The sequence below is a fragment of the Melitaea cinxia genome, chromosome 2, assembly GCF_905220565.1.
Source record: "Melitaea cinxia chromosome 2, ilMelCinx1.1, whole genome shotgun sequence".
NCBI classification, from domain to species: Eukaryota; Metazoa; Arthropoda; class Insecta; order Lepidoptera; family Nymphalidae; genus Melitaea; species Melitaea cinxia.
In genome coordinates this window covers 118,568-190,656 of record NC_059395.1, presented here as the reverse complement: position 1 = coordinate 190,656, position 72,089 = coordinate 118,568, and the positions used below count along the sequence as shown (strand labels likewise).

Genomic DNA, 72,089 nt, shown 5'->3' with positions numbered 1-72,089 from the left:
AAGAATAAGAGACATGTTATTGATACTATAATTGTATTTTTCTCACCGATTGTGTGCTCTAAGTTAGAAACTTACGAGAGCTTGCGGCGGCTTCGCCTTCTGCCCCTTGAGCGGCGGTCGGTTGACGCCGTTGATGCGCGTGTAGAGGCCGCACGCGTTGCACAGGTAGTGGCCGGTGCCGTCGCGCCGCCACAGCGGGGTCGTCGCCGCCGCGCAGTTCACGCACTCTTTCATTTCTCCCATTCCCGTCATACCTATTACAGAAAATATTATGTTATTAAGCTACTTGACCGTTATGTTAGTACAAATAATGCAACGTAATATGTAAAAGTAAGTGAAGCACGCACTGGGGTCGAAGCTGTCGTCGATGGGCAGCAGATTGTGGCCGGGCCAGGCCTGCGTGGGCGCCGCGTAGCTCTCCACCAGCAGCCCGCCCTCGTAGCCGGACACGGGCACGTACTCCACGCTGCCGCCCTGCCCCAGGTAGTGCTCGCCGCCCACCTTGTACTGCACCGTGTTGCCGTGCGTGTACAGCACGTTCACCTGACATCATGCAATTGTGCATCAATATTCGATCCTATATTTGGTTTGTTCCTCGAAATTGAACGAAATTAGTGTAACAAAAAGTTTAAACTTATAATTAGTTTAAATAAATTAAAATAAATTGTTTAAAAACAAGTTAAATATTATGCGTGATAAAATAGTTTCTGTATGTGTTTACGCAATGCGTTATGTACACGCAATATGTTTTTGTGCTCATATTGCGCACAACCAACAGCTCAAATCTTTATCTGATGAAATAATAGTTATATACCTGCTGAGAATTAGGGCTGGGCGGCGTTTCATACACGGCCTGCGACTGCGGCACCACGGAGCCGTACACGACGTGCGCGCCGCGCGTGTTGAGCGACGAGGAGGACAGCGTAGGGTCGCTGCGGTACAGCAGGCCGGGGGGCGAGTCGTCGCCCCGCGGGGCCGCGCCCGCGCCGTACAGCGTCAGCAGCTCCTTGCCGCCGCCGTACGCGCTGTAGCCCGCTGCCGCGTACTGCGGGCTCTGCCCCGAATACGTGTAGCCGCTCGCACTGTACACCGACGTCACCGGCTGCAGGCTGGCGTACGTGGTCGGCCGGGGCTCACCCTCGCCCCGCGACTCATACTTTACCTTAAATCAATAAAAATATGTTTAATCTACTCTCACAATACAGTGTAAATATAGTTTTTTTCAGGACTGTACTACCTGCTGGTACGCAACGCCGACCGCTTGCTGGTTGCTTAGAGATGTAGTCTGTATCATCTCCAAGGCGGAGGAGACGGCGACTTGATCGCTCAGTACGGCGCCGTATTGTCTACCGTCCTGTGCGTTTGCAGCTTCAGTTACGTAGGCTTGTTGGAGTTGTTCGGCTTTTTCTTTCTGTAGGAACACTTCGTGTGAGTGATCCTCGGTCTCGCCTTCCTGCGCCACTATGACGTGGTGAGATGTGCCATAACGTAGAGCGAGCCCTCTGCCGTACGCGGACCGCGGCGGCGGCCCTCGCGCGTGCTGTTGCTGCGGTGGTGGTAGTCTTTTGTCCTGTGGCGCAGGCGTCGGGGACTGCAGTGAGCGATATGGCTCCTGTTTGAACGCTAAGTATCGAGCTGTTTCAGCCTCTGCCATCCGCAGTCTCTCCTCGTCGTAATGTGTGGCGGCGCTGCGCCCATCTGAGTCCTCTATCTTAGGCGCGTACTGCATCTGTTCATGTTCTAGTTGCTGGGATTGTTCAGGGGGCTCGTCCTTTACGCCCTCATCGTTAACGTCCGAGGCGTCGGTTATGTGGCCGGCTGTCGTTATAGTCCTTAGGGCGCGTCGCGAGGTGATCACCGAGTGTGGTTCGCCGTTGGACTCCGATCCTGACGCGGTGGCCGCTGCACCGGCGCTTTCACTGTTCACGTTGGACTCGCTAGCCGCCATCTCCTGACGTTCCTCGTTTTTAACAAGTTGCAAAGCTTCATTATTGTCTCCCTCCTGTTGTTCCTGTTCATTTCTTTGTACCATAGAAGTTACATTCTCCATATTTATCTGCAAAAAACACTGAAATTTGTAAAACAATTCTCTAAATACTTTACTTTTCTTTGATTGAGGTTTATTGTTACTTAAAATTAGTCGTGTATATTTTGGTAAAAGTCAACGTAACAGATTGCCTTAACTAGAAATAAAGCAAATAAAACTAAAGGCTTTGAACCGGAAAAGCCGAGTCGCCTCGGAAATACAAATAGGGAACGAGACGCGGCGCCGGCGCTCGCGCACGCCCGCCGGTCTTGTGTTTGATTGTTTGAAGTGGTCTTGTTGTGGACGACCTTTAATAAGTACCACGCATTTCTTGAACACGACAGCCGTCGACTTTCCTTTTACATAGATATTTAAAAGGTGTGTTGAAGCAATATCTAATTCTGCATTTAGATTCCGAGCGTAACATTGTACACACAGGAGAGTGTCGGAGCGTTGTGTCCTCATCATTAGCAAACATCGGTCCTCCACGGAAATTTACACCTTTGCGGGTCGCAATACGACAACTTTTGTTTCCTAAAAGAGTTCGAAGGACTAGAAGTAGGAGTGTGAACCGCAACGTAACGGAATAGAGCGGATTTTATGTTGGCGCGAGGTGATGTTTCCGGCGCTGCGGAGCTCATGGAACTTTATGGCAAGCGTGTTTGCTCGACACACTGATCCTGCGATAACCACACCGGGCCCTACATCTTTGATAACGGGCATATTAATAAAATATTTATCGTAGCTGCGAGCGCTCTCTGCCACGATGTCATTGAACCAACTGCTCGTGAGAGCTTTGCCTTTTTTACATTAAACTATTTTGAAAACCGTGTAACCGTCATAAAAAGGGAATCTAGCTTGTTTTTCAGTTTATTGCCAAAATTTTTCAGACTGTTGGAGTTTATTATTACGGCTAAGTGTTCACTCAATTTTGTTTTATTATTGTGGTATTGTCATCTTTATTTACAGACTAGTTTTATTAATGTTTTCGCTATCTGAACGCAACGTCTGATGTTACATATAACAATAAACCAATTTTTGGGAAAGACACTGTGGCCTGTAACACAGCTTTTATAAGGTAGCACGGGTCACAAGGCTTCTTGATAATGTAAACTACATAATTTGAGCAAAATAAAAACTATTTTATTATTAATTTTTATTATTATTATTATATATTTAGTGCCATTACTGTTCCAATGTAGCTACAGAGCAGCGACATCCTGCGAGATTCCTACTACTTCCTACTGCGGGGCTGAGGTCTCTTTCTTTCCTTCCTCTACAAACTATTGCGGATTGACGGATATTATTTCATTTAAGCTGAAACGCTTGGACAAAACTGCATCAAATTCAGTTGGACGGTAAACGCTCGTTTGTTATTCGTTTTACTTTAAGTCAGTTGGAAATAAAGATTACTTTTTAAATTTATTTACGTACCGATTATTCTCACGACAAGTATAAATTTTGATATATAGACATACAAGTAAGGTTAGTACCTAACAAAAAGGCAGCACGAACCTTTCGTTCTTAGTCTTTAAAATACCAAATCACTTTAAAATGGTAACACCATTTTTTTGCACTGTTTTGTAGATGGTTCACTGTGATAATAATTTTAAAACGAATATAAATTTTTACATGAAAATCAGTTGCATGACAAAGAGTAAAACCCGAAACTTTTTAATTGTATTGGGAACTTAATTGTAAGCGAAATCTCTAATAATTTATATTGATAATTCGACGATATCATTCTCGTACTCTACGTCATTAAAAAAAAGACAAATAAGAATGTTAAATTTCTAACTTGTTGTCAATTTAACATTTAATAATAATACACTTCATTGTTCGCTGAACTAATAATATTGCATAGATTTAAGTGCTTGTGCTGGTAGAGCACACAATGAGAGCTTGGTTCTTGATTCTATTTGATAGTTTTGAATGTATGATGTTTCAACGTTCAAGACTATCTTTATAGTTTGTAATAAAAGTACACGATCTAATAATGATCTTGTATGTCTACCGTTTTGAAAGGTATTTTTAGCGCGGTTATACCCGAGTGTATCGATTATTCGTAGTTTTGAAGAATGCCTGTCGAATGAGATAATGATATAAAAATACTCAAATACTAAAAAAGTAAAAGTAATCAACAAACAGTAACAAAAAATATGTACCTAAAACACATTTCGCTCGTTGGCTCCAAAAGCACTTATAACTGATTCATAGCCAATACGAACCAAACACAATTGGGGTCCAGACTAACTAGGTAAATCGGCAAGAAATCAACAATTACTTGGATTGGATATTATTGGAAAAAACCTATGCACAAGCTACCGTTACTTTAATCACAGCGAGTTAGTAAAGCGCGTTTCAAGTCACAGACGTAAATCTATTCTGAAAAACTATCGCGTTTATAATATTTACAAAATATTGAAAATCTGCGGTCACCAACCCGCCTGAACAGCGTGGTGATTATGGGCAAAACACATGAGTTCACGTTATTTATGGCGTAAACTTGTGGAGGCCTATGTCCAGCAGTGGATTGTATAGGCTGTAATGATGATGATAATGATGATTGAAAATCTGTACCGTTTAGTCAAAAAAGTGTAGTTTTAAACGTGAAATGTCTAAATATTGTGCATGTTTAAAATTATCTAATGTAAATAAAAATAATCTTAATGTTAAAGGAAAATGTTTTGATCGTAAACACAAAACCAATAGTAAAAAATCTTGTGAAATAAGGAAAGGATCGTACCAGTGGGACACGTAGCTCACTTTACAGGAGTGGCGGCAAAAGTTAATACTTCAATTCAATAACAATATTTAAAGCAAAAACGGCTGAATTAGACATTTTGCAATAACTTGAAATAATTGCAACGTAATAATACAACGTGTTAGGTTTCAATTTCTTCAGCTTTATTTGAATCTCCTTCAACACTAAGCGTCCTCTGATTATTTATCATCGCCAGTAATAAACAACTGCTGTTACATGAATGTCTTGACAGTCATGAGGACAGTAGGTACTGTCGCAGTTCTTGAAGTAGGTATGTATAACATACGGCTTGTTCCAGTAATTGGTTCTACACCTAACACTGTTAGAACAATCCGTTCAGTGAATCATAGCGCGGCTGTCGATGCATTTGCAATGACACCTGTTGACGTATCCGCTTAAGATCTATGTAAAAAGTCATCGATTCGACTCACCCGAAGTGTTTCTGAATTATCCGAAATTCCGAAAAGTCCGATGTACTAGTGTAAATCTTTAGAAGGCGAGAGGAGCATCGCTCCGGTTCACTATCACTCACGGAATCGTCAAATCGAGTGTTATCTACGGCAGTGAAGCCAGGGCGAGGGGCCGGGGGAGCGGGGCCTGGGGCCGAGGGGGGAGGGTGCTAGTGTCGTGCGCGAGGAGGGCCAGTGCATCTGTGTGCGTGTGAGCAAGCCACGTGATTGGTCCGATCGTTTTTCACTATTTTCTGCCCTAGCTCCGAAGCGCGTTCGTTTTTCAGGGATCCGCGGGGACATCGCAGTTACGAAGTGTTCTTTACATATATTAACATATTCCGTACATCCACAAGTTTCACTTTAACACAATTTACCCTAGATTAACTTAACTTTAATCTTATGAACGCTATTGTTAATTACTTTACAGAACCCGACTTCCCGTTCACTGTTATTAGTTTGACGTCACATTCGATTTATTCAAAAGTTACATTTTGTTCACAAGTTTTAAACGCTAATAATACGAGTACATGTACATTTTTACTATACAAATAGTACAGAATTTGGAGCTGGCAACGTTATCAGCGGACTAGTGTTTACCTTACAAACATCGAATATAGTTCGCTTCGCTAAGTCTATAGCGTTTTTAGTGTTACTCTTTATAACTATAATGTTCCTTGATTTTATATTTTTATTCATTCTATTACATTTATAGACAAACAGTAATATACAAGTTTAAGTATTACTTCGTAAGTCAATGACCAAGTAATTATAGTAAACAGCAGTGTAAGATGGGTAGCCACGTGAAAGGACACCAACTGTGACATTGATATCACTCTCACCACATCTCCCATGTCTATCGGTAGTCAAATTTTGCGGAAAAATGCGATTCACTGCAGTTCTATTATAACACCCACCTTATCTCGTAAGCGATTATCCGAGATTAAGGAATTAAAATATTTTAATTTTTATGTCTTATTTAACAACTATGTTAGCTCTTTAGATATCTTCTTATTTACGTCTGGTCTGACAGACGACTAAAGAGAATATATTACATTATGAGTCTCTGAGCCTTGTTTGTCAGTCTCTGAGTCTTGTTTCTACTGCAGCTAAAACAATTGTCAGTAAATAAATTTAAAGATTATATGAAAAAAGTTTTTGTTAGTCAAAACATATTTATTCCGTACAAGATTATAAAAAATGTCAAAAATGTGTGGGCTTAACATCGGTGGCTGACAGCAGGACATGACTGAATTTATAATTACTTCAGATGGTAATTTCTCATGCACCAAGCATATAATTAATTGATAAATAAAATATTCACGTTTCCAAATCCAATCCAATTCCAAATCCATCTTCAATGCGGCTCAGTGGATATATTTTCCACTATGAGTAACGATCGTTATCAGGTGTACATGATAACAACTAGTACCGACAGCTTAACGTGTTCTCCGAGGCACGGTGGGAAGACCCACAAGGACTAACAACCAGACCAGAATCTACTCTGAGCGGGAATCTAATCCGCGACCGTCGGTGTTTAGGCCGCCACGACACGCACTATTACACCAGAACTGTCATCAGATTAAATATTAAATAATAAATGATAATGTAAAACAACAACTTAAAAGTACTTTTAAAGCATATTTGGATTTATAGTAGGTACTTAAATAGGTATAGTATAAAAATAGGAGAATGAAAATTCTGTTTCAGTGGGGTGTCGGAAACTCATACGACATACTAAGTCAAACGCCCATGTCCTCCACAGACGTTTGTCATGTAAGAAGACTGAACCCAACAATTGAAATTGGATAGACCGCTCAGCGGAATAACCAGCTTGCTTTCTGCAGCGTTCTTGACATTGTGAGTTAACACACATACCTGTAAAAAGACCTGTGTCTTAAAAGTGAAATTTTTGTTTTGTTGTGCTATTGATAACGCCCTTATATCACTTCTCAAGATATTATTCTACATAACATGATAACATGATAACCACCGTTTCAATAAAACCTGCAGATAATATCTCATTGCGCACTAGCCGTCTCTCGCGGTTTCCGCGACATTTTCCGCTGACTCTGTTTCTCACGACTATTGTTCCTCCGCTTGTCGTAAAATATTTTACTTTTGTTTAAGATACATTGTTTCAAGACCTTTATATCAGTACTGAATTATTAAATGTTAAGAAGTTAAATGAGATGTTTACCATTTCTGTTCTTTAATGGTTCTGAGTTTCTTTATTACAGCACTGGTGCTAGTGCTGTACACGAAGCGTCCCTGACTATGGCGTTGTATATATGGATATATATATATATATATATATATATATATATCTATAGCTGCTGGCTACTAGGCTCGGGGACAGGAATCGAATCCACAACCAGCGACGGCCTCGTCGAAAAATGCTGTTTCGTACATACTAAACTTAAATTGCAAAGTAGGTAAAAATAATTAACCTAACTTAAGATTCGTATAAGCTTGTTAATGACGAACAGTTCGCAGATAAAATCAATGATAAATAAAAACGATAAGTATAAATTAATTTTGTTAATCATTAAAAATCTCAACATAATTATTGTTAAGAAGGACAAATCGACTTCTATCAACTTGATCGTATCTTTCGAACGTTTGTTAGAGAACATAATTAGTTTAGCTAGTACCGTCCTATGAATTATTTTATAAATATAGTTTAATCTTTTCGTTTTCTACTTGTCCAACACAGTACTATTATTGCGTTATTGCTACACGTGGAAACTTGTCAATATCCTTCTGTTATAATTTATATTATTCCTAATCTTAGCTATAAGTTTCCCAAATAAAAGAAATAAAAATTATGTGTCTCACTTACCTCATTAAAATTAGATTATATCTTAACTATTTATAATAATAGAAAATGTTAACTGAGGCAGGGCAGAGCCGGAAATATCCTGCTCAAAATCTGGAGTAACCCGACGGCAGAAGCACCTCGACCTAACAGAAGATTACAGCTAAATATTACTGCTGTCAAGTAGTGTTGTGTTCCTATGGTGAGTAAGGTGACCAGAACTCTTGAGGGAGAATGGGGGTAGGATCAGCAACGAGCTTGTGATGCGTCTAGTGTTTTTGAATCTTCCTTGTACAAATTGAACCTAACTTAATGTGTAAAAATTAGACTAACTTATAACCTAAAGTTCATTCTCCTAGAAATTCTAGAATATCCCTTTAATGAGTTTATTTTGTAGGTGTCTCGTGAAAGCCCGCCGCGCAAATTTCAAGTGACGTAGCTGCAACAGTTTACGCTCGGCAATGACGAACCGTCAAGTTAGTTTGTAGTACCTACGTGTCACAAGCTGGTTGTTTATATTACATTGTTTTTAGACCTTGAGTTCTCACGATGACTTTTCACAATTGAACATTTTACAGGCGGTACTATTCGGTACAATAGCACATACATAAATGAGATATATAGCTATTGAGGGCACAGTAGTAAACATCTAGCACAAAATCTGGAGCAGTCCGACTGAGGAAGCACCGTATTAATTATTGTTTTAAAGCAAATGTAATAACGACTATATTATTTAGGGTACAGACAATTTGATATCTTTATTTTTTGTCTTTCGCCGGTTTTTACAACATTGCAACAACATTGAAGGCGACGCTAATCTATTTTATACTAGAATTTATGTCGTTATAACATTTGCTTTAAAACAATAATTTTTACAATAGCAGTGTGACAATAAAACGTTCGATAAGCCGGTAATGCGCTTGCGTTATCTTATCAGGGTTTACTTGAGACATCGATCATCGCTCTAATTACTGCCGATAGTCGCCGCTCTGCACAGCCGAGGACTGCTGCGCTCCTCCATACCTCCACTGCTGTATCCACCTCGCCATGCCCATTGTTTACCTCCCACTCCCCCTGGCTGGCTGAAAACCTGATTCCAGAAATAGAAACACGTGTATTTGCTCGCATCTTGATTCTCGCATGTTGATTTATAATTTTACTAAAACGATTGAGTCGCTTCAACGAATTGGTAGCTTTTAATACCATTATATCTATAATTGGAATATGGATTACATACAATGATGTTACAACATATCCGAAGATATTTTTAGGTTTCACTATTTCTAATGTTTACGTACAAAAACGTTAAACGTACAAATTTATACAATAACTAGCTGACCCGGTGAACTTCGTATCGCCTAACACAAACTTTATCGTAAGGTATTAAAGTTCAAATTGACTTTTAAGTATTATCACAAATCTTTTGTATGGGAGTATAGAAAAGTGTTGTTTTTAGACTTTTTCAGGAAATTTAAATTTTTTTTTTTAGAATTTTTCTCTCCGTAAGAACCATCCTCGTACTTCAAGGAATATTTTAAAAAAAGAATTAGCGAAATCGGTCCAACCGTTCTCGAGTTTTGCGCTTAGCAACACATTCAGCGATTCATTTTTATATTATAGACTAGCGGTGCCCGCGGCTTCGCCCGCGTTGAATTCAGTGTTTCTGAAAAACTCTCATCAAAATCTGCTTAGCCGTTCCGTAAACCTTCCTCTTGAAGCCCTCTCTCCATTGGTGAAACCGCATGAAAATCGGTTCAGTAGATTTTAAGGGAATCGATCACATACACTTTTGGGGACTTTGTTTTATACTATACTAACTGTTGCCCGCGACTACGTTCGCGTGGTTATGAAGATATGCATTACTATTAAGATGTTGCACTTGAAATGCTTATCACACTGAGTAACTTTTTAAAAGGCACAATTTAGTATAATTTAATAGTTATTTTTATAAAACCTCTCTATACACCACATTTTTAGCTTTATTTTCAGGCTGCAGTATAAATAACCTATCAGGCGAACTTATAGCTGCTGTTTATGTTTCGTACAAACTATCAACCCCAATTAAACCCCCTTAGCGGTGGAATGTCGCAAAATCCGTTCTTAGCGGACGTCTACTTACTATAATCTACCTCCCTGCCAAATTTCATCTTTGTCCATCCTGGATGGATTAAAAACCGCTGGATGGTCCCAGCGGTTTTTGAGTTCTCGTGATGAGTGAGTCAGTGACCTTTCTCTTTTATATATAGATTACGATACATTATTTTGACACCTCCTCACCATCTATTGAGCATACATTTTAAATTTCAAGTCTCTTACTCAAAAACATCGGACTTTCATATAAACTTCCAACCCCCGTTTTATCCCCTTAAGGGTCAAGTTTCGTAAAAGCCGATCTTAACAGATGTTTACACTCTATAAGGAACCTACCTGCCAAACTTCAAGTTTGTGGCTATTATAGTTTCGGAGATTTTGTGATGAGTGAGTCAACCTACCATCCCCCGTTTTAACCCCAAAAGGGAGTTGATTTCTAAAGATACGTTATTTGGACACCTCCTCACTATCTATAGAGGACACATTTTAAATTTCAAGTCTCTTACTTTAAAAACATAGGACTTTCATATAAACTTCCAACCCCCGTTTTACCCCTTTAGGGGTCGAGTTTCGTAAAATCCGTTCTTAACGGATGTTTACGTCTTATAAGGAGTCTGTCTGCCAAATTTCAAGTTTTGGCTATTATAGTTTCGGAGATTTCGTGATGAGTGAGTCAACCTACCATCCCCCGTTTTAACCCCAAAAAGGAGTTGATTTCTAAAGATACATTATTTGGACACCTTCCCACTATATATAGAGCATACATTTTAAATTTCATGTCTCTTACATCAAAAACATAGGACTTTTATACAAACTTCCAACCCCAATTTTACCCCCTTAGGGGTTGAATTTTGTAAAATCCATTCTTAGCGGATGTCTACGCTCTATAAGGAGTCTTCCTGCCAAATTTCAAATTTGTAGCTATTATAGTTTCGGAGATTTCGCGATGAGTGAGTCAGCGTACCATCCCCCGTTTTAACCCCAAAAGGGAGTTGATTTCTAAGGATACATTATTTGGACACCTTCTCACCATCTATAGAGCATACATTTTAAATTTCAAGTCTTTTACTTCAAAAATATAGGACTTTCATACAAAATTCCAACCCCCGTTTTACCCCCTTAGGGGCCGAGTTTCGTAAAATCCGTTCTTACCGGATGGTTATGTCCTATAAAGAGCCTACCTGCCAAATTTCAAGTTTGTAGCTATTATAGTTGCGGAGATTTCGCGATAAGTGAGTCAGCCTACCATCCCCCGTTTTAACCCCAAAAGGGAGTTAATTTCTAAAGATATATTATTTGGACACCTTTTCACCATCTATAGAGCTTACATTTTAAATTTCAAGTCTCTTACTTCAAAAACATAGGACTTTCATACAAACTTCCAACCCCCGTTTTACCCCCTTAGGGGTCGAGTTTCGTAAAATCCGTTCTTAGCGGATGCCTACGTCTTATAAGGAACCTACTTGCCAAATTTCAAGTTTGTAGGTGTTATAGTTTCGGAGATTTCGTGATGAGTGAGTGACCTTTCGCTTTTATATATATTATTATAGATGTAACGAAAACAAATTTTTCTTGCAAAATAACTAACTCGTTATACTTATGACTAGCATTTTTGTGTTCTTTAGGATTCTGTTGTAGTGTTATAAAGCATTATTAGGTATGTGTAATAAATTTTACTATACTACAAGTTCGGACTCTAACACTTTGCTGGCCGTGAATCACGTACTTAGTCACGATTATACACGAAAAATATTAAAAATAACAACGAAGCATTATTTTTTGTAAAATATAATATTGGCAATTATAAAATCTGTAGATATATCAAAAATATAAAGAAAAATCCTTGATAATTAAATCAGATTATTTCGCTAAATGTGACGATCAATTTTAATACTAATTACGCGATACGAGGCAGAGACTTGACCGCGATCGAGATATTGGAGATATTGTAATTTATAAATTAAATTCATGGCTCACTGCCGGCTGTTATTATTATTATTCTGACCGCCACACCACCTGTTCAATGCATGCATATATAAATATTTATATAATCCATATAATAAATTTATATAGTAATTTACGCAGATAAACGTAAGCTGGTGGAGGGTTACGTTTCGGCTGGTTAGGCCTTTGGGCTAAGAAATAGGCGGCCAATCCTTGCTGAGTCCACTAAGCGCACCTACAATCATCCTAGCTTCTAAGCTAATTGTTACAGATCTCTAGTTGCCCCAGATGGTGAGCGAAGCTAACTGGGATCATACCGTTGGCAAATAGGGATGATTTTAGAGGATCTCACACTCGACTCAATTATGTAGATCGACCAAAATTCCCTCGACCGTGTCCTGTCCAATCACCACGGTATCAGGCTAGTTCATCTATATCGCCCTGTCCGTGGTATAGTGCAGTGGAGTCAGACCCCGTCACGTAAGTATACTGCTGGCGAGCTTATTACTGTTACTGGACGCCGCGTTGGCGCAACATTTGTATTGGCCATAGAGGTGTTTGCTGTGGTCTGGGTGTTTGTGCAGTCCTTGTGGGTCTCCCCACCGTGCCTCGGAGAGCACGTTAAGCCGTCGGTCCCGGTTGTTATCATGTACACCTGATAGCGATCGTTACTCATAGTAGGGAATATATCCGTCAACCCGCATTGGAGCAGCGTGGTGGATTAAGCTCTGATCCTTCTCCTATATGGGGAAAGAGGCCTATGCCCAGTAGTGGGATATTACAGGCTAAAGCGAGCTTATTACTGTTATTACAATAGTTATACTTTGTTTCTAGTAATTTATAAGTACTATGGTCACAGATACTACGACATATTTATATGTTGTAGTACCCGAGAGAGCAATACCGTCGATCTAGTGAGTATGAAGAGTAAAATAAAAAAATATATATTACACACAAAAAAAAAAATTAAATCAAAAATTTCTTTGTAGCGGCATCTTCGTTAAAACATGGAGTAGTTTCAGCGTTTAAACGTTATTGTTTGGTTTTTATTATTAATAAGCGACTGATAAACCATGGAACATGCAAGACGACAACTGGATTCGGGGCTGGAAGGAGGTCCAGTAAGTCGAGCGGACGCGTGGCTAAAATCGATAAAGCAGTTTGACATATTCCTAAAAGCATCTGGAGTTTATAAGGAACCAAAAGAAGTTCAGACCAGTCTTATCATTAACATAATAGGTTTCAGAAGGTTATGATATACATATTTAGATAATATTAAATACATAAAAGAAGAGGATTAAGACGATGTCGACATATTAATTGAAAAGTTTAATAAATGTTTTGGTACAAAACACAATACCACAATGGCGAGATTTCGTTTTGTTACCGGTAATCAGGAAATCGGTGAGAACATCGATGCCTTTTACTACAAATACTGAGCTATGACTGCGATACTTTAAATAAATATATAAAGATAGGACAAAAAAAGTTTGGTTAAATAAATGGCTTGGACCTGGACATTTTTAGCTGACTTTCAAAAAAGGCGGAGCTCTCAATTCGATTGAATATTTTTTATGTTACAATCAAAAGTTCTGAGACTTTTGACTGGGTTTACCTATTTCGCTATTTTTTTTAATCGAAAGGTAGTGCGGGTCATGTAATCCTATTTAAATTTAATTAAAATGTAACACCTACTTTTCGAGTTATATACTGTAATTCGTATTCAAAAAATAGTCAAGTCTATTTTTTCGTCAACCTACGATGTATTTAATCGCATAACTTTTCACTGGGTGAACTGATTTTGATTGTTCTTGTTTTATTCTAAAGCTGATACTTGTTTTGTAAAGCGGGCGTTTATTTTGTGGTCCCATTTAAATTTGAACGAAATCTGATGACTACTTTTTGAGTAATCTTTGATAATGCGTATGTACTTGACCATTGTTCGTCTACCTACGTTGTATTACTTGTCGATGTAATTGAAGTCAGTTTTTTTAATACATCAGTTAACTATATGAACTTAGATCCCAAAAGTTTAGGCAGTCGTATGACAAACGAATGTGCCTAGATAAATATATGAAAAGGCCTTCAGAGCAGTTCAAATTTTCCACCTGCGGGCCCAGCGCGGCTCACACGTCGCAAGTGTTATCAAGCACTCGAGCCGATGGTTGGCGATAGCGCTGCGTCTCCATGATTCACGGATCACGCTTATCTCATGTCATGTTGCTGGAAGATCGCTTCAAAAATATATCGACGGAAGGTAAATATTTTTGTGTTTTGTACACGCCAAAATTCCAGCTCGCTGTATCTTCCACAAATCCTATGTCGAAACACGTGATTTTAGATTATCTATTCTTTATTATTTTTAAGAATTTCTGCCTTAATATCTGGCAACGTTTATTTTAGAACTATAGATTCAGCTCTCAGTGAGCGATCAGCTAATATGACAGACTAAAACTTACTTTGTAATACTAAATAAATCACGAACAAATTTTCGCATATCTCTCGATATGTAAATGATAAGTGTGATTATCTATCTAGTTCCTATACTATATGTTTATGATAATTGTGACAATAGTCATGATAACTGGTAAATTAGGATTAAATGTGCTAAAGACTAACTTTAACTAAACTTTTGTTGCTCGGTAAATGAATATTCTTGCAGAATAAATGATAGACCTTATCACAGAATAAAGTGTTCTAATCAAAGGTCACAATAATAGTTTAAGCAAAAAACAGTCTGGAAGAATTGAAATAGCAAGTAGGGACAGTGGCGTATAATAATATTAATACTCAGCGCCCCGGGACAAGAAAGTTTGGCGTTCCATAAAAATGTAACTGATTAATGATAAAATGGTCGATTTATTTTGGAATTTTTGGTGACCTTCTTTGTTTTTAGGTCACATATTCCGTATAAACATCGATTATTTTTTTTCCTATCCTCTCACGGCTTGAGCTGCCCCTTACAGGACACTGCCCTGGGCCATTGCCCTTTTGGCCCCTGGGTAAATACACCCGTGAGTAGGAACTTTGGCAATTGATGACTGTCACACTTCAATTCCTTGATAATAGTATGTCAAATTTGAGGTTTTTGTCTTTGTCTATCATTTAACAAATGATCGCTTCAGCCTGTAATATCCCACTACTGGGCATAGGCCTCTTTCCCCGTGTAGGAGAAGGATCAGAGCTTAATCCACCACGCTGCTCCAATGATGGTTGGCGGTTATATTCCATACTATGAGTAACGATCACTATCAGGTGTACATGATAACAACCGGGACCGACGGCTTAACGTGCTCAGAGGGACGGCGGACAGACCCACAAGGACTGCAATAAAAACCCAGGCCATGGCAAACATCTGTATGTCCAATACAAATGTTTGTCATGTGCGGGGATCGAACCCGCAACCGCTAGTGCAACAGGCACAATCCATGGCTGTGACCGTTGCACCAACGCAACGTTTAACATATGATTGTGAAGTGATGTTTGTTGCAAATCTCTGAGTAAGATAGTGATGGTTTACCAAAGTGCTGCAAGACCCATTTGCCAATTAAGTGTCATTTTGTCATATCAATGTGAAGCGTGGTTATACTTAATAGGTCAGTCGATGGAAATCCGAACCTCTGGCAATACCATTTAAATAGCGATAAATCTGGAATTTAAAATAATTTGCTTTTGAGAAACAAAGTATGAATCTAAAATTGTCGATATATTTGAAGACCGCATTTAACAATTGATTATAGGTCACACTCAAGCAGCGTGAGGCGCGGTGGCAGGTGGGCGGCGCGCATCTTATCGCCTGTCCACCGAACTAACTGACAGCCGTCAATACGCGCCCACTCGAAGACTATGCTCTTTTGAGATTTCGAAACGTTAAGACGATTTGAGGTCATCCAAAAACTACATAACCAATATTGATATAAACTGCCCTGTTACTATGGCGCGTCCGCTATGGAGTTCCGAAATGTCGGGAAATCACAATTATCAAAAAATAATAAACTCTTGCAGTAACTGTATTTTATCGAAACTTTTTCTTAGAAGTAGTACAATGGTACTATTTCTAAGAAAATCCAGATTCACGACAAGCTTGCTAAAAAATTGTTCAGTAGACACATGACTGTTTAAATTTAATGTTGATTGTTGCTATCTTCCTTGCAAATGTGGAATCTGTTGTTTATAGTCTTAATTCTTATCCATTAACATTTCAAATACAACTAAACGCCACATACAAACACGTTGGTGTTTACTACGTGGCTGAGTGCTCAACGTTGTAGTTAATAGAATTATAAATGGCGCGTTGCCTTATGAGTTTAAGGATTTAAATGGAACATAACATTGTATTTGAGTGGGTGTATGTGTGTGTGTTCCCCCACCTCCCCCCTCCCCCTCATGTTGAAGCGTTTACGTCACACTGTATATTTATGTAGTCATAAATTTTAATGACAGGTAGTAGTAACTTGTATGTATCACTTATTGTTTACGTTTATTTGGGCTTTAGCTGCAATTTAGGTCATATAAAAAAGTTTTAAGTGATTTAGTCACATTTATCGCAGTTTGAAAATATGGAGTCTTATAAAATATTTTTAAGCGCAGTAAACACCTTAGATAGTCATTTCAGCCCGAGATACGACATGGTTAGCTAAGTCCTAAGGTACTGCAGGCATTCCCATCGAATTTTTAAACATTTATTTCGTAATTAAAAAATTGCGATTGGTTCCTTTACCGACTTCCAACTAAAAATAGCTAATATAGTTGGCATCGATGAGTCAATGTATATTATACTTCCATAGACCTTGAGGTTCCTTCAAAAGTCCAACTATCTTTGGTATTGCTAAAGGTGTGTACAGTACCCGTTGTAGGTTTTGCGCTGATTCACCACAAAAACACACACAAGCGTTATCACGACATCGGCGGGTATCTGCGATTTCGTACTAATTACATTCGCTTAGCGTTATCAGCGCCTACGCGATTATATTTACGTATTTTCCTAGCTATTTTCGATGATAAACAATTTAGAACAACAAACAACTGAAATACACAATGTTTTACATAGGGTTTAATAATAATAACGAAATCCCTAATAGTGTATACCAGATACATTTTTTTATACCACCTTAGTTGTAAAAGTGTAAATTGTACCTTTTTTACCAACAAAATACTTTTTTTTAGTGTTGGTTTTGATGACGATATTATAGGTATAATAATTATAGGCTTGGCATAGATTTCTTCAAACTGAAGACCTCGTTCTGTTGCTCTATTGATTTAATAAACAATAATTTGTTTTCGGAATGTAGACTTTTTTTGCCTTCGTTTCGATTCCCTGCATATGATTAGGAACATATGACAACGTTGCCCTCTATTTGTGACTTACTATCGTAGTGCATTATATCTGTATATCAGATTTCATAATACCTACTGAATAACTGATACAGTACCCGTTGTACGTTGTTAAAAAATCGATAAGCAATGTCATCATGTAAACCAAGTTTGTACATTTTTAATTATTTCAGAAGTAACGGGTGGTTATTGCACTGTTTTGCAAAATAGCTGTTCTGAAATTGAATACATTATTAGATTATCTTGAGGTTTTTTGAAAAATTTGAATAAGCACTTGTCAACAAATTGACAGATATCTATTATTAAATATTAATGACCTCTGTTAGGACGGGAGAGTTATCAAGGAGCGTCTCCGCAGTGCCGGTGGTTCAAGCGGAGTGCATCGACCCCGCGCCGCGTAGTGCGCTCCTATCGTGTACTCCTTAGATATGCAAAACGTTATCTCGTTTATCTTAACTAGGTGTTAATGTGAGATTGCCTATCTTAGAGTTTTGATAATCGTATCTGACAGATACAGTATCTAGTCGAACAGCTGATGAGCAGCGCGCCGCCGCTCGCTATCGGATTTTGTTTACGGTAACTATCTGCGCGACACGTCCTGAGTCACTCCTTCGAGCGACTCCCGAGGACTTCGTCGAGAGCGCTTGCGGGGAGTGACGGCTTAGTGAACGGAGAACGAAGAACCTCGCGCTGGGTGTGTTCGCGAGTGACGTGATAACCCGAGCAAACAGCGTCGTCGGGCTCTATGCAAATATTTGTAGGAACTGTCGAGTGCACTCGTTCACCCCTCGCCCCGCACTCCGCACACCCCGCCAGACCTCTCCCTAGCGGCGCGCGGCAGGCTGAGCGCCCGTCCTGGCGCATCGGTGCTATTAAGGCGTATCTACGGTAGCTGAGATATCGCGATAGCATCCTCGATACTGAGTAATTATCAGATAGAAGGCCTACAGATTTGATTACGAGAGCGCCTATCTTCAGCGGCGGCTCATTACTAGTGATACATCGCCGGGAGATGGACTGCCTCACGGCGGGTCGCGCGCGGTCTGTAAGGGTGGTGCGGTGCGCTCGCGGTGCTAGCGGCACGTAGGCACGGCGCGGCGCCGCTCGTAATCCCGCGCCGATCTGATAGCCGCTCGATACGTCCACGGATTATTGATGGGCGCCGATCGGCCTCATCACGATCTTATCAGTTGTTTTTTTCGTCGAATATTTTCCGTGAAAAGCTAATAAAGTGCGGGCGGTGCGGCGCGGGAGGCACGTGACGCGATGGCCGCGATAAGCCGCCATATTGTTTCAGCGAGTCCGCGCCCCGCCTCCCCGCCCGGCCGCTGAATCACGTAAGACCGCCGTGCTACATTACTCACAGGTACTTTTCAAACGCTTAGTGCACATTTCCCAATAAACGAACGTTGCGCTTGTATTTTTGCGAATGACAATCACTAAAACACCGTAGGCTATACATACTTACTCACATGTTAACAAATTCTTACATTACTGTGTAATCTGCTCGCAGTAAAGTCGTACAACATCTTTTCAATTCTCATTTCATAGTCGTGATGTCTTTTAATGTTTTGAAAATGTAATAATTTTACCATCAATTCTTCATACCTGCTCAGCTAAGTACACGAAATACAGTTTTAAACAAACATCAGTTTGTTTTAGTTTAAGCATATCATAATAACGCAGATTCAAATTTAAAGTTTCGTGCTACCGATTTCATACATTATCCATTCCCGTCGCGTCGCGACGCTGTACTTCGTTTGCCGACGGCAAATTTTTTAATAGAAAATACAGCAAGCACTAACATTCACTTTTATAGAAAACAAGCCGTAATATTTATCCAAAAACATAATATAACCTTCAGATGAAATCAAATATTTCGTTATTCATGGAGGCGTCATAAGCACTCTTTCGTCGTCATTTTGTTAAGTTATCACCGATTTGTAATGTAACTAAGAGGAATAGGGCAAGGAACTCGTTCGAAATTCTTTTAAAAAATATCAATAAAATCTTAATATATTATCTATACAAATAAATTAAATTGGAATGTCTGTTTGTAATATTAAAATAACCGCTTTTTACTAAATGCATATGGATATATACGCGGTACATATACCAAAATTTTTTTTTTACAATTTTTGTCAGACTGTCTGTCTGTCTGTATCTGTCTGTGTGTCTGTCTGTCTGTTTGTTCTGGCTAATCTCTGAAACGGCTGGACCGATTTTAACGGGACTTTCACTGGCATTTTATAACTCTGCGAACTGATCAATAACTTTTTTGTTAACTTCCACGCGGACGAATTCGCGAGCACAGCTAGTATAAAATAAAGTCAGGTTTGTTGGAACACTCTTAACTCGAGAACGGCTGGACCTGTTTTCATGGCATTTGATTTATTGTATTTGTCTCCGTCGATACGGTAAACTGTCCCCTCTAATTAAAGAACGTCAGCCCTAGCGTGACCGTGGTTGCTGTAAAGTATCCAAAACGTTGGGCCTTTAAAAAACTTAATAAACCGCGATAAAATCTATAAAAGTTGTTTCATAATGAGTGAAATTTCGCGTAAATATTAGAAAACAATAAGTTAAAAACGTATTTAAATAAAAGTTTCCAATCGACAAGATATATCCATAATATTCGCATAATGGCGTATTTTAAATTAAAAAATGTAGAATAATGTTAATAATGAAGAAAGATTGATTGATATTGGTGGATATCTATTGGTTGCCAAATATTTATCCGTGAGTTAAGAAATTTATTTTGTGTGTTTACATAGCTTTCTTCCATTTACTGATGATACATTTTTAACAGCGAAAAGATATATGTCACACGAAAGACGCCAAACCCACACATTCGTCACCGCTACAATCATGTACAAAATTATATACCTATTGATTGATGTACTCACATACCTGTTTATCAGAGGTCCGAAAAGAATTTTCTTTACTGGCGTTTAATTAACTGTAGGTACATTTTATCACAGTTACAAAGTAACAGTGGGTCCTGCCTCGTGAGATAATAATTTATTTTTACAGGCACATAATAGGAAGTAGCAATTTTAAATGAATAGTTCATTTAACTAATTACACTATATTCACATTTGGTAGAACTTGAAATTGGGTCACTGAACTCAGGGGCGGATCCAGGAAAAGGTTCTGGGCATAACCGCCCGAAAATCGGCGAAGTGATCGAAGAATGAACTCGTTCATGTATCAACATTGCTTATAATCGACTTTTGAATGCGCATCTTGTGTCAAGTCAGATCTGATTTAGGGTTGTGCGCAGATCTGGCCCATTTTGAATTGCCGCCCTATGAAATAAGGGAAAATGAAGGAAATTCCATTTGAAAGTTTCGGCTGGCCTTTTTGAAGTTATACTTCTTATGGCACGTTAGGGGAAAATGATGAGAGTATTTTTTTTATATATTTTTTATGTCATTAGGTCGGCAAACAAGCGTACGGCTCACCTGATGGTAAGCGATTACCGTAGCTTATAGACGCCTGCAACACCAGAAGCATCGCAAGCGCGTTGCCGACCCAATCCCCAATCGCCCCCAGGAGCTCTGGTCATCTTACTCACCAACAGGAACACAATACTGCTTGAAAACAGTATTATTTAAACAGTATAATTTAACAATGCGCGCGCACACCGTCACAAAAAACCGACACCCTGAGTCTAGGTAGTCAACGAAGAAGAAGTTAAAAAAATGAAGTAATGTAGCCAATGAAGTATAACTTCTTACGTGCGAACATAAGTACACAGACACTTTTTTTAATTTTTTAGGTCATCCATTTCATAGTTTCATAAAGTAATAATCAAAATTTATCGAGGGTATTTCCCCGATTTATTTGATTTCCGCTAACTTTTTTTTACGCCAGCCACTCCATAATTCCATAAAATAATTAATCGAGTCAAGGTATCGGCTAAAGGTTGTGAGCATGCCCACCGATCCATACATGACTGAACTACTATCCAGGCTAATGTACTAACTGCTACGCTTATTAATAACATTCTTCGGCGCAACGGTCACAGCTATTGATTGTGCTTGTTGCGCTGGCGGTTGCGGGTTCGATCCCCGCTTATGACAAACATTTGTATTGGCCATACAGGTATTTGCCGTGGTCTGGGTGTATGTGCAGTCCTTGTGGATCTCCCCGCCGTGCCTCGGAGAGCACGTTAAGCCGTCGGCCCCCTTTGTTATCATTTACGCCTGATAGCGATCGTTACTCATAGTAGGGAATATATCCGCCAACCCGCATTGGAGCAGCGTGGTGGATTAAGCTCTGATCCTTCTCCTACATGGGGAAAGAGGCCTATGCCCAGTAGTGGGATATTACAGGCTGAAGCGTACGTAATTTACAGGATAAATTACACTTAAACTGACTGTCTTGGATTGTTTATGATTTCCATCTGTTTTTTATTTTTTATTATGATACATACATCTGTATACCGGTAAGCTGCAGGTTTCACTTCCAAATATAGCAAGCTGTATGATGCCACAGACAAGTAGGAAAAACCGGCCAAGTGCGAGTCGGACTCGCGCACGAAGGGTTCCGTACCATTGTCTGGGTAAAATATTTAGACAATTTTTTTGTGTTTTGTAATTTTATGTAAATTTGTATCATTTGTAAGGAGTCATAAACATTTTTTTTAATTATTCGTCTTCTTCAGATGCAGTGGTGCTGCTTCCGCGTACCATAGAGGATCGTCCACGCCGCACATGTTACGACTGTAGGGCTACCCTAAGCTTATGGGAGGCCGTTGGAACTGCAGAAAAATAGGCGCACTGTTTAGTTTAGTATAAATAATGGCTTTGAGCGTTTGATAATGAGCTTATTATATTTTTGTAGTCAGTGATAATAGTAAATAATTGTAGCAAATAAAAAAGACCTTCACTTTAATAACATCGACAAGTAATACAACAAAAGTAGGCGAAAAAAATTAACAAACGCACTAGTCGTCACTACGATTTCCGAAAGTTTCCCTCTATTTCTCTGGGATGCCATCATCAGATCCCAGTTTCCTTATCATGGTACCACACTTGGGATATCTCCTTTCCAACAAAAAAAAAGAATCATCAAAATCGGTTCATAAACGACGAAGTTATCTGCGAACATAAATTAAATAACTGTTCAAAAATGTTTAAATAACTGTGTTTGCTAGTAAACGAAAAAAACCGACTTCAATTACATCGACAAGTAATACAACGTAGGTAGGCGAAAACATAGTCAAGTAAATACGCATTATCAAAGATTACTCCAAAAGTTGTAATCAGATCTCGATGAAATTTAAATGTGACCACATGATAAACATCGGCTTTCGATTAAATTAAAAATCATCAAAATCGGTACACCCAGTAAAAGTTATGCGGATTTTCAAGGGTTTCCCTCGATTTCTCTGGGATCCCAATATCAGATCCTGGTTTCTTTATCATGGTACCACACCTGGGATATCTCTTTTACAACAAAAAAAGAATTATACAAAATCGGTTCATAAACGACGAAGTTATCCCCGAACATACATAAAAAAATATATATACGGTCGAATCAAGAAACCTCCTCCTTTTTTGAAGTCAGTTAATAAGACAATCGTTTCGGTAATTTATCGTAAGAGAGTTGAAAATTACGTTCACTGAGACTCTGGTCCAAGTTACGAATAAGCTATGAGAGCGATCGCGGCTGCTGCGTTACTTACTGACTTTAGCCGTAGAGGGTCGGAGCATCGACAGCGCCGACTTCTACCGCAATATTCACTCGTTTGGAGTTTTTAAATTTCTGACTGGTACTTCTTCATAAAATTAGTTCAAATCTATAAAAAATATTATCTAATGGTTCTATACATAATATATAATATAAATAAATATCTGCACAACACACACACGGTCGTCTGTTCCTAAAGTAAGCAACTTAATGCTTGTGTTATAGTTAACAGCCGACTAGTATAGCTACATTTTTTTTCGATAAACGTACTTATAAATAATACATATGTAAATATAAAAATAAATATTTATTTTACACCCAGATTCGGCGTGGGAATCGAACCCACGACCCTCGGAGCAGAAAGCAAGGTCGCTATAAACTGTGGCGACGGGCTAGTCGAAATATCAAAATGTTTTGAGCCTCAGCACAATAACAGCAATAAGAATCGAACAGTTCTACGTTGATTTTAAAACAAATTAAGTAACCCAATTATCTTCATAATTGTCATTATATTTGACATATATGTATCTCATATATAAGATAGAAATAGGAATATTATGTATATAGATCAGATTATGGGTTGACACTGTAAACGAAACAAGATGTTTCATGAGCGGTCACAGGTTCAGTCCCTACTACCGACAACTGCTTGTTAAGCCAATGCAAAAGTTTGTCGTGAAGTGTGTATTAAATTTTTTATATATCGAGTGTGAGACCTTTATTTTATTTACTTAAAATTTAAAGGTACTCTGAGTGGCGATTAATAAATGAGTTGGAACCCACCAACTATCAACGCTATAAATAATTCTGACCATTTTAAATCCTAGATAAACTCATTTTCTTATTAGATACCTCAAAAACACAGCCAGTGATAGATATATATATGTATCAATAATATTAAAAATTGAGCTTTGTTTTTGTTGCTCCGATAAGGAGCGATGATAAGAATCATCCATCATAACTTGGGCTTTGATAACGGAATCTATAATCATTTAAGGTAGGTATTTCGAACACAAATGTAAAGAAGAGGTAAAAATTTGTTCAGTATTTTGAAACCAACAAAAAGTTTACTGTTGTTTTTGTCACATTTTTAAAGTCAAGCTATTGCGCAAATTTGTATGTATGAGCGATGAGAAAAACGATCGAGTCATTCTATCGTATCCTCTAGAACATTCTCTCCTTGGACGACTCTAACCTTGTATATATTTTTTCTTCTAAACTGAAACCTTTAATTAGGATGAGGTACTTTAACTTATAATATGCATATGCTTACATCGTGATTAAATGAGACTGACACACGATTTCTATTCATATATTTAGTACTAGATAGTTACATAAAATGTAAACATTTCGTCGAATAGAGAACTAACTCCTTTCTTGAAGTCGGTTAAATTATAAAATACAGAATTATTTCTTGTTTGCTCTCGTTTACAAGTACGCAGTTGTTTCAATTTCCAATGTCGTAGAGAAGTCTCAACAAAGTCAGTCACTTGCCTACTGGACATAATCTTATGATATTTTTACAAGTTCAATCCGTCAGCTCTCATTTTAAATTTATATAAAATATTTTAAATTTATAATAAAAAATATATATGTGTCGCAGCATCAAATTAAAATATGAAATTCTCACTTCCAAAGCATATTTTCCACGCTTTTGCTGTACCGTACCTGTCACAGTCATCACCAAGGATGTCTCGCATCGACTCCAGGTCTACGTTAACCGATGCCTTGAGCGAGAATCGAACCCGCGTTCATCGGTGTTTAGACGCCGTCGACACGGCACACGCACCTTTACAGAGCGTTCGTCTTTAATTTAATTACCAAATATAATTTTTTTTTGAAAATACATTGTAGGTATAGTGAATTATTTTGGTCTTCAATTGTCTTATTACTCGAATGTGCTTATCTCATTTTAATTAAACTATTATGAGTGAAGTTTATGTACCTGGTATCATGTGTACATACTACCTAGTTATTGTAGAAAATCAAACACGTCTCATATATGCGAAACAGTAAACGGAAATAGAACAGCAATTACCAGCTCGACACTCCTAAAAGCGACTTGTAAGCAATCCTGCTTTCTGATCCAGGGTTGTGGATTTGACTCCCGAATCGAGCCTGATTTAGGTAAAGTTTGATTTCTTTTTTTAAATTATTTTCAACGTTGTTTAAACAAAAGTAAAAAAGTGAAAGCGTACAACTGAACACGTTTTGTCAGTAAGCGTTTTGCAAATTGCCTTAACAATTAAACTAATTACATAATTAGTCTAATTATTGTGAAATAGGTACTCATAAATTTACATATATGTGAACAAAATGCGTGACACTTCACTTATGTAGTTATTAATATAATTTGTAATTGTTCTTTGATGTATATTTGATCTGTGAATAGGTTGCTATAGAGCTGTTTTGTAATATTACACGATTGTGAGAATTATATTGTAATTGTAAATATTTAAATAATAGTTATTATTAAGAACTGGTGAAACAATAGCTTTAAATGTTGTTTCTCTTTTTAGGTTATTATGTCTTAATTTTTTAATAAAATTATCTATATTAAAAGTAAATTAAAAGGTTAAAGCAAGTAAAGTAAAATGAGATTTTGCGAGAAAAAATTTTGTCAACTCTGTTATAAGCTACATAATCGAATGACAGACGCGAAATGACCGCAGGTGACGTCGCGGATACGCGGATACGGAACGCAGTTTATAGTGCCCTGCTTTGTGTTCCGCGGGTTGTGGGTTCGATTCCCGCCTGAGTCTGGGAGTTATATTTGTATTTATATATGAATTATTTCCATTTATATTTATAACAATTTTATTTTGCATTATCAGCCTGCGGTTATCTGTAACACAAGCATTATTACCTTAGAAACAGATGACCGTGTGAATGTTAAAAGATATTTATTTTCTTCTTATGTATATAAAAAAATTATACATATATGTGTGTGTACATACAAAATATGTTCTTACTCTTGTATATTCAAACAACATTAAAGTGTAATTAAATAATTTAGTGTAATTAATAATGGCGTTCATTTGTTATTTAAATGTAAAAAAAATTACTTGAAAATAAAACTAGGGGACCTCCCCTAGTATTAGTAGTCTGTGTCGAGTGTGTACCTGTGTGTGTGTGGAAGAGTATGTTACCAGCTGCGCCAATGTTGGTGAAATATTGGCAGTAGTTATCGTGTTAGAATGTGGGAATTTGAAATCAAGTAATTACATAAATAGCAATAATTTTAATTTAAACAGTAATATTTTTAATTCTGACATAATATTGATGTGTAAAATGACGAATCAAAAATGCTTTTGAAGCCTACTTGGATAAAGCATTCTTTGATTTCGATTTTGGTTTAGTAGTATGAGACTAGAGACGAGCTTCGCCTATCTGCTTAATGGATGAAAAATAATCGCGAAAGGGTTGACAGACAATTCCTGGCTAGGCCGGACTTAATTCAAAATTGAAAAAATATTTTTATTTAAAAATACACCTACGAGTTTAAAAAAATATAATTAATACCTACCTGCCGACAGTATGTCGACAGAAACTGCAGGGCGCCCAGCGCTACCCGGAAGCATGCACTTGCGCGCCTTAGAGCGGGCGAGCGAACCCGCCCACCCCATACTCCAGGTGGGGGAAGGAAAACCCGACCCTCACGTCTCTGCGCCGTCTCAGCGCCACACACACCGCCGCACCTCCGTGCCAACACACTTGCTCTCACAGGTCCACTCTGACAATCAGAGCAGTACCCGGAGCGGACCCTCATCTGCTGGTTTTTGATCCACGAGGGTCTCAAACTAGGACCCCTAACACTCGCAAGCAGGGCAAGCAAGTGGCATGCCCCCATCCGCCACCCGGGGGACGCGCCCAGGAGATCCAGCAACTTTCCCTAGGTATCTTAGACTACCTATTACTGTATTAGCTAATTGAATTGTGAGTCTGACACAACTTTTCTGATCACTTTAATAATTCTTTATAAGTAATAGTCGTCCACGACGCGTTGGCGCAATGGTTATAGCACTGGTTTATGCCAGTCGCGCTGGTGGTGGCGGGTTTGATCCCCACACATGACATACATTTGTATTGGCAATACAGATGTTTGCCGTGGTCTGGAAGCTCATGTAGTCCTTATGGGTCTCCTCACCGTGCCTCGGAGAGCACGTTAAGCCGTTGGTCCTGGTTGTCATCATGTATAACACCTGATAGCGATCGTTACTCATAGTAGGGAATATATCCGCCACCCACATTGGAACAGCGTGGTGGAGATTACAGCAGTGGGATATTACAGGCTGAAGCGTGAAGCGTAAGTTCTAGAAATTTAAATATGAGAAAATTTTGTGTTGTGATAACTATTCAACTAATTAATTGAATACAGGTACACTTCTCAATACAATGCCCTCTGGCGCATATTTACGGAAGACCTCCTGAGCTGTACAGTTTGATTGAGGGGAGAGGATAAAACGACATCGTAATTAATAAATTGATTTATTTTATGTACTATAATTGCTCTTATTATATTTACATAAAGATGCGTCGACCGCCGTACATAAATAACACGTCGCACAGTAAAACAACAGGATATAAAATATACCTATCTGTATAATATATAACATACTATGGTATAAAGAGCGCGGCGCCGAACACTTCCGACCGCCCGCGATGAGCAACATGATCCATCGTTACAATAATAAATTCGTTTACGTTTATTATAATTATAAAATATTCCCTCTTTAACTTTGTGACAACAATATTATATCGTAGGAACGAAACGACAGCAGACATTTGTCGGTTTGGTATTCACAACGTTCACAACTTACTTGAATACTTTCTCTTTCGAAAGCTACCATTTGAGTATTGCTTTCTGTCGTGTTTAGTACTAAGTTCATGTAAGTGACGTCCTCGATGCACTTGTAAACTTTTTTGCAGAGTTTTAATACTATAAACGCAGATATTAGAACACTGATATTTGTAATGCTTAAAAAGTGTAATAACCTAATTGAACGCGTAGAAAAATTTAAATACCTAGGTAGCTACATAAATGAACAATGGAGTAGCGAACAGGAAATTCGAGTCCGTATAGAAAAAGCCTGTAGCCTTTATGAAGCTGAAAAAGATTTTGTAGTATAAACGCTTTAGCCTAAAACTACGTATAAGACTCGGGTGCTGATGTATTCAGTGTTCTAATTTATGGGGTCGAAAGTTGGACCTTAACCTCGACATTATGTTCAAAACTGGAAGCTTTTGAAATGTGGATATACGTATGCTCCGAATATCCTGGACCAAGAAAATAACAAATGTTGACGTTCTGCGTCGAATGAATAAAAGATTGGAAATAATGAGGATTGTGAAGGAGAGGAAGCTGCAGTATTTTGGTCACATAATGAGAGGACACAGATATCGGATTCTTCAGCTTGTGATTCAAGGAAAAATCGATGGAGAACGCCGACCTGGCAGAAGGAAAATATCCTGGCTGAAGAACATCCGTGAATGGTTTAAGCTAAGTACTCCCTCTCTCTTCCGTGCTGCAGCTTCGAAGATTAAGATAGCCATGTTGTCGCCAACCTTCGTAGAGAAGAGGCACCGTCAGAAGAAGAAGAAGGAAAAGTGAAAAGCCCTACGTTGTTGGACGAAGGATCACATCGTAGGTCTTAGCTCTCGGTAACGCGTGAACTAATAAAATCAAACGGTACTCTCAAGTGAGTTGTGAATCTGATGTTTACTTCAATAAGTGTCTAGTAGAACTATTACTACATTAAAATTATGCAGAAATGTAAAAGGTTCCTACTGTTGCGCTGTCTGATTTTATTATGTCTGTAACAAAAATATGTTTCTATAACGAATGCACAGGCCGCCACTACGAGAAGTGCATGTGTTTAATACGAGATTACATCTAAGGCACTTATTAAGCACTCTATCTTTCACCGAGTCAATATACAATATTAAACGTTTATAAATTCGTGGAATGTATGCGAAGTCATGGATTTTTTAAATATATTAAAATTAACACACAATAATATCGAATATATGTACTTCTCTTTATAACAAGCCTCAGCGGCGCTATCTACGGTATAAAAAACTAAACTCGTACAACTATGTAGGAATGCAAAACTTTAGGAATGCCTAGGCACAGTCTTATAGTACTTACACTTAGGTATAATAATTATTTGGTAACAGTGACACGGCGACGGTCGCGAGCGCCGGCAGAGCGCCGCGTGCCCGCGCTACGCGATGAGATGAAGCTCCGCTTGTATTGTTATTAATAGCATACGTTAAATATTGAATACGAGATTCTAACAAATGACATTTAAGATCTTGTAACATAATATATTAGCGACCCAGTCGCTCCACAACGAGCGCCGCGCGCGAACGATAATATGTTCCGTCTCGGCCGCCGCACGACGCCCACTTCGAACGTTACCCTACATTAGTACTGGTCTATTTAAAAATCATACTAAACACTTAAGTCATTTTCTATAAATGCTAGTGCTCGGGCACCGCCGACGAAAAGTTAATAGAAAAGATTTTTACGACATCGTAAAACTAGTAAGAAATAGGACAGACCACAAGTTCATCGGCGCGAGGCGCGTCGGGCGCGGTATGTACAGGAGGCGCCGCGTCGCCTCTATTTGGTCACCTAGCGAGGACTGCGGCTCTCGTCCGCTACTCTACGATTAGCTAAACTTAAACGACTGAGATTCTTATCGCTAGCGCGCCGGGCGCGGCGCTCAGCTGCCCAGCGACACGACGGTGGCGCGCTCGAGGCGCTCCTGCGGCTCGGCGCGCCGGTACTCGTCCTCGTAGAAGGGCTGCGAGTGGTGCGCGTGGTGCGCCTGGTGCGGCTGGTGCGCCTGGTGTGTTTGGTGCGCCTGGTGGGCTTGGTGCGCGTGGTGCGCGTGCGCCGGCGGGGGCTCCTCCAGCTTCACGGTCGCGTGCTGCTGCACGTAGAAACCGAGCGTGAGCGGCGAGCGCGCTCCCGAACCCGCGCCGTTCGCACCTCCGACACCCGAGCCTCCTTCGACTGGGGAGCGAGTGACCTCAGGTTAGACTACTTTACCGTCGAGATCCCTTCTTAAACAACTATAATGTAGATGTCACAGTACGGTGAAACATAGAGACAGTACTCACGAAGGTTCTCGATCTTCACGGCGGACGCGACCGAGTGCGTATTGTGCGCGGCGTGCGCCGCGTGCGCCGCGTTCATGAGGCCTTTGCTGATACTCCTCTCTGCTTTCATACTGTTCTTCGGTTTCCGCTTTCTAGTCTGAAAAACCAATACACACATACATACATTTTAGCATGACAAGTCAAGAATAATTATCAAAAAGATCTGAGTGTAACTGTGTAAGTAGTTTAACGAGAGCCTCACCTGTATGGAGTCCTTCTTCATGGCGAGCGGGCGGTTGATGTTGTGCAGCTTGTAGTAGAGGCCGCACGCGTTGCAGACGGTCTCGCCCTGCGCGTTGCGGCGCCACAGCGACGTGGTGGTGGTGTGGCAGTTGGTGCACGCCATGCCCGGCCGCTTCGTGCCCATCTGCAGCGCGAGCGCCGGTCAAGACAGGCACGGCGAACCGTTCAATCCAGTCCGTTTTCACACAAGTCATTTACTATTATTACATGTCCAAGATCGAAAAGTTTACTCTCAAATGGTTTATTTACACAAATTTTGACAGAGGACTGGATTAAACGACACAAAATATTGTAGCCATGAATAATCAGTAGGTCCGAGTTGTTTGCTGGAGATTTGCTCTCATATTAGTTAAAGTTAATATTTGTATATTATTTGAGAAACATTTAAACTTATTTAATTTATTTTTATTACAAATCAAACATATCAAATAGCTCGGACGTAGTTCGGTCAGTATGAATGAAAGAGAATGAGATAGCAACAAGCGATGTATGATAGTAAATGAATAATTACTTCTGTTAATGATGATATGGAAGTGAAAGTTGTGAGTGAGTTAAGGATGTTAGAGGGACTCGAAGGATCGGGGTGGTGAACTTGGGTGGGGTCACTTTACAACACTAATGCTCGTAGTGTAATAGAAAGAGGCCACTCAAACAACAGTTGGGACTAAGGTGAGGTAAATCACGGGAAGGGTCAGGAAGGACGGGAAGGGGGCGAACATACCCCTTTCTTCGATTTGTAGTCGGGGGATGAGACAGCGAGCGCGGGCGTACAGAGTTGGCCGGAAGCGGGCAAGGCGTGCGTCCCGACGCCGTTAAACAGGAAGCCCTTGTAGAAATCCGCGCCCGGCGGGGCCCCCTCCGCGCCGGCCACTGTAACCAACAGTCAAGCGTCATCGTAGTGACTCGCGGCGCGCTAGCGGCCCGCGGGCTCGGCTCGGTAGGGGACGCTCGGGCGCGGATTCCTCGAGGGGCGAGGCGGGGCAAGGCAGGGCGAGGCGCGAGGCGCGGGTTAGTCGAGCGAGGGCTGCGTACGTCGGGGGCGGGCGCCAGCGCGTGCGCCGCGTGCCGCTGACGTACCAGCCGCCGGGGCTGCTTCAGCGGCCGGTTCATGCCGTTCATCTTGGTGTACAGGCCGCACGCGTTGCACAGGTAGTGCCCGGTGCCGTCGCGGCGCCACAGCGGCGTGTGGATGGCGCCGCAGTTCACGCACTCGCGACCCTCCGTGAAAAACTCCGCCGTCTCGACTGCGCATGCGCAACACACCATTAGCACACGCCGCCTCGCCATTCGCCGCCCGAGCGTCCCACTTATACTGAGCACATACGTTACATTCTCACTTAGCGAGCGCAATACTAAATAATTTGAGCATAACATTTCGGGTGCGCAGCGAGCACAAATAGAAGCTTCGTTCGGATACGATGTCGATACGAGTCATATTGTTGCAACGTTTGGGTTTCGGCCGAGTCAGCGCTCTCGGTCAGCAGTGTCCGGGCGTCGCGGAGGCTCGCAGCCTTGGCAATGGCCGGTGAGTCAGGCGAGCTGCTGAGTGCGCAAGGCCGCGCGTGACTTGTCCGCGCTCGCGACCGCTACTCGGAAGTGCGCGCGCTACTCGCGGGAATGCGCCATACTCTCATGTTTCCACTCGCCGCCGGTCGGCCGCTCGCACTTATTGCTTTACAAACGTACACGAATCATTGTTAGAGAAACGTTAAGCGTTCTAACGTTGGTCGTAAAATACCGTACTTCGATAGCGGTTGATCGCTTTATTGTTCATACCCGCAGGCGGCCACATAGCTGTGCTCTGTTGCCGCTGCACAAATACTCAAAAGAACCTATTGAGTGCAATATGGTCTTAAGATCGTAAATTTAAAATCATATTCCTTAAACATACTTCCTCACACACACCATTGCCTCCACAGCCTAATTCTTCTTGTAAAAAAAGATATTTCGACTGATTGACTGATTAATTCGTCAAAGTTGACTCTTAGTTTATTAATGAAAATATTCTCGGCTACTTCGGGAGGTGATGTACTTTTACAAAGAAATAAGAAATAAGTTGTGTAAATCTATCTTCCAAGATATGACATGAATGAAAGTTACACGGGAGTTGAATTGTTTGTTGATGCGTGTGTGCAATTCACACACGACAAAATTGAAACTTCTGAAAAGTAGCCTTAGACATATTTTTTAACTAAAATGTATTCCATCTCATTCTCTCCTATACATTTATGTGTTTCTTTCTCTATCGTGACGCATTTTCCTTTCGAGTTACAAATCACAATAATTCTAAGAAATTTTCACTTCTAACAAAAACAAAGAAATGCTCAAGAAAATGCATATAGCGGTCTGTAGTTTACCGGCTCGTGAGAATATATAATAATAATGATAGTATCGTCGACTGCAGACGACTGCCATGAATGTTTTCAAATAGGTCGATTCCAATTTCGTAACAGGTAAAGGAAAACAGACTGAACAGTGTCGTAATAATTTTTAATAATGATTTACATTGGCCGGTTATCATGGAGTGTGACACGAGCGGCGTGTCGAGTTACCGGCGGAGGGCCATGTGTGGTGGGCTGTGGTGCCGTTCACACGGATGTTTTACTATTTTATTACTATTTCAAATACTAGCTTCATCGCAGTTTTAAAACCAGATTTTATGCAAAATCATCGATGTAAAGTTGTAAACGTCTTTATTTCTATTTTGTTAAAATGTTTCTTTATAGGTTCGCCATATTTACCGCTATAATTACTTTCGTAAATGTATAGATTTTTTTTAAAACCTTGTCCTGACAAAAACGAATACAACATAATTGTGTTTGCTCGCAAACGAAAAAAAAAACGACTTCAGTTACATCGACGACTAATACAACGTAGGTCGACGAAAAAATAGTCAAGTAACAACGCATTATCAAAGATTATTCAAAAAGTAGTTATCAGATCTCGATGAAAATTAAATGTGACCACATGATAAACATCGGCTTTCGATTGAATTAAAAATCATTAAAATCGGTACACCTAATAAAAGGTTATTGCGGATTTTCAAGAAGTTCCCTCGATTTCTCTGAGATCCCATCATCAGATCCTGGTTTCCTTATCATGGTACTAAACTAGGGATATCTTCTTTCCAACAAAAAAAGAATTATCAAAATCGGTACACCTAGTAAAAAGTTATTGCGGATTTTCAAGAGTTTCCCTCGATTTCTCTAGGATCCCAACATCAGATCCTGGTTTCCTTATCATGGTACTAAAATTGGGATATCTCCTTTCAAACAAAAAGAGAATTATCAAAATCGGTACATCCAGTAGAAAGTTATGCGGTATAATACAACGTAGGTCGACGAAAAAAGCGTCAAGTAAAAACGTATTATTAGATATAGCTCGAAAAGTAGTTGTTAGATCTCAAATAAATTTAAATGGGACCAATTGGCACACTACCTTTCGATTAAAAAAAAATTGTCGAAATCTGTCCACACGGTCAAAAGTTCTGATGTAACAAACATAAAAAAAAAACAGTCGAATTGAGAACCTCCTCCTTTTTTGGAAGTCGGTTAAAAAAGAAATGACCCAATGTGATGCCGTCCATTGGTTATGCGCTAACATATATTTTAACGATTGATTTTTATATGTACCTATAGATTATAAGCCTTACAATTATGTCTCATATTTATAGCTTAAAAAAGTGTAAATCTCGTAGCGATTTTTGTTTCTCTCCCTTAGAGCCAAAACTTCCAAAACCCTTTCCATTTGAGCAGCCGTTTTTTTTTTCAGTTTCTCGAAACCAACCAAAACATTAAGACATTTTTATAGTTAGTAAATTAACTGCGCAAGCGACTTAAGAATGTACCAAAAAACCTTAAACTATTACCCCCAATAAATCTGGTGACGCGTAACGGGGTGATTTGTAACGACCGATATCGACGCTAGCGAGTTTGAAAGCTCAGTGACGTCAGCGCGCAGGCTCGCCCTAATGGCGTTAATTGTGTCCTAGCGAAGCTTTCTCTGCGATAACGAGCAAAAGAGGCGCGGGCTACGGACAGGAGCTAACTTTTGTATGCGTAATGGCAGTAGCAGTACGTAGGTATGCGTCGAAAATTCGGGTTGTGGCAGTTAAAAAGTACAATTTGATAAAAACTATCATTAGTCGTAGAAACTATTTTCATATGTTAAACGTTTTACATAAATTATTTAATTGCATAGCCTCGACGCTGTCTGCACCATCTCCGATAAGTCAATACGACAATAAAGTTACCAAATAAAATGGCCTCAAAAAAAATTATCTTTTAATATTTGGTCAATGTTTTTCTTCAGAGCGAAAGGCACCATCGGGCACAGGCCTAGTGTTTGACAACATATTGTTTTTTGTGTCGCGGGTGCGTGCGGCGTACGTGGGTATGTGCGGGGTGCGGCGCGGGGTGCGGCGCGGGGGGAGGGGGTCGGCGTGTCGCCGGACGTCGCGCTGTTTGCGCGCGGCACGTGCCTTATCCGACGCCGTATATGGAATGCGATTTTAATGCGCTTAAAAGGGAACGAGTTTATTTTGAAGAGGACATCGTTTTTTGTCGGGACCTACGCAAACACGACTCTATATTGAACCGAGCGCGGCACTAGAGTCGATACTTAAATTAGCTATTTGCATTTCAAATGGTCTCGCTCGAGCGCGCCGAAGACACTTTCGACGGCGATAACCGTCACCAAGATACTGCTGAATTATTGGAAATTTGACATAAAATAAAGACAGTATTATCTTTTCAGCTATATTAAATTTTATGTTTTCAAAAAAAATGTTGGTGTAAAAAAGCGATATTTATTCATATTTACAGTTTAACAGTTCGAGCACTTAACTGGCGGAGTAACGTTTCAAAGAAAAGCAATTAATTATTTAATGGGCCACAAAACTGAAATTTAGCTGTCGTTTCGCTCGAGGACGGACGAAGGTTCAAGTGGATGCGGGAAAAAAGTCGGTTATAGATAGTGACATAACAATGATCGCGCTTATCGCCCGCGCGCTACGAGATGAGTTATCATACGGCTTCACTTTTTATAATGACCGGGTATTTATAACAAGTTTTGACAGTGCGGGCTATCGCCTGACCCCGGCTAAACAAAATACTAAACGCACACATGCTCACGCACGTACACACACGAGACGACACACGCACACGCACTCGCTCGCGTTATCGCGGTGCATCCTCCACTGAACTTTACATAGATTTAACGAGCTGGTAAATTTAACGTGATATACTTTCGCTTGCTTCACGCTTTAACAGCTTATCTGATACTCTCGTTTTGTAATGATGCATTTGCTCTGTTAACTAAAACAATAACATCGTCAAACACCAATAAAAAGTGAACTCGTTGTTGACTCACAAGTCCGGGCGACCGATACTTTTGCACAATTGTCAAAGTTTAACTCGTTGTTTGAACGGAGCGACAAATGAACAAAGAACGAGATTGTAAACAAGTGTAGTGAATCACGCGCGCTGCAGGCGAGCGCGTCCTGCGGTGCGCGACCAGCGACACACGACACACGACACATGTCGCTGGTCGCCACCGGCGCACGGTCCATGGTATGCTCAAAGTATTTGCTCATAAACAGAAATCTCGCGTCTCATCGCGCTCATTATAACAAACATCGTACGATATTGTTTTTATTTCGTCATCGCAAATTATAGATACAGCTTAATTACTTTAATTACTTCATATTGATACAAAAATTAGTAAATATTTGAATGGTACTCGATGTACTCACTCGCTGACAGACTGGCGGCGGCGGACAGCTGCGGCCGGCGGCTGCCGTCCAGGCTCCATACGTCCTGGAACACGAGGAAAGCGCTCTCTTAGTGAATACATCGGACATTGCATAAATGAAACAACAACAATAACAAAAACAAACATATATATATAGACTGTAGCGAATGTTTAAAGTTTATACCTTATCTCTATATTCTAGTATGTAGAGTGGTACTCTACAATATTTCTGGGTTCAAAATATAGTGTTTCAACTTTGAAATGAAACCGATGTTGCATTAGCGTGTCTACATATCATAAAATTGTTATCACCTTAAGTATATGTAGGAGACATTTAAGAAAAAGTGAATTATAGAGTACTTTATGAGAGCCCAAAACGATTAGATTAGATTTTTTGTCTATCTGTCTCTCTATATGTACTGCATCTGTAAAATCTGTAGCATAAAACGGTATGCGGTAATCACAGTCATGATCCTAGAAGTACGAGTATAAGTGCTGTAGGTTTTTTCAGCCTGTAATCCTACTGCTGGACATACGCCTCTTTCTCCATGGAGGAGAAGGATTAGAGGTTAACCCATCGCGCAGCTCGAACTGCAACGAAGTCTTTTTCGCACACATCTGTCGTGGGTGAAGCCGCGAGGGACAATTATTCTGGCGTCATCATAGACACTAACTAACTACTGAGCTACATAGCTAGGTATACCTACCTGTGTAAACAACGGCTAGTCAAACTACATTTCATTGTGACATTTAGTTTCTATATATCTTTTACCGTAACAACAATTGAAAGTTGTGTTACGATTACCATATTATGGACTTCAATTGATGACTCATTTTATCAAATTGAGTCATAAGTTCAAATTGAAAAGAAATATATGTGGAAAAACGTAACACAAATGAATGTTTATCTGAATCAATATCTTCAAAAGAGTTAAGAATTGTAACATGTATATTAGTTAAGAACTAATTCATTTGCCTTGTTAAACTTTTATGGTTAGCTCTATTATGAAGATGTAAAACGAAATGCTTACAATATTAGTCACTTATAGTTCAGAGTTACCGATATTACGGCACTGTTGCAAGCTCCGGTCGCCAGTCACCGCACACTCAGGTAGAATGACGAGCGATAAACAACGCTTACATCTTAACCAGTAACTAGTATATACCGAGTGCTCAGGTGACCTAGTTTAATAGGTACCAGCTATGAGCTGGTTAAAGTTGTAATAGTTCCGGAGATCAAGTCTACTTGTAATGTGAATACAAAGGCTTAAAACAGGACGTGATGATTTGCAATGATGTGTAACAAAAATGTAGGCATTGCTCTATATTAGGATTCAGTTTCACCTTCTTCGCTATATACATAATTTCCTAGTATTTTTTTCGCCGATCGTACGAACAAACCAAAAAGACTATTGACCCATTTGCAGTACAAAATATCGTTGAAATGGATTTCGTACACAAATGGACTCTTATCTGACGGAGCAATACTATCTATTTCCTTTGGAATTTCTTTTGACGTATTGCCCGAAACTTTTTTTGCCATTTACGCAGTACGTCGAAAGTGACTAAGTTACTGAGCATCTAACTTCCCTGCTCAGCAATATCTAATGGGTTTTAAATTGCACGAACCTTTTGTTATTGGTTTGAAACTCCTAACTACAATGAGTCAGACTCAACGGCATCCGAGAGGATATGAGAATGTGACGGGAGGAGGTGAAAAGTAGTCGTGGTCTGAAAACATTTGCTGTAGGCAACATATACGCCATGGCCAACATGCGCATGTATGCAAATATTTGTCATGTGCAGACTCACTCAGCCGTGATCACTAGTGCATCTTTTAATTGCTGTGACCATCGCTGCAACGCATCATCTAAATCATTCTGATGATCTACGATTAAAATCCTTTGACAATAATCAGCTAAAGCATTGCCGAGTAATTACTGCTACAATTTACTGAAGGTATTTGTCGTTTAGAGAAATAGTTGTCGTATGATGCAAGCGGTCGTAATTGGTTGCATGAAGCTAGCTCGCGTAGTGAGCGACACAGATAGGCCGCCGAGGCGCGGTGGAGGTGGCGCCGTCGTCAGGCGTGACTGCGCGCGGTCGTTATCAGCGGCACCGACGGAACCTGCTTCCGACGCCAGGTTCAATGAAACGAGGCGTCGCCAAGAACATTACCGGCTCGTGAATTAATTATTTTACCGGAATGGTTACTTGTATTGACGCTCCGATGTACATAGACGTGCAATTTGGTATTGTGAATTTTGTTTTGTAGTTTTTACAAAACATAATTTACTTGACAACACAAGCGTAGGTAGTAGATACGATTTGTTTATATGTACGAAAGTAGAAAATGTCAAAAAAGTCTTTGATTACAATAGATATCTATCTATCTATCTACTCTATCAGCCTTTCTTCAAATGTAACTACAATTACGAGGGCATATTTATAAGGTGCCTAAAAGTAATATGTCTTTAATACCTATGATAATATCTATATTGTAATGAAATTAAGCATTAAGCTTGTTGTTAATGTGTTATCAATCAGAAATTTAGCTCCGGTAGGACTGCTGAAATGAAGTTAATAAAACGTCACTCTTCCCGACTCTTTCATACCTGCTCTTTAATGTACTTCAAACAGTAGAATAAGCAGGAATCGTCAGTGGAGCGTTCGGTAAGAATGCAGTAGTTCGATGTACTTACGGGTTGTGCGTATGCGTTGGTGGCGAGCGAGGGGCTGCCGTACACGGTGGAGGGCCGCGAGGTGGCGCTGGCGAAGGCGCCGCCGAAGCGGGCGCTGAAGGCGGGCAGCGCGCCTCCGCCCCCGCCTCCGCCCGCTCCCGGGCCGCCCTCGCCCTCGCCCGCCTCGTACTCCTCGCTCAGCACCGAGCCGGCGCCGCTGGCGGTGCCGTAGCTAGGAGAACCCCCTGCGGTACAGGACATGAACTTAGATGCTGAACAGTTTGTAATTAAAATGGCACTATTTTATAGCTAAAACAAAAGTCTGTTTGTTCTTAGAAGATTTATTTAGATAACAGAAATTCCATTAAACAGAGCACAGCAGGAAATATCCAACTCAAAATCTGGAGTAACGCTTCTGGAGAAGTAACTTAGCCTTACAGAAGACCACAGCTAAACAATAATGCTCTCAATTAGTATTGTGTTCCTGTGGTGAGTGAGGTGGACAGAGCTGCTGGGAGGGGGTCGGGAATAGAGTCGACAACGCCATTGCGATGTTTCTGGTGTTGCAGGCGTCTATAGACTAAGGGGTCCGCTTACCATCAGGTGGCCGTAACTTTGTTTGCACCTATTTGTTTAAAAAATATAAAACAATAATAAGATCTCTCAAATGTTAAAATCTAATCCGTCAAGATTGCAGAGTAATTTGAAATAAATTTAACCAGGATGCACATTAAAGTTAGTATATACTTTGGTTTACGGTTTAAGTTACCACAAGAACACATAGACAAATAGGGTATGAATTGGAGAAGCTCACCTGCGGCGGAGGTCCAGATCTGCGGCTGCGCCAGCTCGGCTCCGTTGCTGAAGTACGGCGAACCGGCGCTCGGGTAGGCGCAGCGCGAATATACCGCGCCTCCGCCTCCGCTGGGGACACACACTAGCTATCAACACTGACCACACGTCGCGATGCTGTTACAAGGCTTACTAGGAATACGACCTTCATAAATGTGTGTTCAAATAATTGTGTTCTTTTCCTTCGTAGTAAATACGGAGGGATTTGTAATATTCGTTGATCATTCTTTGAGTAAAACGTAATTATTATCTAGTAAGATTTTTCCCTCGCACTACTATACCTCGCGATAACACAATCATTCACTCCTACAGGCAAACTGGTAAAGATTTGTTTTAGAGATATGTTCGCACTTGCCAACTGACATTGTGTTAATATTTTGTATGTGTTTTTAAGTGCAATAATGAATATATATTATGTACATTTGTGTGCTTTCATTGTTGGAGACAAACGTTTGTTTGTAGGAAAATAAATAATCAGTTAGGTTTGAGCACATAATAGACACAAGACATTTACTACTTTAATATTTAAGCGTAGTTAAAATTAAGAACTCAGATCGTTAGGTGCACTTAATGAGACGCGCACGAAATAAAAATAAGGTGATAAAAATAAAAACACAAGTAAATAAAACAATAATTAAATTACAAGTCAATACAATATAAACAGTTCGGATAAGAGGTGCACACGTACGCGGCTACATACGTCGCACTAGCACCCGTTGAACACATAATGTACATAATGTAATATGTATGTATGTGTGTGTGTTGGAACTCAAAGTTCAGAGTGCGGCCGAGTCCGGGGTGACTCGACTCGGTAAGATGTGTCATTACTGTTGCTAGCCATAACTTAACATTGTCATCTGTGTATAATAACATAAATGAAAAAAAAACCGCCTTCGATTTACACATTTAACTGATGTAAAGCAGAGCGGGAAATTTCGTGCTAGAAAAAATGGAGCAGCCCAATGGGGTTAGCACCTCGACCTTACAAAAATTCACAGCTAAGCAATACTGCTTTCAAGCAGTGTTGTGTTCCTGTTGGTGAGTAAGATGACCAGAGCTCTTGGGGGAATTGCGGGTATGGTCGGCAATGCGCTTGCGATGCTCCTGGTGTTGCAGACGTCTATAGGCTACGGTATTTGCTTACCACCAGGCGAGTCGTACTTTTTTTTTCGAATTGTAGCGTGCTGTTGGCCCTATCGGCCTTTACAGCGTCACCGGTGAGAAGGGCCGGGTACTGTAGACACCGGCCGCGAAGGAAGAAGGGGAGCCCTCTGGGAGGGCTCGGGGAAAACGCACGCCCTAAGGGTGTTTTCTAGCGAGATCACACCTCGGCTTAGAGCGTCGTCGAAGTGGAGGAGGCGCTCTACGGAGCGCTGAAGCGGCTTACGGACGGTCCACGACGCGCCTAGGCGCGTGCGAGCCGTCAGAACGCGGGGACCTCGCCTTTGCCGGCGGGAGCGGTGTCGGCGAGCCGTACGCTTGTTTGTCGACTTTTATATATAAAAAAATCATCAATAAGTAACACAAAGAAGATAGACGAAATCATAACCAATTAAATACGTATTATGGGAGATAACTCGAAAAGTACTCGTCAATATGATTCAATTTAAATGTAGTCCTACATTGCAAGCGCTAGCTTTCAATTAAAAAAAAAAAATCATGAAAATCATACACCCAATAAAAAGTTAGAAGGTAACATACATTAAAAAAAATACAATTAAATTGAGAACCTCCTTCTTTTTTGAAAGTCTGTTAAAAGTACGAATTGCTCATTCATTTTAAATATCGCATTTTAAACTTTAAAAATCGCTTCACGAGTTGTCGCTACTAGTTCACTTGTGTAACAGATGCGTCTCTGGTTTCTAGAGTGGTTTTTTTACTGAAATTCGTAATGTCCTGTTGAAACCTAAGGTCGCTGTCGGTCCTCATCGCGACGGTTGTGTGATACATAGTAACTTATTTCACTCGCTAGTATCAAGCTACTTATTATTATTATTGAATAAACTGTTAATTTGAGATTGATTCGTAACCAAAAAGTTTCTGGTAAACCTTTAAAATAATTTGTAAATAATTACAGCCTAAAACTATCATAAAGTCGATGTTCGTCGTTTTGTTCACAGATTAAAAAGTAAAGTAAGGGCCGCATCGAGCCGGACAGTATGACTTTATCGTATCGCTGCTTCGATTCAACTTGTAATATCCCACTGTTGAGCATAGATTTCTTTCTCAGGAGGAGGATTTGAGCTTAATCCACCACGCTGCTCCATAATTAATAAATCGCAATCAAATAGTTTGATACATCATCCTGTCGAACTCCACTCTGCAGTGGAATAAGTTCAGTGTACTCGAACTGTCATGGTTACGGCTTTGTACAAACACTGCAAAACCTCGATGTATCGGTAGTCGATCCGACTCAGCATCGCTCAGTAGTCTACATACGCAATACACTGCGAAAAATTATACTCCTAGGTCTTCTATATATCCTGACGCAGCATATGTATGTGGTCCATGGTACTGCAGCCTTTTAATGCGCCTTGTTCGGGAGACTGGAAGTCGTCTAGCCTGCGAGAAATGCGATTAGTAAGGACCCTCGGAAACAACTTATAGACGTGGCTCAGAAGCGCGATGGGCCTATAGTTCTTTAATAGGGCTCTATTACCCTTTTTGAAGAACAAAACCACTACGCTTCTGCTCCAAGCCTCCAGGGTAGTTCCGTTACTGATGACGGTATCGAACAGCTTTTGGAGCGCCACTAGAAGGAGTTTGCCTCTAGATTTTAGTAGCTCTGCTGTGATACCACCATCTCCCGGTGATTTGTTGTTTTTAGTTGGCTAAGGGCCTCTCTAATTTCTTACAGGCTGACTTTATGGAGCCGCCTGTATTGTGACAATGGATGCCGGAGATCGGACACACAGTTCACGCCTTTCCTTCATGGGACCGAGGGTACGTTCAGAGAGAACTTAGAGTTTACCACTGTAGGGTGTCTTAAAGAACTTGGACCCTACCTTGTGGACGGAACCACCCTTATGTTAATATCGTCGACAGACTTACATTCTTCTAGGCCAGCAAAACGATTTAGTAATTCCAACTGAAAGTTCTTGGACCCCTGGATTTGGACAAGTGTTGGTCGGATCGTGGACCTCATTAGACCAAATACACACTATACACCTTCACATACTTGTATACACACTCTTACATAATTATATTGAAATGTAAAATAGCAGCGCCTTAGTAGAGTTCTTGTTTGATCTTAAACATTGTAATATTATGTATAAAAATAATAAAAATAAAACAAAAACAAGAATTAGACCTTTGTATACAACGAGAGTAGTAAATAAATATATTGAAATTGAAACTCTATCCCTGCGTTACGCTAATATCTATCATCACGAATTTTCTGTATATATGCGCAGTGGTGCGATAACATTTAAAAAAGGATAACGAGTAGCTCTTCTAAAGCTAATTCAGTTATAATCGGAATAACCGACTTAATATTTGATGGGAAATGTTAATAATGTACGACACAGCTTTGCAGCTAATTGTTTCTAAGCATATATTATGCGAAAATTACAAGAAACTTAACTGAGTAGCTGTTGGTGCTCTTCTGCATAAAGTCTTACTCGACCTAAACTAGCAACAGCTCATGTTTGATTTCGTTCTCGAAACATCTTTTGAGCAAGCCTGATACAACCGTGTCCAGTAACACGTTCATTAAAACAAACATTTTTTGACTCTTTTTAGAAAAATATAGCGAATTATGTTTTAATTTTCTTCAACTCGCAAATAGAATATAAAAGTTCTAATAAGATTATCGTTAGTGGTGTTCTTTATAGAGATATGTTAAATAAACTGAATTAAATGAAACGTATATTCATCGTATATTAATTAGTTGAAACGTTTGAGTCGTGTTAGCAACAAGTTGTCAAATTATAAGTTATTCGGAGCGGAGACAAGTGGAGCGCGCGTCTAATGGTTCGGAACGTTTCGGAAGTAGACGCGTTATCGCTGCACACACACGAGCGAACACACATACTCGAACACACACGCACACACACCGCCCCTCCCCCCGCCGCGCCCTCGGCCCGCTTGCATTCATTTGCGTGCACTAACTTCATTTTCCATTACCATGCACGACGCCGTTACATCAGAAGTTTACAACAAACGGCGCAATGTTTACTCGTAGTAGGTATACATATAGTGCGACTAAGAACAGGCTCGAGAAGTTACTACCTATTGATGACGTACGCAGGTACTGGGTAGGCTGCACGACATGTTGTTGCAACGGACGCAACGTTGAGTAGAAACTCGTTTATTAATACTTTTACGATTATGAAAGACTTGTTTTGTTTTACGAGCTAAGCTTTTTATTTTGTGTTAAAACGCGTGCTGATTGAGGAAGACTTCATTGTCAAACACCTTTCCAAATTATCAAAAACTATCGATCAGACATGAAGGAATCTCGCGGTGCGCTGGTGAGCTAGTGCTCCACGTAACGTCCCTTATCACAGATTACATTTGGAGTAATCGTTCAACAAGCCGTGTGAGCTGTTGACAGTCGCTCTCGGTCGCAGAGCGGGCGCCGCTGCACGTGAACCCGGATACAGCGCGTGCGCACAACGGGCCTCGTTCACCGCATCACTGAATCATAGACTGTACCTTTGCATTATACGAGTAAATAAAATCGACTCTGTTTGTGAAGGTATCAAATGGTGAGATATAACATGAAATATTAGGACGTACTTGTTTTATAAACGAAGAGTTGAAGATATCTGTATAACTTAGGCTGTGCGGTTACGGCAGTAAATAATACACCCCCACTCTTTCCGTGGGTGTCGTAAGAGGCGACTAAGGGATAACACAGTTCCACTATCACCTAAAAAGCCGACCGATGGCGGGACAACCATCAAACTGCTGGCTTTGAAATACACAGACCGTAGACGGGCAGTAGCGTCTTCAATGCGACAAAGCCAGCCCTGCGGTCACCAACTCGCCTGTCCAGCGTGGTGACTATGGGCAACACACATGAGTTTACGCCATTTTTGACGCGAAATTGTGGAGGCCTATGTCCAGCAGTGGACTGCGATAGGCTGATGTGTGTGTATGACTATTAACAAAGCTCGCGAACGCGTGTGCAGCCAGTGGCTGTGATCACTACCCCAATCAGTTATTATACAGAAGTATAGAATATGAAGAGATAATCATATCACGTTTATGTTGTCACATTAGCCGACGCTATGTCTAATGAAATGATGTTTGAATCAAATCAGTTCCAATTGTGTCGTTGTATTTGTGTTTGCAATAGTGAAAGCGCGTTGCAAACGATGCAAAAATTATATAAAACGAGACGCCCGCATTCCGCGTCCGAGCTGAATTCTGTTGCATATTACTTATTACTGCTTGTGCAGAGAACTGTGTCGCCCGCAGGACGTCCGACTGTGACGTATGGAGACGAGCTAACACGGCGACTTAATGTGACCCGCGCACGTGCGAGCACCCGGCGCGACCAGCCCGCAGCGCGCTTCCTGCACCGACGCGTGTGATTAGCCCTTCCTTCCGCGAATTCAGGAACGACGCCGGTGTCCAGACGGTCCAATTCCCGAGGGACCACAGCCGCTCACGCTAACAATGCAGTAATTTGATGACCCCGGACAGACCACCAAGAAACGGACATTAGCACGCAGCCTCCGCCTCGTACGGGCCACTATCGACACGAGTTGAGGCGGAAGTACTGACGTCACGCGGTCGCAGACAAAAAAGTGTATATATTCCGGCGCAGACGAGGCCGGCCGTATTTGCGCATCATCGACACGGTCCCGCGCCGCAGCGCTAAGAGCCTATACAAATAACTCATTTCGAGACACTTAAGACGTCACTCGACGCACACAAAAAATAAATAGTACAAATTTAGAAACGATCCGAAGGGCTCTTAAAACGTGTAAAATAGCGCGTTAGAGGCGAACAAAAACTGGGCGAGGGCTGCGCAAACACGCCGCTAGCGCCTCCGCGTCACCTGCCTCCAGCCTCGCCGCTCGCGTATATGAGTTATTTTAGCTCAGTCACATATCGTCATCACATTGTAGTTCTCAAAAGTAAGCCTTTGACTGTAGTCTGAACAATTAACCTCATGAGTAGAAACATTACATGCTTACGTATCTACTGAGGTATCATTTGATTCAAGCTATGCAACAATTGTCACAGCTACATTTTACCACACGTTTAAATTTAATAAAAAACTACGATTAAAATCCGACTTCAATAACTAAAAAGCAAATAATAACATGTTAAAGATATACATAATTTTAAAGACGCCTTCTCTTCATACGTGCTACCTACGAGAGGCAGTCAACAGCTTATATGAATACTGGTAAGTTACTGTTATGAAATTTCCTCTACGCTCGGGTCGTTTTGTTCTAGAAGAAGTCATGGCAAGGACTTCGAACCCATCAGTAGATCTGTAGAGGGCACATACAATTAATAGTATTTTTAACCGACTTCAAAAAAGGAGGAGGTTACTCAATAAAACTGTATATATTATATATTTAATGTGTTTGGAGATAACTTCGTCGTTTATGAACCGATTTTGATTATTCTTTTTTTTGTTAGAAAGGAGATATCTCAAGTGTGGTACCGTGATAAGGAAACTAGGATTTGATGATGGAATCCTAGAGAAATCGAGGGAAACACTCGAAAATCATAGTCACGACTAGTGCGTTTGTTAATTTTTTTCGTCTACCTACGTTGTATTACTTGTCGATGTAATTGATGGCGGTTTTTCTCGTTTGCGAGCAAACACAATTATATTAATGGTAGTAAGAAGGTTTACATAAGAAGATATGTTTCAAATCAAATCTTTATTCAGCTATTTTTTGCTTTTTAGTTTCTAGCTACAGTCATTTTTTAAATAAAGTTTTTTCATTTTACCGTATATAATAGATTGTTTTGTTTTCCCCTAAAAAAAGCCATACACAAAGCATCGTGAAAATTACATCGTCCAAGTGAATAAATGTACTCATAAAATGTAAACTAACCCGGTCGAACTAAGTAGTTTTCGTAGGACCAAGTGGCAAATTTCACATCGAACAGAGAAAGAACCACGTAAATCCGATCCGATATCTCGACGTAATCGTTCCACATACATTAAAAAAAAAGGCAACCGAATTGATAATCTCCTCTTCTTTGAGTCGGTTGAAAATGTAACAAACGTTTAAAGATAGCAGATGACGATGTTGCAAAACATTAAGAGGAAAGGGTACCGGGTCTTTCTCCATACAAACGTAGTCGACTGTTTTCTCCCTGGATAATGACACTAGATCAAATATTTTTGTGACATAGAACTCTTTGCTGCCATGACCATGCCCCTATGTTTTGATTTTTTTCATATTCTTATTATCATAGGAATTAGGAGACTTCAAAAACTCGAAATATTGCATAATTTTTTGTACATTTTCAGACACTCATTAAAAAAAATATATGCATATTTTCAAAAAAATGAAAACATAGGGGCATAGCCGAAGTCTTCTTTTATTTTCTAAAAAAAAAATTTTTAAAAAATTGCCATGTTTTGAGGAGAAAACAGTCGACTACGAAACACTGTTTTGGTCAAAAATTATATACCTAAAACGGTCTGAGCTGCAGTTGTCCCTTTCTTGCTTTTTGGGGGATAGGTCTGGGGGAGGGAAGGGTCAAAGCAATACGTATATACGCCAGCGAAGTGATGCCTCATAGTCAACAATTATATCGATACACTAGTGATGTTATTTTTAGTCGATATTTTCTAAAATTCGTATTAACAAAATTAAATAATTTCTCTTTTCATAACTACAATAAAACCGTATTTGTATATGCGGTTTTTATTGTAACACTGTGCAAACCTGGGCTAACGAAGGGTTTCGCTAACAAATAACAATGATAATTATGGTAAATAACTGTGTTGTTTGTTTTTGGTATCAAAAGGGCTCAATACAAGGATTTCAAAAAAGTATATTATGATTATTATTACCGTAATACTAATAAAAAATACAATAAGAAAGTTTAAAAAAATAGGACTGCTCTTTCCCATGCCTATGCCAAGCAAGCTGCGAGCCGCGCTTTTTCCTCGCCTCCTAGGCGAAAAACAACTTCGGGGTTTACTCTTTCCAATATATTTTTTTATCAATTTCGGAATACTTTGTAAAAAGCTATGCATGGTCAAACATAAATAAATATAGGTACGTAGCGACTTTAGAACCTCCTCTGTTTTTTTTCATCGGTAAAAAATTGCTTAGTTGTTTTCTTGACATTACTGAGGAGCAGATTGTTAAATTTGGTCGAATCTATGTACCTATGCGATTCGTATTTGGACTTCGCAAATAGAATCATATTTCTGAATTGCGTAAAAAACTCAAGTGACCCCACTAGCGTAGCATTCCTTGGAACCCCGGGAACCTTGGGACCCTGTATCAAAATTAGTGGGGGGCAGGCAAATGATGGGTAAAGATTTCTCACAAAAAATGCTTGCATTGAATTAAAATAAATGTTTATTGATTATAAGTTATAACTTCCTCCTAGAATAGACAACAGTGAGTGTAGTCTGCTGTAGCTGTTCCTGTTCCATCGAAATCCTTAGGTAATTTTTTATCAGTTTTAGTTTTGAAAAACATCAAGTTAATACCTCCGGAAAATTGGATGCAAGGCTATTGAATTTTATCAGTAATAATTCCATGAGTTCTTTAATGGAATGAATGTTTTGAATTTCGGATTTTAAGCTAATTTAAAGAGCTTGTAGTTCCAAGCTGGAGAGTTATTAGCCTTGACCTGCAGCAATAGATGCGGGGGATCGTTCGCTTCAGCCTGTGAGGCCAATACTATTAGTGAATTCCTATGAATCTTCCGCATCTAAATGGGGGATTCACAGGCGCATAACCTGAAGAAGAGATTCAACGCTGCCTCCAGGTCTTACAGGTAGTAAATCGCTAGGGCAAAGTTCAAACACAGCAGAATTGGCGAGAGACTATTGGGCTTTCCAAATGGAACCCATGCCTTTTGTTTCTTACAAAAGCTGTCGAAGGTAACTTTTTTTAGTCTACACTTCCATCATTGCGCGAACCTGAAGGCTCTCTGGCATATTATGCGAAAAAGTAAGCGAAATTCTTTGCACTCTTTTTGCGTCGAATTCAACTCTTGACGATGAGGGAAAAGCACCACCGAGCATTCCACGGTGCGAACACGCGATGCGTAATGTGCACTATGAGCAGTGTCGTTTGTCGTGTTCTGCATTATTTCGATGTCAAGAAGTCTAGTGGTGCTAATTGTATCCACCAGTGGTTTGCAACCAATGTGCGAGCTTCGTGCGCAATGTTTCCGCGTACATTCAAAGTGTGGAATGACCTTGCTAAAATTTGGGGGTTTTAAAGCGTCTAGTGTCTACATCTTTTCTCTAAAGGCCATGGGCGACGGTAGCCGTTATAAATCAGATGGCTTCGTCTGCTTGTGTGCCTCATTCTTATATAAAAAAGATTAATTCATTGTTCATAATGATTAACTGAATCCCGAAATAAACGATACAGAATGTTATCAACAATTGGGCGCACGTTTGACTCGGATAAAAGGGGACTGCTTTTCAGACTTCAGTCATTTCTGAAGTTAAAACTCTATAGGTATGTATGACAGTTTTTTTATTCTTTTTTCCAGGAAGCACAAGATTAAGTGACATTGTGGATAGCATTTTACTAATTTTTGCTTACACACCTTAGGGGCCCTGTAAATAGGGGGCCCCGTATCATTGATACGGCTGATACGGCAGTAGTTACGCCCTGAGTGGCACCCAATTCCCTACTTCGGGAATACGTATATTCTCAACTTACTTTACTCTATTCTTTTTAATCCTGTTGTACCTGCTTATCTAAAACGACGATTTAAGTTTCTTAGTGATTCCAATGAACGCAGTCTTCGTTCTGAGGAAAGCTTACTTCTTGAATTTCCCTCTCACTCCTCTTTCGTTTATACTAAATCTTTCACTGTTCAAGCTTGTCGACTTAGGAATTCTATAGACGTGTAAAATCGGTTTCTATTTTTAACCCACTTCCAAAAAAGGAGGAAGCTCTCAATTTAACTGTATTTTTTATGTATGTTACTTCAGAACTTTTGACTGAGTGGACCGATTTCTACAATTTTTTTTTAATCGAAAGGTGGTGTGTGTCATTTGGTCTCACTTGAGTTTATTTGAGATCTAACAACAACTTTTCGAGTAATATAAATAATACGTTTTTACTTGACTATTTTCGTCGACCTACGTTGTATTATACCGCATAACTTTTTACTAGGTGTACCGATTTTGATGATTTTTAATTTAATCGAAAGCTGATGTTTGTCGTGTAGTCATATTTAAATTTCATCGAGATCTGATAACAAATTTTTGAGTAATCTTTAATAACGCGTATTTACTTGACTATATTTTCGTCTACCTTTGTTGTATTACATGTCGGTGTAATTGAAGTCGGCTTTTTTTCCTTTGCGTACAAGTCGAACTCGGTCACACAAAAAAAAAAGAAAAATACAGTCGAATTAAGAACCTCCTCCTTTTTTGGAAGTCGGTTAAAAATCAATCTGATACGTATTATTATTTTCTGTTGGTGTTCAATAAAGTGTATTGTTATGTTATGTCATGTTAATCAACCACTCTTTAAAAAAATTCAATCGATTACGTAATTTGCCTAACTAAAAAAACATAAATAAAATAATAATTGAAAAAGTCGCCTTTATGATTTTTGTAAGTGTACAGTACATAATGTTTGAAATTGGTGTAATTTATTTAGCTATCTTTGTGTAATTATTGAATTTTTATCTTGTTCCAGCTTTTTCAATGGACTTTCTAATAGTTGTTCTTCACGCAGGCGGCTTTTCTTGTTTTTTTTTATTTATAATATTATTTTTAACCATTGTTATATCGCCGCAATTATATGTTAATTAATATATATAACCTATACCCATGTATTAATAACTGCGACAAACATGAGACATTACAAATTATATAGGTACTAAGGCAAACATTTTATACTGTGTATGTACTACATTACATATATATACTATACTTACACTTATACTATGTACTACATGTATACACTATAATTATGTATGTATTTCATTACCCATTCTTACACACACCTCAACCATGTAATTACATACCTAATTCATAAATAAAGTACCTAATTATTTCGATAATTACCCACAAAAATATAGACATGTATCAAGTCACAAAGAGTATCCAATTCAAAATAATAAAACATAAATAATAAGTAGTTTACGAAATTCAATAATAGTAAGCCGAGTCACAGCAATACGATGCAGAACAAATTCAATAAAACAAGCCAAATTCAGAAAAATAGCACTATGCGCTATATGTACTCGTAGTCAATCACAAACGAAAGATGCGAATACTAAAATATCGTCAACAATTAATAGCTGAATAGCCGGCGCACGCACACTAACAACACGACAGTCACACATAGAAAAAACGGGGCGGAGATGGCGCGGGGCGCGGTAGCGGCATGCAGCGCGACAGAAACATTTTATTCAAATACCTATTTTTGAAAAGTCTCTTCGGTACCCTTTCCTCTTAAGCTTCATTCATATATTCCATCAAATAATTCTATACCTAATAACTCCCTGAAACTTTCTCTTCTGCGTGGTGTGGGTACGTCTACGTAATAAAACTTATATTACTATACTAGTACTATAACTGTACTAGGAGGTTGTAACTTGTAACAGTAGTACACGTTGGTATAACTATCAGCGCATCCCCATGTTAGTCAACGATTGCTGTTCCATTAGATTAATTAACTTCCAAACAGTTTGTAGTTTAAAACAAAGTTACCCGATGTTGTTTGTTTGCTGCGCGTGTTGATCATTCCTAATTCTGTTTGTCAAACATTTATAGATGTCGTAATTAGCAGATATTTATATAACAATAATGTTATCCTGTTCAATAGTTCACTTTGCTTATTGTTCTAATTAAATCGAGGAAAATTCCAAGCAAACGGAGTGTCGAGCGTCGGCGCAGACCGCGGGGTGCGCGCCGCGGCCTTCGCGTTTATGTAACTGCAGTTAGCTGCACTAGCTACTAGCGCACTCCGCAGTTCTGCGTACAAGCACATTGATTTAACCTCGATTATGAAATCATAGAGCATCGGACTTTAAAAATTATATTCGCGCGGGTTCGAGTCCCGCCTGAGTCTCGGTGTAATAGTTGTATTTATATATTTATACATGTATTATTTCTGTGTATATTTATTAAAAAAAATCAGTTATAACAATCGGCTGTTACCTGTAACGCAAACATTAAGTTGTTCACCTTAGGAACAGACGACGGTGTGTGTAGGTAATAATATATTTATAAGTTATTTTGACTAGATGACACATTTAAGAAGATTTACTTTGTATAACGATATACCTACAGACTCATGTCTTTCCAATAGGTCTAATGTATCAAATAAAATGTAAGCTATCGTCCGGCGCATGCGCTATCGCCTAGTTTCATCACAACACAACTCGCGTCTTCCGCGTGACGCACCGCCGCCGCCGTGATACACCTCGCCTATGATGGACTGTGTTTATAAAACAACTTCTTAATTTAATTACAAATAAATACTCGACTTCCTAGATTTATATCACACGGAAGTCGTGCCGAATAAAGCAAAGTTTCTAACGATGACCACATGTACCTACATCTCTACGTCGATCAAGTTTAAAATTAACTACAATCGGAGTAGGAAAATCTACACAAATAAATAAAATTGGAGCAGCTGTTTGTAATATTAAAATAACCGCTTTTTACTAAATGCATATGGATGTAGGTATACACGGTACATAAACCAAAATAACATTTTTTACAATTTTTGTCTGTCTGTCTGTTCTGAAACGGCTGAACCGATTTTGGCGGGAATTTCACTGGCAGATAGCTGACATAATAAGGAGTAACTTAGGCTACTTTTATTTCAGAAATTTCTTTGTTTTATAACTGCGAAATCAACAATACATTTTTTGTTAAATTCATCGCGGACAAAGTCGCGGTCACAGCTAGTATTTATATAACTAGAATATCCTACACTTACGAGCGAACTCTTTAATGCTCACACGAGTATTACTGTTAGACAATATTCTGAATCAGTGTTAGCGAATAGACGATTGCATTGCAGTTGTTCACAGCTCGTCAAGGTCAGGCGATAAATGCGCCTCGTCTCGGTTCCCACGTGCGCGAAGACGCGTGGGCGGCTCGCGAGCTCCCCGCGTACATTCTACACACCCTGCATAGTACCCTACAGTACACTACACAAAGTGTACCGATCGACACCACTCCCGTGTTAGAGGAGCGCCGGATTACTGTAAGGAGATACGCAGGTGGGAGCCAGCGACTTAGCGAGACGCAGAACTGAAGACTTATCTTGTACGTCTTGCGATCGATGCAATTTATCAACACTACGACCAAGAACATTAATAATTGTGTTTGCAGGCAAACGAACAAAAACCGACTTCAATTATATCGAGAAATATAGGTAGACGAAAAAATAGTCAAGTAAATACGCGTTATCAAAGCTTACTCCAAAAGTTGTAATCAGATCTCGATGAAATTTAAACGTGACCAAATGATAAATATCGCCTTTCGATTAAATTAAAAACCATCAAAATCGGTACACCCAGTAAAAAGTTATGCGGATTTTCGAGTTTCCCTCGATTTATCTGGGATCCCATCATCAGATCCTGGTTTCTTTATCATGGTACCAAACTAGGGATATCTCCTTTCCAACAAGAAAAGAATTATCAAAATCGGTTTATAAATGACGGAGATATCCCCGAACATACATAAAAAATATATTATATACGGTCGAATTTAGAAACTTCCTCCTTTTTTTGAAGTCGGTTAAAAACGTTTCATAAGCAAAAAAAAGCAACAGGTAAAGTCAATTATTATACGAGCGATCTCGAGGTGTTTACGAAATAATGCTCGAGAGCTCGTCTCATCGAGATCAACGTCGCCTTTGTTCCTCGAGCGTAAACAAAGGGATCGCGGTCTTCCGTCCCGAGGGACGCCGCAGCTATGTGCACAAGCCTCGCCTCGGCTTGTTTGCTCAACATCTTAGCGCATTTGCTATAAATTAATAACAAGATCGTCACACGTTTGTTTAACCATCGACAAAAAGAGGGTCGTTAAATGCTTACACTTAACACGAAGGATCGCTTGTGGATCCCATTTCATTAATATATTGGCTGAGAAATTTCGTATCCAACTTGTTTGTTTCGTGGTTTCCTATTCCCGACCGAGGGAGCTACTAATGAGTGTGCGTGTCTAATATTTACCTACGAGCAATAGTTTTGTTTGGCTCACATCCTCGCATCTACTAATAGCGAATGAGTGCGAGTCGCCTTTGCCTCTTGTACGGGATTAAAGTCATCGCAAGGTTCTTAGGATCATGTTACAATGAAATGAGCAGCCATTGAATGTTTAGACTGTATGACTTTATTGAAAACTTTAATTCATGGTTATTCATTAAAATTGATATTAGGTACTTATTGCAAAATTCTTCTTTTGTTTTCTGTCCTTTTGACTTTTTCGATATTAGACAAAAAACCTCATTTGAGTGATATGCAACGACTCAGTTACAAAGAAATGAACGACACCAAAAATTATTATGTAGTCATTGATTCGCGGATTATCTTAGTTCATCAACGTCGAGCTCTTTGTCAGCCCCGAGCGCACAGAGGTGTTGTTTGCTTGACAGCGATCGTGTTGGCGAAGCTCCGTAAGTGTACATTTGCGGCGCCGCGAACTAGGTGCGGGCCTTAGTGGGTTAACAGTCGCGGGCAGGAAGTGAGACTCATTACTGGTTCGCGGAACACGCACACTGGCGTGGATTAGCGCCCTCCGACACACACACACAATTAGCCGTATCGATAGCCGGGCATATGCTGAGACTTACATTTTCGCTGACGTCAGGAATGCCTAGGATCGAGTCGCCGTTGTTTTCTTTACAATTTCGGACGTAAGTTGACTTTAACTTCTTTGTCCGTTACATCCGTTTTGCACACACATATATCTACGTACCAAGCCTCAGGGCAATGTCTAAAATTATTCGTGTCACTTAGCGTGAAATCTATTGCTAAGCAGTTTTGAATTTTAAAGTCCAGTCCTGTGATCATTTCGTTTTATAAATCTTTTACAGTTAGAATAACTACGTCTCTGCCGTCAGGATCTCGGGCCGCCGCGTCTGGTGATCAGGTGGCGAGTATTGTTTGATATTACTTGAGATTACTTTTATTAATGTTCTTAGGGCATTATTGCTCATACATAATGCTTTTCTTTTTGGTTTACCACACATAAGCGTGGGCTTTGTTTGTGAAAAGTTCACATTGGAGCCTTCTTCATCTCTACTAATAAAGTGCACCTTTCTGGTTTACGGGTTGCGAATAAGCTGACGAGTAAAATGGAACCTGATGGTGAAAAACGAAAAATGTGTTATAACCTTTTTCCTTGACCTCGGAAACGGGCCTTTAACTTAGGGTTTACGTTAGAATAATAGCAACAAATGGTACCACATTATGAATCAAAACCCAATAGGTGACTATGACAGGGGAGAGATCTCATACTTATAAAGTAAATGTAACGTGATTGATAACAGATCTTCAATTAAAATTTACACAAAAATAAATGAAAGTTAATTTGTATTACATTAAGATTTATTTAACTATTAAAACCAAACAAGTAAATCGTATTGCATGAGCTTATATTATTGATTAACTTAGTAATGACACCGCACCCTCAGTGCCAAATACCTTATCTGCGGTAGAGTAGCGGTGAGAATTTATATTATTATCAAATGATTGAAATGAATGAAAATGATTTGAAAAAGAAATCCTCGCCGTCATTCGGTAGTTACGATAAACAAAACTGAAGGATTAGCATCGCTAGGTGACGTACTTGTAAACTCGTAGTTCTATATTACATAATGAACTCGTGATCGTCACTGAGGACGGGGATATTATCCTAAAATTCTATAGATTACGTGGTCTGGTTGTGGTAGCTCCCGGTACTAATCTGATATTAAAAAAAATATTGATTAAATAACAAAAAAAGCCAGCATTCTTGGCACAATTCCACGCGGACATGATTTATACCAAAACTATCTGTAAATATTTAGTTCTTAAGTTGTGAATTGTAAATATGTATAATATTTTGTATGAATAACAAAATAGATAAATTATCCCAGTAGTGCACATACCCAGTGTTGCAACATAGCGGGGATATAATTGTTTAATTACAGTCAGGAATAGTCCAACTAATGACACTGTCGAAGCGCGTTGCGGTCACATGTGGACACAGAGCGCAGACGCCCCGCAGCGGCTCCGGTTACACTCTCATTGATGTCATGAACACACCATCAGCGATCGACTTCACATAGTCGGGCGGCCTGCGTGCGTGTGAACTATGACCCGGCTCAAATCTCCGACGTGTACATATCACAAGCTAAACTTTCTGAGGACGGGCGTTAACGTTTGTTACCCTTTCACATAAAAGCTAGACAACTATTTGCGTTACACTAGTCTTTAGCAGTAGCAGGTCTATATGTCCTGAAAATGTTGGACACAGCAAGAGTAACGATGACGTCATAGTACTCAGTTCCAGCCTCTATTTAGGCCTGTGCATTGTGCAGTCTAAGTGAGATCGCTCTCGCGTCACGCCGCGACATTTTAATGGATTTGTTTATGAAAACATTAATAAATGTGAATCAATGATTCAACTTTAATCTTTCCGAGAAGCTCGAAGCTGTGTGACCGCTACCTACTCTTCTTTATATTTCTGCAGCTGACAAATTAAAAGATCAACGATCAGTATAAAATATATAATGTAAAATTTCCTTTTTACTCTAGTTTTACTCTGATAAATTACTCAGAAACTCTGCAAGATCCTAATTAGTGTGAAGAACTCGGGGGATATGAAAATTATTTACATTGAAAACAGTATCTTAACTTTTGGTATCTACATCATTGTACACAAATTATGTGCTGCTAGTGCTACGCGCCGCATTATTACTGTGCGGTAGGCAGCATATTCTTTCCGATTTTCTACGGTATTCAATTTAGGTTTTCTTTTGTCTCTAAATTTATAGTTATTACATGTCACTTCAGCCCATCGCAATTCAATGCTGGGTATAGGCCTCCACAAGTTCGCGCCAAAAATGGCGTGAACTCATGTGTGTTACTCATAGTCACCACGCTGGGCAGGCGGGTTGGTGACCGCAGGGCTGGCTTTGTCGCACCGAAGACGCTGCTGCCCGTCTTCGGCCTGTGTATTTCAAAGTCAGCGGTTGGATGGCTGTGGTATCCCTTAGTCGCCTCTTACGACACTCACGGGAAGAGAAGGGGTGGCTATATTCTTTACTTCCACTTATACACATAGACAGACAAAAAATTCGTGAAATGTCGGGAGAAAAGGTTGGCTATGCGTTGTTCTTGAAATCCATCTAATACGTACCGAGTTTCATTACAATCCCTGCTGTAGTTTTTGCATAAATGAATAACAAAAGTAAGTTTAAACTATAGCATTTATTTATAATTTATTCTTCACTGCCATAACCACAGCGCTTTTTACATGTATTTTATTTTATTTTGATTTATTTGGAAAACAGACAGTGTACAGAGACGTATCTACTTAAACCAAAATTTATATCGACTACATATTACCTATCCACAAAGACCAACAACTACCAATTACTGGGATCAAATGTTATAAGTGAGCGCTAGGTATGGCGTGTACCGCGCACAGCCGGTAGGTACCTACGAGCGTACGTGAGAGCGGCTGCTTGAAAACGTTTCTAGATAATTCCGTCCGAGTGACAATAAAATTACAAAAATAAGTGTCGCTTGTGTAAACAATGGCAATATTATTAAACTATTACAGCGCGCCGAGGGCGGCCCGAACGTACCTATAGCGCTGCGAGTGGCGCGCGCGTGTGCGTGCCGGCGTGTGTACACGTCGCGCGCGTGTGTGTGCGTAGTGCCGCTAATTGCGCGCGATAACAGCCCGACACTACTCTACTACCAAAAGTCGCTCCGAGTTCAACAAACATTACATTTGAACAGAAACATTTTAATATTATGCTAATATTGTACCAAGCCGCGAATTATTGAATACACGATGTCTTCACGGCCGCCGCTGACGTTTATTGGACTTAGAGACAAGACTTGTTACAGAATAACCATTTTTATTCACATTATGTTTAAACGTTTACAAAAATTGTCACAAATTAGCATAAATTACTAATTAAAATATATCAGGTACATGTAAAAGTCGATAGTGTGAAGTATGTATGTAATTGTGGTGGAGCAGCCGTTCGGTTCCAAATGCCGCAGTTTATATATAAATAGAACGAGATAGAGACCGTAGTTATAAACAAATGACTAAAAACGTGACGTTAATGTTCGGAAACGATACAAAATGTAACTCAACCGCAAACTAACGTTATTTTTAATTACTTATTAAAAGTTGTTAAGAAAAAAAAAACATCTGTGACCGCAGTGCCCGTCGGCGCAGCGTCGCCGACCGCAGCCGACTCAACTATGCACTTGTCTAATAGCGACTTAAAATGTTGTTGACAATTTTTTTTTATTAAAGGGAAAAATTAAGCCTTATAATTAATTGTAGTAACAAAATATATAATAGTAAATAGGTATAATTAATAGGCTGATCGTAAGAATACATATACATTACAACGATCGTTTCTAGTCTAATTGGGCAATCGGAATAATGCACGCGGAGTGCGGTGAGGCTGTAATATGTGCGGCAGCGGAAAAGTACCAAGTATTGCAGCGCCAGCGCCGCACGTGAGCGCGCGGAATGCGGCGCGCGTGTCGCGGCCGCGCCGTGCAGCACGTAGCGCTGATAAACTACCTTCCGACGAGAGCGGCAGACCACTGACTCAATACATTCAATACTAGAGCTAATTGTCTTGAGATCTATAACATATACGGTGTGTCGATAACGGTAATTATTAAAATAGGAAGCGAGCTGGGGTTTCTGTGAAATACAGAATTTTCAGAATAAGTATAAAGCATACAATATTTTTTTTGTGTTATGGTTTCAAATGTTATGGGAGAAGTAACAGAAAATTTTCCAGTACTAAAATCAACCCAAAATACTCCAGGCTACATAAAATTTGAAAGTGTTGCAAATATTTTTGACAGGTCAGCGTTTCTTTCAGTGACTGTCTATAGCATTTATATTCAAATAAAGCATAGAGGCTCTAACTTAGGTTGCTATTAAATATCTAGACCGTGACTGCTCTATTTACTTACAAAACTTTTGTTAACTATAATTCAAAAAAAAATAATAATGAACTCTTAAAAAGATCTTAAGTTTGACTCTATCGAGAAGATCATATTCAAATTATTGCGTTCTAAATTTATGAAAACGAGGTCATGGTACTTAACATTGTCTAGGTCAAACCTGTGACAGAAAAAAAATAGAGATCTCAAATACAAAACCTCAGTTATGTATCCCTTTTTTATATTATTTGATATGAAAATTTGAAGTAAACATTACCGACTATGACTGAACCACGTCGTCTGTGCTCGACGAGGATTCACAGCCGTTTGTTAGATGTAAACAAAATATAGTTTTCGCAAATGAAGCACTATGCTTCTAAAGTCTATTGGGAAAGCTACTCTTTTATGGAATTTATAGTAAAGCGATATTGAGCGATATTTCCATTCGATTCGCGAGTGAAGATAAGTCGAGGAAAACAATGATAAAACGAAGGCGCAGGCTAGACGAGGCAGCCTCTATGGGTACATCTAGCCCACAAACAGTGCCACGAGTCACGAAGTTCGTTGATAAGAGGAATTCCGCGATACGAGATGACAGCGATAAGCCTCGCTCAAAACTCAGATGTAACAGCGTTGCGTAATCTTATCAGCGCTTGAATAATCCTGCGTAATTACACATTTACTTGTGTGCGTATTGTTGGTGCAACCGCCGGACGCCTGCTGCTTTGACTTACTTCGACATAGAGATTCGTTACCTGCTTAAGTATATTCCGACAGAAGTATACCTAACTAGTAGGCGAACAGTAAGATGTGTTACTAGATCAGTTTCTATGAATTACTTGCCCAAAGTTCGCTTTTCGAGTCCCTTTTATTTCATACTAGCTGCCCGGACAGACTTTTGTCTGTCAAAAGTTAATAGTAAAAGTTAACTAAATGAAACGTAAGTGATCACTTTATTTTTAATTTTATTTTTGTGTCGTGTTTGTATAACATTCCGTAGGCCAAAAAAATAAATTATCCGAATTGGTCGAGCCGTTCTCGAGTTATGCGCTTAGCAACATTCATTTTTATTTATATAGATAATCTGATTGACGTCTAACTCCACTATTGACAGTAATATTCTCGAGTCAGTCAGTCAGTCAACAGCCGCTCTGGTGTAGTCGCGAATAGTCGCCTAAACCACAAACGGTTTGCGAATTCAATTCTCACTCGGGATGGATATTTGTATTTACACAAATATTTCTTTCTGGTTTGGATGTCTGTCCTTGGTGGTCTCCCCACCGTGCCTCGGAGAGCACGTTAAGCCATCGGTTCTGGTTGTCATTATAAATCGTTACTCAAAACCCGCAGTGAAGCAGCGTGGAGGATTAATCTTCAATCCTTTTGAATGCCCAGCGGTGGGATGTTACCGGCTGAATGCAGTCAGTCAGTCGGCTCGATACTTAAACGGATACAAAAATATCGAAACGTCTGTCCAAAATAGGAGGCGGATCCTGACTTTGCCGCATTTAGACTGCTAACAATTAGTACCTACGTATACCTGCGTACCTTGAACGGTAGACTACGTTAACAAGATAGAAAACAATCCCAGAACTTTGCGAGTGATGGGTCGATCACTCCCAGATTTCAAGATGTTTAGTTCCATAAATTTATTAAAGGGTAGGTTATTGACATTAAAGGTTTAAATAATTTATTTTTGAATTATCTTTTCCTTATTTATCTTGGAACAAGACATTATAAGTAAAGTGTCATAGAACCTTTTGAAGATTATTTAAGGCATTTCCAAAAAGTATTACACGTCCTTTGTTTCAATTGAAGTTACACAGAACTACTGGTACTAATTCCCGATCTTACTTTGTTAACTATCAACTCAAAAAAATACGCATTAATTAACTCAATTATATTTGCTTTGATATAAATGGAAACGAGCAAAACATCACACAGCGGCGTTTGAACGTGGCTCTACCGATGAGGAAAATGTGTCGTTTGTTTGTTAGTAGTTGTAATAAAAATACCATCAAAAGGAAAACAACGAGCGCGCTTCAGATTCTTAAGCCACACAAAGTTCACTTAAAGGCGGAATTGTTTGCCAAATTACTCAAGGGAACTTCTTAAATATTGTAATGTTGCAAAGAGTGGTACCGGCGGTGGACGACACATATACTTTTTAACAGATAACAGTAGTGAATGCGTAAGTGCGGAATTTAGGGTAAATGTTCACTCTCACCCTAAGTGTAGTGACGGATCGATGTTTAGCGAAGGAGCGATTAAGATGGACGAGCAGAGAGCGGCGTGCAGCTAGTGCAGCGGTAATGAGCCGCGTCACCTAATGCGCGCGCTCGTTAGGTAGAGACCGACGAACGTCGCGGTTCCGGTTAACGAGATGTAGCCCGGTTCAGAACGTAAACTTAGGACGATTAGGTTTCAATTTTTAGGGTTACACATAGACACGCAATAGGTAAGTTATTGTTTCTACGGTAATCATTTCTTAACATTCTACTACATACAGCGACATTAGCAAGTTAAAATACTAAATAAGATATCTGTCCTTACACGAATGACATCAAACGCTTTAAAATAAAACGAAGAAATTTGTATTTACCTATTTTTCATTTAAGTATAGCAGTAGCGGACATCACACTGTAGATGATATTACTTGATAATATAATAATATTAATCAAAAGGACTCACCCGTCGATGTGGTGGTGGTGGTCGTGCGTGTAGGGCGGCGGCTGCGCGGGCGCGTAGGGCTCGTAGTGCAGCGCGCGGTAGTCGTCGCGGCGCTCCGGCGACGGGCTGAGCTCGGGGCTGCGCCCGCGCAGGTAGGCGCCGTCTGTGGAGCCCGCCAGCGCCGCCGGCTTGAACAGCGCCTCCTCGAGGTGCGCGTACGTCTGCATGTCGCGCGAGTGTGGCGCCGGCCGCAGCTCCTGGTAGCTGCGCGAGTGGGACGGCGACAGGCCGCCGGGGGCGTAGCCGTACGCGAGGGGGGGCGGGCTGTCCGCGTCGCCCGCGCCGCACTCCGCCTCGCCCTCTGCGCACACAGCGGCCCGTCAGCGCGAGGCGCCCATTGGCCTGCGCCGCGGCCGCCGCTCTATTTGTGATGAACAGATAGCGGCCGCGGCGCCTCTCACGTGTACGAGCAAAACAACGTATCGCCGCGCGCACCCACGCAGACTACTGTCTAATGGCATCGGTGCGCGCGTTGTCAACGGTAACCATCGGTAACTAATGCATGTCATATCAACAAAACTATTATTGGACACACGGGTACTCACTTGTCGTAGAACGGCGACGTTTTGAGTATTAAACAAAACAAACAATCACGATAACATTTACGCTCTTACCTTCAGTGAGTAGATTTAAGCGGCTTTACAACAGAGAACAGCGAGCACCTCGATATAAAACACAGGCGAAAACACTAACCTTTCAAATAGTTGTTATTGACTTCGGCGATGAAGGCTTCGATCTCGAAGGTCTCGGCGCGCGGCCAGGAGGTCCACGTCTCGTGCAACATTCTCACTACTCACTAATGTCGGCAATAGAACTCGTGTCGCGTCACTGTCGTGTCGGAGCGTCGGTAGAGACGCGTGCGTGCGCGGCGACGAGCTCGGTCGGACTGGCGGCGCTGGCGAGCGCGACCCGCCCCTTGCGCGCACCCTGGAGGGAGGCAGGAAGCCGGCCCACTGTCCCTCGCCGCGCTCCCTACATTGTCCTCGTATGTACTTATATACTTTACGCTTCGGTGGGAACGGTGGCCGCAACTGATGCGCAGTTGTGTAGATAGCGATGACACTAAAACTTGTAGAGTTTACGAAGAAACAATAAATATACTGGCTTCTAAAACTTTGATCACTCACCGTTGTCTAAACAAACCAATTCATAATAACAATTATGTAAAACGTGAGTCTTTGTACTTTAGTCAACGCATGTTATGTTTAGTTACTGGTTAAGAAGAAATGTAATAAAATATTTATATTTACAGCAGACACTTTCTTGGTATAAATGTAGAAAATACACTTATTTTAATTACACTGGCTGATAAAGATTAATTAAATCCTCCAGATCAAACAGAGCAAAGATAGAGTTACGGGGACGCCGGTAGTACGCAGGCTCCGGCTCAGCTGATCGTCCGCGGTGCAGATAAGCGCTATCAGCACGTGCGTGCGGCGAGCACTCTTATCGCACTCCGACCTACGGTTCCTCCAGCCACCACCAGGCTCGCTACCACTCGGCCTGTCAATCTCCTGAACACCAAAACCTCTCGAAAAGTTGAACGATTGATCCAGGTCTTTTGTTTGCGTTATCATAAGCTTTAGATGTTTTTATTTAAGATACTTGGGATAGACAAGTCCATGTTTGTAGAGCTACTGATAACTCGCGACTGTGCTGCCGTAAATTGACGTCCTATGTGCAAGTAATACATTACGTTACTCAGAGATTTATCAGCGAACTTATTACGTTAAAGTTTTTGAAGAAAGTGTTTTCTGTTTGATATTAAAAAAGTTTAGTGATTAAGGCAATCAAGACAGAAATATCTAATTCCCACCAGTCCAGTTCCGTACTTAAGAGTGTATATAAACTCTGAAGAATTAGATTAAAGTTTTTATCTGACTCCTCGTCACAGTGAATGACGTCGGGTTTGGGGAAGTCAAGTTTCATCTTTCTATTTGAAGTCAAACTTTTTTACGCACGCTTGCTTTGGAGAATAAGCCGGTGAATGCGTGACGAGAGTGTTACAAAAAGTGTGATTGACTGAGGCGAACGGAAGTTGAGAGGGAGATATGTTAGTGAAGATAGAAAGGGAGCTAGTTACGCTTCGTAAGTTTTACTTCAGTCGTGTGGTCTAATGATACGGTCATATTCACACTGGTTTTTTGATATAGGTTTCTACAGTTTTTTTTATTATCTGTGGTTTCAATATTCTTCTTATCCCATCATGAGAAATCGATGTCGACTGAAAATCATTTAGAATTTGACTACTTACACCAATTCAAAAAAAAAAAAAACTAGGCAATAAATAGTGAAGGCTGGCCGTAATATATGTCATCGCGCGTGCGAGGCGCGGTTCCTCGAAGCGACCTGGAACGCTCAATAAACATGTCGGACACAAATCATAGTAGGCGACTTATCGTCTCCCGGGAACCAATAAATTTTATCGCATTAGCAGTAAGGGTGCAGTAAATCTGCGCGGGAGCATCTCTACTCGCTTCCTGGTATTGCGCGAAAAAAGTCGTGTTGTGAGCGTCGCGGGCACCCCGCGGCGCCGCTCGACAACAAACATCCCTAACGAGCACGCAGGGCCCGGCCCTTTGTTTCGAGACAAGGATTACGCGGCCCCGCCACGAGCACACCACGATATGTAAACAAGCAATGCAAAAAATTGACACTTGTACGAAACAATGCGAAACGACTGTTAACGGGTATTCCCATAACGGTAAAACTTGTGCACGTGTTAGCGACGTTTAAACAACGTTCAGATCTCACTATATTCATTACTTAGATAATCAGGGTCACTGAAAACGTCACAGAAAAGTTTTGTAAAGTTTTGATCGGCAGTTTCCAGGACGCCGAGGCCGGTGACGACGTGGCACAGCGGCAGCTCGCCGCGAGGTAGCCGCTCGTCCTTGCGCGATAAGATACGCCACTATCGCCGCGTATCGCGAGCTCCACTGAACTTGGCAATCTCGCCGCTAGCTGTTAGAGCAGATTGCTCTTATCGCTGCACACTTCTTAATGAACGCTTCATTAGCTGGAGGTTATCGACCGCTCTGTTTCGCAGGTACGTCCTGATAACGATATCATTAGATTCACACACCCACCGTCTGTAGTGTGACGTCAGAATCATGTTCAGCTTCGATTTCAAGATTTTGTCGTAAGCTTCACGCTCTACGATTTTTTCACGATATATCTTTTTTAGCTGTAATGTGCTTTCACTGCTAAATATTACTGCTTTCAAGCAGTTTTGTGTTCCTGTTGCGACTAAGGTGACCAAAGGTCCTGGGGATTGGAGTTAGGGTCAACAACGCGCTGACAATGCCAATCTATCCCCGCGCAACTTTAAAAACGTTATTGCTTTTAGCGATCTCTACCAGACAGCCTCAGGAACCCACTACACATAGACAGAACATATTATATAATTAAAATAAGCATTTATATATGAACATCCACGCAACTTTACAAAAAATTAATAAATAACAATTTATAGAATTTATTGTCATAACATCCAGTTTGAGAAAGTCGGTCCTCGCGGCCGTGTATTCACATTTTTTTTTTTTTTTATTTTTTTTTTATTTGGGAAATTTAAATTACCCGCAATTTATAAAAATTGTTTACGATGCAATGCGATTACTCTTTGTTTACTCACTGATGTGAAGTTATTTATTGAGTTGTTTTATAATAATAATAATAATAATAATAATAAAAACTCTTTATTGTACACCAAAAGTGAGCAAAAATACAAAAATAAAAACAGGAGTTAAGTACAAAAGGCGGCCTTATGGCTAATGAGCGATCTCTTCCAGGCAACCTTTACTTTTTTATAATTATTATTATTTTTGTATAATCTTATTATTATTATCTATTGTACAAATACATGTTAACTGTAATGCACATGATTCCGATAGGTATATGTATGCTGAAGAAATTTGTAAATTATTGGCTAGAAAAAAGAATTTATTATTATTATAAGTGGGTACCTACATGTAACATAAATAATGTATATTCATATCGAAATTCAAAATGTCTCGACAACTTTTAAATGTGTAAAAACGAGGTTTAACAGAAAATTTCGAAAAATTCCAAATTTCCTAATATTTTTTTAACAATATGAGTCTTACTTTTTTTTAGTTTGTTGAATTTCTTTGAAGTTTGTTGAAAGAATACCGCAAAAAATTGTAAAAAGACCATTTTGTATGCACTCTTTCAAATTCTTTTATTTATAACCCGACAGTGATTGCAGGATCATTGTCACGACAGTGCTAATGAGTTCTCGGAGCGGTATCTACTGACTGCACTCTATCTACCAAGAATCGATCTTATTTTTATTTCCTAGGCTGTCACTTACAAAATTCAAAATATTAAACATTAAGCTAACCTTGAACTTGGACATATACATTGTTGATTTTTGTTTATAGTAACATTAGTCTTTATCTTACTTTTACATACTGTCAGAAGATTCCAGGTTCGAATCCTGGCAGGGTCGCCATGTAGTGTCGGAGGTACGAGGGGCAAGTGAAACGAATGACGTTCGATATTAGACTATCTTTATTGTATTAGAATACTATCTTTTATACGATTACACCACTACAATACAACTGATATACTTGGGAATCAATACTCATTTATTTATATAATTAGAATTTACGTATAATTAGTTAACTTAGTTGTAATTAGTTAGTTTAGTGAATAAAAGCAAACAACTCGGTATGAGTGTTAGTAACTTAGTTGTAAGTTTAGTTCTAAGTTTTTGTTTGTACCAAACCTAACGATTGGATTATTATTATTATAAAATAAATTATTTCATACTTTGTAATTGTACTAATACTGGATTATAAGAAATTTTTTACTAACACTTGGTACATGGCCAGTCCCGAAATAAATATTATTCTTATTGTTATTACAAAAAAAAAATTAAAACTTTGACAACCTTTGAGGTCTATTTACCAAAATCTAAACTGTCGTTATAAAATTAATAAAATTATTTTAGTCAAAATTATTTCGAGCAACAAATATTTTTAATTGCTTAAATTGCAAATTACATTTTACAAATTTTATTCAAATTTTTCCACTTCCACTAAGTTATTATCAATACTAAATGCTTTTTCTGTAATTTTTTTTTGCATTTTCTGGAATAAAAATAATTGGTTCTCTACCAATACGCTAATGACGTGTGTCTTACTAAATATATGATATAAACATAAATATACAATGCAGCGTTGAAACACCGTGCATTTAAGGGCTTTCGCAGATGACAGGACTGGTCGGCATTTGCTTGCATTCACATTTAATTTTAGTAAGTTATGACTAATTTTATCACTTTGTTGTCCAATGAATGATAATTTCAAGCAGTCTTTTAACTACATCTATGTCACCACATGACGAAGGTGCAAGGATATAGCGTCAACATTTCTTTCAAAACTAAATCTTCGATGCGCTGCGAGTAAACGAGTGGATGCATTTTAAAGATATATGTAAACAGTTTGCTGACGTCAAGTCATTACGCAACTATTACTTTATTGTGTTTTGAAACTAAAGACAGCAAATTTAAAAGTTGAGCATTTCGGTAAGTTAAAGAGACAGCAACGTTTTAAATCTCGTTACAACTTACGAGTCACGTTTCAATGGACCTTAACTTCCTTAAACAATTAAAATTCTCTTGAAATGTTACTATTACTAGTACTATTTCTTTACAAAACCATAATGTTAGGAAAGCAAAGAGTCACAAGACGGTAGAGCACGTGCCCGCGCCCGCATGCGCTCGCTCCACTGAACACGCCGTCGAGCTGGACTGGGAGTCGCGACGTACGAGGTGTACCTCGAATATCGTTATATTTTTACTACAAAGGCAACCAAAATTAAAACTGATGTCATAGGGCAGATTTCAAGAATTAGAAAAAGTATAGTAGGTACGCATAATGTTCTTTGTTTTCCTTTGTTCGTTGAATTTTTACTTTTATTGTGAGTAATATAAAAATAAAAGAATTTTATTTTGACTATTTGTCTTCTATTAAGTATTTTCATGCTAAACTTGGTCGTGTTAAAATATGTTCGAATAGATAAGAAGTTTAAATTATAAGTCATAAAATGAAAATCAATAATATTGACATCGTTTCGTCCACGATGTATGTACTTATTAATTATCAGTTAAGGACGAAAGAAGCTTGATAAAAATAGTTTCGAAGCTATTTTAAGGCATCCTGAGCTCGCAAGCTAATGTGTCCCATTTGGACAACCCCATTAGAAGTAAAATAAGTAGTAGGTACACAAGTTTCATTAGATCATAATCCTCCGGAAATGGTAAGTTACTCAGGCGACGCTAACTCTTACGCATTTACTTGGGTTTAGATTTTTCTTCTACAGTGACCGCAAAAACTCGATCAAGCTAAAACGGGCGATCTGGATGAAATTTGACACAATTATATATAATTATATGTTAGACTCCAGAGTACAAAGTTTCGTGAAACGGAAAATTGATCAAAGTAACTCATAGGTAGCATAACATACGAAATTGGTTCCATTGTAATATACAGAATATTAATACGGACCAAGAAGCAGCTTAACGTAAGTTTTGTGTATTTTGCCGACAGTTTGTTGCCATATCCGGTATATGAGAGAATGGTATGCCAATCGTGTCACGATAGTGGATCGGCCTGCGTATGCGTTTATAGTGCATGTACGAGTGGGTGTTCATTGTTTATATTGAAATACTTAGAGATTCCAAAAAATTTGTCATCGAAACGAGAAAAAATACAACACAACCTATATTTGTTTAAAACAGGTAATTTTCTACGGTTTGAGGTCAGATTTGCTAATGATTTTATAACGTCGTAAATAAACGGTGTCCACAGCGGCTTCACAATACCTTCAGGGCGAGCACTGAGGACTTTTGTTCATTATACACTCCTTTGTGTACGTAAAACGGGAAATACCCACACATAATATGCGTAAAAGTGTTTTTCTTTTTAAATACAAATGATCCTATTGAAAGCAATAATAAACGTGTATTTTTTGTAATGTTTTTTTTTTTTTTTTAATTTTAAGTACAGTACTAAAAAAACAGTCTTTATATTTTATTTTTGATTCATGCAGTAACCCTAAAATATCACCAAAATAAATTACTAAAATATATTTTGAGTTAGTTGCAGGTAACTTTCGAAATATTTTAAATGTTATCAATAGATACCGACCTACAAAGAAATACGTGGTAACAAAGTCACTAACGACACCACAAAACGGCAATATATTTTCGATGAGTAATTTGAAAAAAATAATAATAGAGAGCAGTGGACAAAAAGTGTTCTCTGTAAATGTTTCGCTTATTATTCACTCTACCCCCCCTCCCCCTCTCCCATCACCAGGACGGTGCGACAGCGCGGAGCGGTCGGGCCTCTTCCGGCCTCTCACATCCGCCCTCTCGCTGCCGATAACGTATGTTCTAACATAATGACTGTTATTTTAATAGTCTGGTACACGCTAATATTTGTGATTCCAACAATTATTTTACTTTGAATGTTGACGATGCAAAACTCGCAGTGGAGCAGCGTGGTGCAATAAGCTCCGCCCTTTCTTCAACATAGAGAAAGAGGCCAATGCCCAGCAGTGGGACGAGATGCTAATCAATGATTACATTTGTTTATTTTACATTATTAAATAGTTACTACTATTAAGGAGTACTGCTAAGAAGGAGTTAGAAATTGATCAGTTAGGCATCGTATTACCCTTATGAACGATCATAAGGCCTGTCATACGTTTTGAATAAAAGCCATCGCCAATAAACCCCATCATCACATCAAAACCGATCGTCAAGATTTTCAATGAGTGACCGCAGAGCTGGCATTGTCGCACCGAAGACGCTACTGCCCGTCTTCGGCCTGTATAGTTCAAAGCCGGCAGTTGGATGGTTATCTCGCCATCGGTAGGCTTTATAAATTCCATGGTGGTAGTGGAACTGTGTTATCCCTTAGTCGCCTCTTACGACACCTATGGGAAAAGAGGGGGTGGCTATATTCTTTACTGACGTAGCCACACAGTGAATTTAATTATATTCATATATGCCTACGTATTATGTGAAAAGTCGGTGTGCTTGTAACTAAGAAGACGTTCATGAACTGTGTGTCTGTCTATGACACATGAACTATGCATTACATGAACTTCGAATTTCTTTCCGTCTGTTGGTACTATTATAAAAATAATTCTGCAATAGAAAAGTTATGCGATAGGAATAGTTATAGGTTTTCTATGAAAATTTCATAAAAATCAGTCCAGCCGTTTCGGAGGAGTATTATAACTAACATTGTTACTACGAGAATCGTCGTTCTTTACGTTGAGATAACAATAAATATATAATTGCTACATGTTTAGATTTAACCACAGCAGTTTGCGGTTCCAGTTGTTATTTTGAATTTTTAAGTATTTTGATTAAAAAAAGAATTTCCACAAGTACTGAACTGAGTTTTAGTGTAACTGTAGAGTTAAATGAGCGGTAAACAACATTAACTTAGTTAAAAAAGCAGCTACAACTGCGTGTGTCGACTAGAGTGCCATAAGACACGACACAAGGCATGGGGGCTGTGCGGCGACCGGAACGGATCCGGAAAACACGCGGGTCGTCGCGTTACGTGTATTTGAAGTTAAAGAGACAAATGTAACTCTAATATTAATATTAATTAGAAATAGGATGATAATTGGCCAACGCCTCGGACGTGCCCGTCGCCCGAGCACGTGCGGACGCGCTCGGGCGTGCGTCGCGCTAATGTACGTACTCAGTACGTTCTGTATCTTAATTATTACAATTGCACAATTTCGTTACAATTTCCATCACTCTCGACTGTTTACCCGCTATTACCAAACGATCCCAAGTGTGAGTTTGTGAGTAAACAAATTAATGATTGTCTAAATATCTTTACTATTAATATTAATTATGAATCATTCAGCTACATTAACAACGCCAGTTTGATTCACAAATGAATATTTTGTGATGTATTTAGCTCGCTTGCAGTTTAATTGCAGAGTCATTTTAATATGCCTAATTGTTATTGTTTTTCTAACATTTATTGCAATTACAAGTACTTGCAATAAAAACCACATAAACGGTGTTTATAGAAATTATATATAAACAAAGGAAGACTTAGTTATGAGTGCAGCTGTATGTATGTCGTATTCAACTAAAACGTTCAAACAATTGTCACAAGTGCCTACAGACAATTTTGCTTTGACTTAACCACAAATCACGGCTATATTTACGGCTATATTTATGAACGAATAAAAAATAAAAAAATACTGTATGCACAGTGTGCATTTGGTCTTCAGCAGCACTATCAAAAATGTAATTTTTCGAAAATTTATTGAATTAAATAATAAATTATAAACATCTACACAATACACACACGGTCGTCTGTTACTAAAGTAAGTAACTTAATACTTGTGTTATAGGTAACAGCAGACTGGTATAGCTACATATTATTTTTGATAAACATATCTATAAATAAATATTTATATTACACCCAGACTCGGGGTGGGAATCGAACCCACAACCCTCGGAGCAGAAAGCAGGGTCACTACAAACTGCGCCAACGGGCTAGTCAAAGCTAAAGATGTTGAATTAAATAACTACTAATAGATGGCAGTCCATGCATCACTTATTAATTATAAAATTAGTCATACATTTAACATGAAAGAACATCCCTAATAGAGCCTCTCGCCATTTATATATATATATATATATATATATATATAAATATATATAAAATATATATATATAAATGCAAAACTTTGTGAGAATGCCCATTCTCATGTCTCTCATTGGTCATCTCAAAATTCATGATTCGCATATGTTTGTTACTCATTCACGCAAAAATTACTGGACCGATTTTAATGAAACTTAGTACGTAGATTAGAAGCAAGTATGCGAACTTTTATAACCTTGTATATAAATCTTGATTGGACTGTTAATATGTATATGTAGAAAAAGTATAACATTTTTTTTAAATATATATTATTTTGGTATGAGAGAGTGTGGAGACACAAATTGGGATGTACCAATACCTGTGATGTACAATACCATAAATGAGTAAATAGAGAAGTAAGACATATACTTACATACATAATATTAATAATAATATTCTTTATTGCACACCATTAAAAGATACAAACAAGAGTAGTATAATTAGAGGAAGATGTACAAAGGCGGTCTTATCGCTAAAATAGCGATTTCTTCCAGACAACCTTTGGGTATAGGACAGCGCATAGAGAAGCGGTTAGG

General features: G+C 39.5%; 2 protein-coding genes across 2 annotated transcripts in view; both read right to left on the bottom strand.

Moving 5' to 3' along the window:
* The window catches only part of LOC123666783 (transcription factor elt-1-like), a 3,113-nt gene extending 1,063 nt beyond the window's left edge, over window positions 1-2,050 (bottom strand). The window contains exons 1-4 of the mRNA XM_045600838.1: window positions 1,238-2,050; window positions 815-1,162; window positions 348-543; window positions 76-254 (exon numbers count right to left, since the gene is read on the bottom strand). Of these exons, the coding sequence (XP_045456794.1) occupies window positions 76-254; window positions 348-543; window positions 815-1,162; window positions 1,238-2,050 (1,536 nt within the window). The remainder of the gene's footprint in view (window positions 1-75; window positions 255-347; window positions 544-814; window positions 1,163-1,237) is intronic.
* A 27,543-nt stretch (window positions 2,051-29,593) lies between these two features.
* Window positions 29,594-62,624, bottom strand: LOC123666774 (transcription factor BCFI-like). Its single transcript, XM_045600830.1, has 9 exons — window positions 62,534-62,624; window positions 61,802-62,141; window positions 39,780-39,889; window positions 38,987-39,210; window positions 36,286-36,349; window positions 31,566-31,777; window positions 30,493-30,657; window positions 30,252-30,387; window positions 29,594-30,144 (listed from the first exon to the last, which is right to left on the bottom strand). Exons 1-9 carry the CDS (start codon window positions 62,622-62,624, stop codon window positions 29,852-29,854), a joined length of 1,635 nt encoding a protein of 544 aa, XP_045456786.1. The 3' UTR covers window positions 29,594-29,851.
* Between the last annotated feature and the right edge of the window lie 9,465 nt (window positions 62,625-72,089).

Excerpts from the sequence above, each read along its gene's own strand:
- LOC123666774 (XM_045600830.1), bottom strand. The coding sequence starts at position 62,624 with ATGTTGCACGAGACGTGGACCTCCTGGCCGCGCGCCGAGACCTTCGAG. Across the intron at positions 36,350-38,986 it reads CCAACGCATACGCACAACCC|GACGTATGGAGCCTGGACGG; the intron begins GTAAGTACATCG and ends CTCGTGTTCCAG. Across the intron at positions 31,778-36,285 it reads CGCCGCCAGTCTGTCAGCGA|TCGAGACGGCGGAGTTTTTC; the intron begins GTGAGTACATCG and ends GCGCATGCGCAG.